Source organism: Tinamus guttatus, unplaced genomic scaffold (assembly GCF_059628265.1).
Source record: "Tinamus guttatus ecotype Peru unplaced genomic scaffold, ASM5962826v1 Tinamus_guttatus_pri_ptg000197l, whole genome shotgun sequence".
NCBI classification, from domain to species: domain Eukaryota; kingdom Metazoa; phylum Chordata; class Aves; order Tinamiformes; family Tinamidae; genus Tinamus; species Tinamus guttatus.
Genome location: NW_028288731.1, coordinates 645,530 through 716,814, shown reverse-complemented (window position 1 = coordinate 716,814; position 71,285 = coordinate 645,530). Strand labels below are relative to the sequence as shown.

General features: G+C 47.3%; 1 protein-coding gene across 1 annotated transcript; it reads left to right on the top strand.

Annotated features, from left to right (window-relative positions):
- Positions 1-10,816: 10,816 nt before the first annotated feature.
- COL6A3 (collagen type VI alpha 3 chain) lies at positions 10,817-62,697 on the top strand. Its single transcript, XM_088523678.1, has 44 exons — positions 10,817-11,117; positions 11,944-12,561; positions 16,297-16,899; positions 21,395-21,997; positions 24,033-24,632; positions 25,920-26,486; positions 30,018-30,638; positions 31,495-32,094; positions 32,309-32,911; positions 33,306-33,908; positions 35,239-35,585; positions 36,159-36,237; positions 36,815-36,960; positions 38,363-38,455; positions 38,761-38,814; positions 39,725-39,796; positions 40,067-40,093; positions 40,209-40,253; positions 40,346-40,399; positions 40,602-40,664; positions 41,000-41,065; positions 41,695-41,748; positions 42,422-42,457; positions 43,004-43,066; positions 43,207-43,269; positions 43,738-43,800; positions 44,518-44,580; positions 45,386-45,436; positions 45,981-46,016; positions 46,125-46,187; positions 46,503-46,565; positions 47,422-47,454; positions 47,573-47,621; positions 47,919-48,412; positions 48,898-48,997; positions 49,509-50,207; positions 51,426-51,528; positions 51,946-52,250; positions 52,714-52,974; positions 54,870-54,944; positions 57,241-57,420; positions 57,536-57,586; positions 61,161-61,331; positions 61,830-62,697. The coding sequence occupies exons 1-44, from the start codon at positions 11,030-11,032 to the stop codon at positions 61,868-61,870; spliced, it is 9,669 nt and encodes a 3,222-aa protein (XP_088379804.1). The 5' UTR covers positions 10,817-11,029; the 3' UTR covers positions 61,871-62,697.
- The last annotated feature ends 8,588 nt before the right edge of the window (positions 62,698-71,285 follow it).

The following is a 71,285-nucleotide window of genomic DNA, read 5'->3' as shown; positions in this document are numbered from 1 at the left end:
TGCCACAAGCCCTTGGAGAGGGTGGTAAACAGCAACAGTAACCATGCAAGCCTTCCCCACCTCTTCCTGCCTCAGCACAGGTTGATTTTTCATATCCTGGGATATCCCAGCTGATGGCAGGCAGTGACACAGCTCCACGTGGGTCCCACTCCATGGGGATCTGCAAGAGCTGGCAGCTGCCCAAAGGGGACCGAGATCTGCAGGTGCAACCTGGCACTGCCGAAAAACCATCTAGGCAACGATTCATGATGCATCTGCATTTCTGCTCCAACACAGCAGAATACATTGCTGTAGGAATGGCCAAGAGAAGCTGGAAATGCACCTGAGCTTCAAGAGAGCTCATAGATGGAGCTTTTGGGCGAAAAAATTTTGCCTTTTTAGCTTCTAAAGGAGCTTCTGCCACTTGCAGCAGTGGGAAGTCCAGCATCTCCCAAATCATGCCTCCTCAGCTGAAGTTTCAACTCTTTGCTGAAAGCACAGACTCTCCAAAGGATGCCTCAGACCTGAGCATCTGGAATCCAAGCTGTCCCACACAGTCAGTGGACATCACAGACAAGTCCTCAAGGAATTAGTGTGTGTATGTAGAAATTATATATATACATAAATAAAACCAGCAACTATTTCCTGGTGTTACACATTCCGACTGGAACAGCTACACTGCAGAAACCCTGTTTAGATCAGCACCTCCTCGGAGCAGGGGATGCTCATAGACTGGCACGCAGATCGTGCGGCCAGGACCGCAGCTGCCCATGCGGCATGCGACCGGCGGGACCTCTGCGGGACCCCAGCCGGCTACTGCCCCTGTCCTGAGCTCGGCCCAACGGAGCAGGACAAGGCAGCGCAGACACCTCTGAGCTCCCCCTTAGGGCCTGCCATGGGGGGTATCGTGGGCGATTCACCCGATCCAGGATCCCCTCTTTCCCAAATCGCCCGTAACGGCCGTTTCCTTCCCGAATGCAAAGTTGCGCCGAGCCACTGAAATCTGAACCACAGAGTTGCACTAACACCATTCCTACCAGCTCAGTGCTGAGGTTCATCTTAGGGACTGTTTACTGACCTACAAGCTACGCAGGACGGAAAAGCATGCAAGCTATTTACATATCTGATAGCAGTTTGCTCCTTGGCATGAGAGGCATGGAAAAGCCCTTGAAACAGGAGGCCTTGTGGCAGGATTTAGCTGGTCAGGCTCCAGCTTTCTCCATCTGTGCTACGGTCTCTCCTATCCCTCCGATAACCACCCAAGAGCACATACATTCACACAGTCTATGTAGCTCTGTCACAGACTTATTTTTATTGCTTCTTCTGGGCTTATCCTGCCACTATGATTTGTTAGCAGTATTAGGGTCCCTTGGAAACTCTCCAGCAGAACATTTTCCCTTTTAAGCCGTTTCTGATTTCTCAAGAGCGAGATGTTTTCTAGCACATGCAGAGCTGTGAGCAGCATGGATTTGGGCAGGAGGACACACAGCACAAGGCACTTCAGTGACTCCTGCGTGCCCCACTCCCAGCACCAGGTAGGAGCTTTGCCCTTGACCGCAATCAAGCCCAGTTTGCAGCCAGCATCACTGTGTCAAACACGATACTGAACATGGTGCAACACGTCGGGGTGGCGTCCACGTGCAGGCAGCAGAGAAACAGAAGGTTTAGAGAAAAGCAGCACCAAGAAAAGCCTCAAAAATATTTCCTGGATTGCTTCCTAAATAGGGGGTGAAGTATTTGGAGGAAAGCGATGGCAAACCTGGCAGAATTAATGAAAACCATGTAGTGCAAGCAGAATTATACTGCAAGCTGGGCCGCAGGACCCTTGGTGTGGTGGAGCGGCTCTCTGCAGTGTTTGTGAGCAGAGACAACGTCTCGCTAGCGGCGATCACGGCCTCAGAGACATGGCAGCCCCGCAGAGCCGATGCCCCGGGCAGATTCCTGGGGTACTGGGAAAGAGAAGCTTTGGCAGCACCAGCAGCGGGGCCTGGCTGAGTTTCATAGAAGTGTCCCCTTCCTGCAGGGGTGCCCGCAGTCCCTGGAGGAGACGCCAGCAGATGGAGCTGCTTCGATGGACGCGACGGAGCGCGGAGCTGCTTCCCGGCACTCTGCCTTGGCAGAGAACCAGCTCATCCCAGCGAGGGAGCACTAAGAGCAGCGCTCCTCGCCCGCACCGGTTTCCTTGGAGGAGGTGTTTCTGCAGGCAGTGGGAGCAGGGAGAGGTGATGGATGGAGGAGCCAATTTCCACGTGGCCCCACACATCCTGGCTGTCTGCATGGCCCCACAGCTGGCCCAAGATCTTTGGGATGGGAAACCTTTCAGCTGGGGGAGTCTGAGACCTCTCTTGCTCTTGTTTAATGATTGATCATAATTTTTAAATGCTGTCCTCATTCTTTTACTGATGATTTAATGGTTTTTTTTTTTTAGTGCATAGCCAAAGTAAGAGTGGTGTACATCTCTGTTGTGGCTCTGCGTGACAGGGTGCGCGGGCAGCGGTGTGTCCAAGGGCAATGCTGGACCCACTTGGTTGAAGCACTCCTACAGCCAACACGGGAGGCCGTATCTGCTCAGCTTGGAGCTGTGCCTTTGTCCCAGCAGAGCTAAAGGCTTCAGCACTGATAGGAGACCTCCTTGGTGTCACATCCCTGCAGCTACGAGGCTCAAGGCATGACTGCAATGTATGGCAGTGGTGGCAACACAAGAGCAAGGGCTGTCACATGGAGCATCCATTGCTTCCTGCAGTGCTGGCACTGTCACTGCACTGCTGCTGGGCTTCTACCCCCACCCAACAACCAGATTTGGGAGGAAAATCCCTTGGCTTGGACGCTTGCACCAAAGGGCACCTTCACCACATGGACGTGGTCCTCTCAGCGGTCCCTCACTCCATCCACACTGCTGTCACTGACCACAGGATCATTATGGACCTTCGAGATCATTGAATCCAACCGTAAACCCATCAATATCATCCCTGCCAAACCATGTCCCCAAGAGCTTCATCTACACAGGCCACGTTTCTTGAACGCTGCTGGGGACGGTGACTCCACCACTTCCCTGGGCAGCCTCTTCCCATGCTTCACCACTCTCTTCGTGTAGAAATTTCTCCTAATATCTAACCTGAACCTCCCCTGGAGAGGGATCTCTCATTGCTTCCCTGCAGACCTTGCTGTGATTCTGCAAGATATCTCTGCCCACTGACCCCTCATTTAGCTGGAAATGAGCAGTGGGATTTGCGAGCACAGGTGCAGCAAGGGCCTGCTCCACACACAGCTATTGGGCTGTTGCAGGAAAGGGACTGAATTTACTCTGGACACCTGCTAAGGATGCTCCTCTCGCATCCTTCTGCGAGGTTTGTGCTTGCATTTGCTCCTTAGCACAGTGAGGAGGCCAAGTACCAGGGCTAAAACCAGCTGTTGCAGCAGTTCAAGAACTCAGCACTTCCCTGAAGCATTCCAGCTATTATTTTTTTTTTCTGTGTGGCTAGTATTTCAAATAGCACATAAAAAGGAAAAAGAAAAATCAAGAGCAAACATAATAAATCTCTATTTCAAGTCACCAAAGAGATTTTGGCTGTTTGATTCTTGTGAAACCGTCTCCATTTCGGCCTTATAAGGACACGAGCAAGGGTATGAGCTAGAAGTTAACATTTCCCTACCCTAATTCCCTACAAACAAAACCCGATCCAAACTGAAACCCTGAAATCCTGCCGATGCCATTCCATCATTTCAGAGGCAGAGAGCTAAAAATAACCCCCGGGGGCTGTCCCATTGCCTTTCCTAATGAAAGGTAGAAGGTGACACACATGTGGGGGAGGAAATAGTCACCTAGCTCGTGTGGCACTTGTTCATCATCTGAACCCAACTTGTTCAGAGCACTTTGTGAGCTTCTGCTGCATGAAAAAAAATCATTATGCTGCATATATATTTTACTTATGTATATGCATGCATATGTATATATTGCTCAGTATGTTGTCTATGTCACTAACTCCTCTCTCCCAGGTGGCGCAGGTGGAGATAACCCTGTGCCCTTCTCCCCGCATTGGGACATGCAAAAAGCTGTTGCACGCAGAAAGGAGAGGGGGTTGAGAAGTCCCCCCCTTCCCTGTCCCCCTGCACGAGGGCCAGACACCAGGCAGAGGTTTCCCCAGGCTCAGCCTCTGTCCTGGGCTCCAATGAAGCCCAGTGCAACTTGGCAGACCCCTCGGCACATCCCGACACACAAACCGAGCACTTCCCGACTGACAGATATGCTTTTAAAAACAGATATGTTGGGGGTATCCATGCGCTTCCCTCCTTCCTTATTATAGGTAATAGCAAATAACAATTAGGAAAAAAAAAGAAAAAGGCGTTTCGAAGGCAGCGGGGCCGGGCCGGGGGAGCGACGGCGCGAGGCCGTCCCAGGAGGCGGTACGTGTGATGAGGCGCTCTGACCTCAGCCCCGCGAGCGCCAGCAGAGGCGATCTGGATCTCATTTGCAGCAGCACCGGCCCCGGGCTCCAGCGCGAGCCGCCCCCGTCCCCGCACCGCTCGCGCCCGCCGCTGCAGCAGGACTTTCGGGGCCCCCCCGGCACCGGGGAGGACGGCGACGGAGGAACGGGGAAGCCAAGCGCTGCCATGAAGCAGGGGTGAAGAGAAGACTTTCGGTGGGAAAACTCTGGGAATAAGCAGCTCCGCAGGTTGGCTCAGGGGTAAGTTCCGCTTCCCGTGCCGGAGCGCCTCGGAGACCGGGCTCGCACCCCTGCAGAGCATCTACCTTTGCAGGGGACTATGCTTTGAGGGGGGTCTTCAAGGTATTTTAGGCAAAACCGCTTCCATGCTCAGGGTCATCTCACACCAGTAGAAAAAACTCACTGCAGGCGTTTGGGATGCTCGGGAAAGCGGGACTGTGCGGCAGTCTTGCTCATTCCCAGCCATCTGGGATCCTGTGGGATGCAGCACAGGTGCGCAGCGAGCACCAGCCATTGGGCAGGGAATTAACACCAAGAAAACAAAAGCGAGTGGGTTTGCTTTTGGCCCTTCGGGCTGGCAATAGCCTTTGGTGCCTTGAAGCTATTGCAGCAGCTTTGTCGGGACAGGACAGGGAAAGGCAAGTGCCCGAGCGGGATGTGTCCAGCTGGGACAAGGGGCTGGCAGGACAAGCGGCCCAAGGAGGGCATGGAGCATCTACAGCACCCAAGGGCAGGTCTGGCTAAGGACTTTCCCAAGGGATATTGGCCAGATGTCATTTTTTTCCACCCTGCAAAGGGAAAGGGTTTTCCAAGCACGCCCAACACTGCCTCCCATTTCCCAGGTGCCTGCTGGCGCTGCGCCCTCGCTTCCCAACACGACCAACGCTCGCGGCCAGGCGGGTTTCCTGAGGGAGCCCGCGGCCAAGAGCCGCAGCAGAGGTGGCCCGAGCTGCTCCGGCTCCAGCAAACACAGCGGGAAGCGCGTGGCTCATCCTGGCCCTCGCTGTGATTCATCTCTCCCTCTCTGGGGAGGAAGGCTGCTAATTTTCCCCAAAAACTTCTCTCTACCTCCTTACTTGCTGGTTAGAAACAAATTATAGGTTGGTATTTGTGGCTGGATAATTATTGCACTGAAACACTATCCAAGCTCATAGCCTTATTCCACCCTCTTCATTGCCAAGAGGTAAATTGTGACCAGGGTTGCGATACCGTTTTGGGAACGGGAGCCTAGGAGAGCACACACGCTGCTGCCCCACATCGTCCATTCATTTGGTGCATATCGATCCCTTCTTTGGTGGGGAATCAATCCCCTTTGCTTTCTCTTTGTTCTTTTTATTTAACCATATTTGCAATTTCCCCCAATTTCAGGGTCAGCTAAGCCAATTCCCACTGTATTTCTCTCTATGTGTACATATATATCTGGGAGAAAAAAGATGGCATTACTCTCAGTTTTGCCTCCGTGCCTATCTGGGAATGGGTGGGAAGGGACCACCTCATCACCTGAGCTAGAGCCTGCTCAGATGGCAACGTAGCTTCACCAGCCTCAGCTTTCCCTCCTGCTCTACATGTTCTTGCACTGAGATTGCGGTGCAGGGAGGACCCTGATGCCCCATTTGCAGCGCAGGCTTTGCTCCAGGTTGTGTTTTTCTGCTGTGAATCATCAGTGAAGTGATGCTGCTCCATGGGCCCATCACTTTTTCCACCTCCTTGGGGCTCTGCCTGCCACACAGAGGAGCCCAGTTATTTGGGCAGAGAGGAGCTGCCAGGCTGAGGTTACTCTCTATAAAGAGACATTGATCTTGGAGGGAGTTCCCCAATTTTTTCAGCAAATATTCCTTCCCTCCCAAGACTATTTTAGCCTCAGCCCTTAGATGTTGGGGGGGAAAAAACAACCAGATTTTAAGCCAACGGCACACTTTTGGGATGAGAAATTCCCTCCAAGATGAGTGGGAATTAACCACTACCCTTCCCTTCAAGTCCCTTTTTCTTGGGTCTTTTGGCTGGGGACAGTATGATGTGTTGCAATGTGTGTCTGACCTTCAAAGCCAGCATTCAGCCAACTAGCACTATGAAAAACAACTTGGTTGCAATATAATATACATATATATATATATCTATATATATATAAAATAAAAGGAAGATTTTCTGCCATCCCAGTTGTTTTTTATTGCTGGCATCTCAGTCAGTAGGAAGAAGCTTTCAGAAGCTGCCCTCCACCCAACCACCCTCACATTTTGAGGGCCATCAACACCAGATGGCAGCAACATGAATGAAAACCCTTCAAAAGAGCTCATGTAAACTGAAACGGCTCCACCAAACTCCTTGGAGCCACGAATTAACCCAAAGTCTGTCCCAGGCAGCTCATCATGACACACTAAATGTCATCGATGGTCCCCTAGGAACAGCCTCACTTCACTCTGAAGCTGTTGAACACGGCAGGATTTGCTGCTGTGAAACAGGGTGGGTCGTAGAGGCTTTGGGGACTGGTGTCCATCTTCAAGGGTGACTGAACTATTTCATGTGGAAAAACTCATTTCATTTAGCCTCGAGGTGCTTAAATTACTACCGAGAGTGGCTAACGCTTTCCCCGGCTGACTCACAGCTCGGGGATTTGGGGCTGGATTCATCTCATCTACTCCCAAGCAGCGCAAGGGGGACGTGGGAGGCCGAGACGACCGGGCCGACGCCAGAGGGCAACCTGGGCCGCCGCGGCCCCGACGGCCCCATTCCGGCAGCCAGTTCCTAGCCGGAGCTGCGCCTGGGGCGCTCTGGCAAATCCCAGCACTGCCTGGGAATGGCTTTTCAGGAGGCTGGTGGCTGCTTTGAGCCTCTGGTGAGGTTGACTGTGGCCTTTGCTGCCCGAGAGACGGGTAACGAGAAGGGAGCAGCAATTTGTGGGCATTTCAGGAGAAAGAGCCTAGCAACAATTAAGCAGCAGAGCTTAGGGGAGGTATTTTGAAGCAGGAACTTTTCTCTGTACCTGCCATATGGATGCACACATCCCATTTTATATACATGCTGGAGCCATAGCTGCTTCCCCTCCTTCCCCGAGCCCAGCTGACAGGCATATGCAATGAATCAAAGTGATATGCAACAGCTGTAGTAATTTTTTTCCTGACTTTTATGTTTAGCTTTTTCAAGTCTAGTCATCTGGTTTGCACTTTTTTCAGTGATTTCAGCTATACGCTAGTGAAAGAGAGAGGGGTGGGGAGGCGATTTTAGAAAGGGAATTTTATTTCTCCAATAAGAAATTATGTAAAATGTCAAACTTTATGCACAGGGAACTATGCAAGAGGCAGAAAATAGCTGCTGGGGAAAATATTTAAGGAAATCACTTCATTGTGCTCGTGGTAGAAATGATTGCCTTTTGAAAGCATTATTAGGAACAGATGGGTATCAACTGCTGAAAGCGAGGACGCACTGTTACATTAAGGGGTCACTGCACATTATATACACTCTAGGCAGACATAAAACCTTCAGATTACCAAGTACGATACAAGTTAATCTTTTTGCACGTGAGTTATTAACACACAAGTTATTTCTTCAATACCAACTCAGCTGCTCAGCAGGCTGCTTTGCAATCCCACAGGCACTCTGCACTTTTTAGCCCGTTTTTCAACTTGCAGTGGTTACACCAAGAGCTCTATTACGGCTTTCCCAACATGCAGAGAAAAATTCCCACGAAAAATAAAGTTCCCAAGATGAAAGCAACCTGCCAGCCGGCCTTTCCTTTCCACTATCATTAGACAGAGTCACCTAGGCATTAGGTTTTGCCACACCACAGTTGGGGACACTTTCCCCATGCAAGGCCTTTTTCCACTACCTACCACCTGAAGTCCCATTCTTCTATTTTTTTTATTTCTTTTCCCATAAACAGCAACAAGCCAAAAAGAATAAAATGGCAAACCCAACTCTCTAGCAGCAGCCTGTGAGATCAAAAGTTCACAGAATCACAGAATTCAAGCGAGAGAGTTATAACAAATTCATATCCCCATCCTGCCACCTCCAGCTTCTCCAGACTGGGGTGTTTTTGGGCCACAAAGCAAAATGAGCTAAGCCAGACACAGTCTCGTTGCTTCTGCACCACCTCCACAGCCCAAGCAATGCTTAATCCCAGGCATCCAAACTATAAACACCATGTCATTTACAGTACTAAGTCTGCACCAAGGCAGAGACTCACTGTTGACTCAGCCAATCCAGAGCAGCAGTCTCCCAAACCAAAAACTATCCCCGAAAAGCACCTCACCTCTGTAAAAATGCTGCTGGCTTTGCTTCTTTTCCAGGACAATAACCTCTCTGCTTGCTATTTCTTGCCAGTCTCTAACCACTTTTGCACTGCCAGCAGCTCCAGGACTGCTTCTTGGATCAGGAGCAGCTGCTGGGCTGGGAAGATCAGGGAGAAAATCTGATAGGGAACACCTGTGCTTAAAAACCTGTCTTTTCCCCCCAAAACTATGAAGGAGTTCACCTCTTCCTGCAAAACTTGTCTCCCTCTCTAGTAAGCCATTCAATGTGTTCTAGATGGCCAAGATTTTACGGCAGCTTTGGGCAAGGGTGTCATTAAAGATCCTTTCTCTGCCTGTAGCAAGGACCAGCAAGGACCTTGGCTTTCATAGGCCCCAAAATACAATTACTGGGGTTGCAGACAAAGCTCAGAAATGGGGTCAGAGGCCTCCTGAAGGCTCCAATGAATCAGAAGGCAAAGGAGAAGCAGCCAACTTATTTCTGCTTGAAAAATACGTCATATTTCTTAAGCTGGCCAGGGCAAATAAAAGAAACCCAGGATAGATTGTTATTTTGATATAGGGCAACATACAAGTTCATCTTGAGGGCTGACTCATGACTCTTGGATGTTTGGGCTTGCCAGGTGTGCAATGCGAGCGGCCCCTCAAGCTGCTGCAGCCCCACATAGACCCTGAACTCCTTGAAAGTGGGTCTGGCCAAGCACTGCAGAGCTTCATGCTCTGCAAACAGCCCTCCAAGGTTCTCCACAGCCGCTCAGTGTTGAAAGTAAAAAAAAAAAAAAAAAAAAAAAAAAGGCAAAAAAACCACCAAAATGTTTCTTCCCATCACTCACCCATGAGGGATTGACTTGCATTGATTTATCTGCATGTTTCAGGCTCCCCAGCTGTTACTGAGGCAGAGGTTTGCTTGCGGGATGGGACGTTAGGAGTTCTTAAATAGGATGACAATATCACTTCCTGCGTGTCAAGAAAGAACTATTAGCGCTCTCACGGAGGACGGCACTTAGGCATAGGAATGAAAATCCAGCAGCCCGCTTTTCCTCTCTCTATAAACCTCTTCTGCACCGAGATGTTCCAGCTGGGGGTTCGCGGGCAACTTTTGCAAACTCCTTGCTTTTTGCAGAGCCCTGTGCATCGCACACACTGATGCATGTGGGTAGCTTTGCTTTAATAAATGTTGTGAGAAAAGTGACAAAGCTGGAAGGAGAAATGAGTCCCACAGCCCATTTGGAGTATCTGGAAGAGCAGATATTGCGAACTCTTTCTCCTGAGAATTTTTAATTTTCAGCAGTTGATAGCAACCAAGTGGAAGTTTCAGACTCTCTACTAGTCTCTGGGAAATACAGAATTTATTCCCAAACAGCCACAAAATGCTTATTCCTGAATTTTCAATCCAGATCTATTTCTGGATTTAATTCCAGATCTGTTTCCAGACATGCCAGCTATTGTCACTTCCAAGTGACAACTTCCAAGCATACAACTTCCCAGGCTTTGTTAAAAACATGTGGTGCTTCTCACCAGCGCTCACTTCTACTGTGTAGGGCTCACCGTGTTGCTGGATTTGGCAAGGCCAATAACAAAAAAATTATAATATTTTTTTTGATGATGACCTGGTTAATAGTTTGATATATTTGAATCTCCTTTGGCTCATTTGAGTGATTGAACTCCTGCTGGTGAATGAAAGCCCTAAATCACTACATTTGCTTTGGGGAGGTTATGTCTTTTAAGCTAAGCAAGCATTACGGGCTTATGCTGCGCAAGCTTGGAAATGAGCATTAAGTAATAAATTGGACATCTCTATGACAACAGATACACAGCTTTCCTGGAGGAGACATCATTTCAGAAGGTTTGCCAGGGGAATCACAGATAAGAAAATCACACGAGTTGCACTTTGGCGTTGGCGCGGAAGACATTTTTCTTGGTGCCCTTCCAAAATGCGATCAGCCGGTGCAGGTTATTCCACAGCTGGGGCCAGTTTTGCAAGATGCTTTCCCAAATACTCAGGATATGCAGTTCGTGAGGGCCTGGAATAATGAGGTTTCTACAGGTACCTTTGCAATGGTAGAGATGTGGGTTGACGGCTCTCTTCTATTAGATGTGATCTTGGGGTCTCATATGCAAAAAGGAAGCCTCCAAAAGTGATTAAATGACTGCTGCATGAATGGTGGGTGCTCTTGCAAAGCCATGCTTGCTCACACACAGTATCTGGCCATGCAAGGCTCGTGGATTGCTGCCAAAGCTTCACCAAAGCATCACAAAACTTTGTCTCAATGTCTCTCTCTCTCTCTTTTCCTTAGGTCTCACATTTGGTGCTTGGAAAAAAAAAACTCATATAAGAGGAACCCAAAATAAAAGAACAAAATGAGGAAATATCGACATTTGCCCTTCGGGGTGATACTCTGCCTCCTCCTCTCAGGCTTTAGTTGGGTCGATGCGCAGCAGCAAGCAGGTAAGACAGGACCGCAAGACACGGCCTCTCCTCCGCGAGAGCGTGATGCTGATTTATGCCAAAACCTCCGCCTCCTCTGGTTTTCACATGCATGTTGGTGACCCGTTGTGATGTACGTGGTGTCCCTCAGCTCCCGGGTGACTGAGGGCTCCTTTCTAGGCGGGCCTCAGCCCACCTGCGCATTACCTTTTCCAAGCATGTCGCTAGCCGGTAGCGGCCGCTCGGGCTTCAGAGGCAAAGGGCTCGCACCGTGGTGCTCCCGCAACGGGGTCTCTCCATCCCCGGCCAATGGAGGACCTTCATGGGGTGACCAGGACCTCCCTGCATGTATAGGAGCGGGGGAAAAGAAGGGGCGTCTTGCGGTGAGAAGAGCACTGCTGTCCTGCAGCAGGTTTTAGGAGGACACGTTGGCTCCTCTTGGACTGTCACCTATGTTGCAGGGAAGCAATACATGTAGAAGAGCCTAAGGGGTTCTTCCTTGCTCTGGTACCACCACCGAGCCAGCGAAAGCACCACGGGCGACTTGGGCGCTCAAAGCCCAGCGAGGCCGGTCTCCCCCGTGCAGTCACATACCTGCCTTTCCTGGCTCGAGGGTCCCAGAGGAAGGCGGAGGAGGCGTTTTGGGGAGGGCAGTGGCTGCGCAGGACAGGGTGCATGCTCTCCTCGCCCGCTGGTGCAGAGCTCCTCACCGCCCGCTCGCCCCAACGCGTCTCGGTGTGCTCCGCACGGTGGAGGGAACGCGAGTTACACTTTGGTGACGAGGCCGTCGGAGAGATGCTTGTGCTGACCTGTAGAAAATCCTAAACCCCAATCTGTTTTTTTAAAGCTGGCCAACCCGTTGCTGTGGCTGATATAATATTTCTAGTGGATTCCTCTTGGAGCATTGGGAAGGAGCATTTCCAACTCGTTCGAGAGTTTCTGTATGATGTTGTAAAAGCGTTAGATGTGGGCGGAAATGATTTTCGCTTTGCACTGGTCCAATTCAGCGGCAACCCCCACACAGAGTTCCAATTAAATACGTATAACGCTACCCAAGACGTGCTGGCCCATATCGCAAATATGCCGTACATAGGGGGAGGCACCAAGACTGGAAAAGGATTAGAGTACCTAATCGAGAAGCATCTCACTAAAGCTGCTGGAAGCAGAGCGAGTGATGGCGTTGCCCAGGTTATTATAGTGTTGACGGATGGACGATCCCAGGACGATGTGGCTCTGCCGTCATCCGTCCTGAAGTCGGCCGCTGTAAACATGTTTGCAATCGGAGTGCAGGATGCGGTGGAAGGGGAATTAAAGGAAATAGCAAGCGAACCCTTCGATACGCACCTTTTCAACCTAGAGAATTTTACTGCTCTCCACGGCATAGTTGGAGACTTAGTGGCAAGTGTCCGTACCTCCATGACTCCAGAAAAGGCTGGGGCCAAAGGACTGGTTAAAGACATCACAGGTAATGGCCAACTGCTGTGCTCTGTGCCGTGCTGATAGCTCAAATCAGCCTGGGGTGTGCTGGTGTCACGCTGCCTGAAGCTGGTGTAGGAGTAGACTGAGATGGACAGTCTGAGGTCTAAAAACAAAGGTTTGAAGCGTGTGGCCATAGGTTTGCAAGCTGAGCTGAAATCCCTGCCAGAGCTCTGAGGTCTTGTCTTTAGGAGATAGCATAGAGTCCCTTGGGGGGAAACGGCCTCGGTGGCCAGTGGTGGCACATATCACACGGAGGGACAAGCACAAACCCCATCAATCACAAGGTGGCCCTGCACGGTTACTAAATTGCTCCATCAGATCCACTCCTGAGACAGAGACATAGGAAATAACCTCTGTGGCCATGATGACAACTCTGTAAGGCCCTGACCAAAATGTCCCTGGAGACCCTACATGGCTTCTGGCTGCAGAGAGACACGGAAGGACATCTCTGACCAGCCAACATGTGCCACCATCCCAACCACGTGCCTCAGAGGTGTCGACGGGGCTGGGCAGTGCAGTTGCTCCACAGCCTCATGGCCCCTTTGATTTTCGGCTGTGTAGTTGCCACTAAGCACCAATGCCAGAGACACCCCAGCAGTCGTGAGGGGCCCTGGGAGACCCTAGTTTAGAGGACTAGCACAGGGTGACTCTAGAAAGTCACCTTCCATTCCCTGTTCTTGGCAGAAGACAGCAGAAGTCATAGCTGCTTGGAGCAGCTAGAGTGAGAGCTGCCCTCACCAAATTGCTTTTCTGAGCTTGCCCATGAACCTTGCATCTCACGTGCTCAGAGGAGGTGTGTGGTTTCAGATCCCTTCTGCAACGCCACTTAGACGCCTTCTTTATAAGCTGAGGGCTTCCTCCTGGCAGAGCTGCCAACCTGCCTGCAATGTCTCTCCAGGCCGCTTTGGCTTCAGCAGGTCAGCACTCAACCAAATTTGCCTGCCATAATAAAGCCAAAATACGCTGGTCTTCCCCTGTCCCCACTCTGCTTATGAAACCTCGGAGAGGCTGCGTTGTATGTCAGAGCAGAAGCCCGAGAGATCAAACCTTTCTTTTTATTCCTGAGGCTCCATCTGCAGGTCGAGAGCTGTTGGGGCGATGCGAGGCAATAGTGGTGTGACGAGGTGTGACATTAATCCCTTCGTGTCGTCCTGTCTGCTTAACCCGTCGCGGCCATCGCCCCCGGGTCGCTGCATGGCCCCGAGCGGCACGGAAACGCCGCGCTCACGTGTGCTGCTGTGCAAACCCACCTGGCAGGGCAGCTCCCAGGGCCCGAGCGAGCCGCAGGCAGGGGCCGCAGGGCCCCGAGGGAGAGATGTGCACCCCGCAAACCCTGCCCGCGTGGCCTGACGTGGACAGGCACCCGCTGTAATTACGCACCGGCAAGGGACCAGCTAGCCCACAAGCGTCCCGAGCCACTGACGTCCTGCTAGAAGCTTTCAGACCACATCATGTAGGCCAAGGAGTATTCCGAAACCGATTTCCACTTGGAGAGAGTGGGCGCAAGTATTTCCTTCCCCACCCAGGTAGCAAAATTTCAGCTAATCCAGCTAGTGCAGTTTTATCCCCGTATGGTTCACACTGATGATCCGTAATGTGCAACTATGGCTCAAAAAATGCTGTCTCGGGTCCCAAACACTGGAAGGTGGCACTTAGTGGGCCAGGCATGGCACACACAGCTGCTTGCCTAAGACTTTAAGAGACTGTTTATTCAGCTGATAATTCCATGCAGCACTAGAATGTGTAAAAATACCATGGCTGTTATGCCAGGAACAAGCCCAAACGTGAAGCTGAAATATGAAAAGAATAAGTTTATAAAATCCCATAGTATCATAACGTACCAATGCTGCTGGTCTGTAACAGTCCCCAGAGCTAGTGTCAGTACGGGCAGTCGGTCCTGAGTTTGCCCTGGTGTATTCGTTAAATCTGTCTGCCTCATCTCTTCGCTTAGTTGTATAACAAGCATGCTTTTATATGTCCTCCAGCACCGGCTTGTTCCATAAATGTGCACTGAAACACCATTTTTTTTACAGTGATGACAAATTATCCAACGCTCGTATCTGTTTCTTAGCTGTTTGCTCTTCTGTGAGAGCTGTGGCCATCAGCACGTCAAATTTCATTCCTCAAAAACACAGCCAGGGTGTCCAAACCAGAGCTGGATAAGACTGCTTTGAGATTTTTCATTGCTTTATATTGTTAAGAGCAACACGTACATCACAACCGAAACTGGCACATTAAGGCCAACCTTAAGTGCTTTCACAAATTTTGATTTAGCAATGAAAAAGAAAACCCACCTCTAAGCCCTTTGCAATTCTTAACCACGTTTATGTTGTCTAAATGACAGCGGTAACCAAATTTGCCTGGCTCAGGGAGCCAGGACGGACCAGAGATTGACCCTACCAGCAAAAAAAAAAAAAAAAAAGAAAAAAAAAAAAGAAAAAAAAGGGTAAATTCCTGCTAACATAAGTGCCAGTTTTTTTTACTAGTTTCACCCATGGCTTTAAAATCGCACGATTTAGACCTGATTTCCAGCCGTGTCTTGCAAGCGGTCTCCAACTTGGTCTGCTGCCAAGCTCGAGGAGGTGCAGCACGGACACGCTGGCGCTTCCCTGGGAGGGCTTCTTCCCCTCCGTCCTGCACGCATACGAGTCCTGGTGATGCTGATGGTAATTGCTTGGGCAAAAGGGGGAAGAGCAGAAACCAGGGCATTTTGGGTCTGCTTCGGTAAGTCTCACAACCAAAAAAGAAAAAGGTTTCCCTCCGATAAGCACTCTAATGCACCTAAAAGCTTTGTTTGGTGTGTACATATTCGCTGTAATTGTTTGTGACCCTCTGGGCATGGGCACAACAAGACGGTTGGATAATTGTGTCATGACTGGTTTCATCACCCTGTTTTAACCTGATTCTGCATTCCTTGATTGAATATCCAGTGTCTACATGAAAACCAGACCCCTCTAGTGATAATCAGTACATCCTTGTACAAAACGGCAGACGCAGGTTTTGCATGGCAAGGGTTGACAAGCAGGTACGTCACCTTGCTGCACACTTCACTTGCGCATATGCTAGACTGCAGGTAATAAAGAGTAAGAACCCTAAACTTTCCAGTTGTTCCTCAAAAATGCATTCAAAGCATAATCCCTCAAGGTGGGGAGAGCCGCTATGTTCACCAGCTCCTTGGAAGCAAATTGCAAAAATTGCAGAATTACAAGAGAATGGCTGAAACTTTCCACGTATCCGTATTGCATTTGTTTTGGGAGACCCATTGAATGCCACGAGGAAAACCTTCTATGAATGATTTTGTGGTTGCCAGTCATCTTCATGATGAAAATCTGCTCTTTTCTTTCGGCTCTCCATACCTGCCCAAACATATAGACAACAGGCTGGATACTGATGAAATGGATCAAGATTCCTGCAAATTACATTTTGTAAAGTTTTCTCCTCACGCTCCAGGAATGTTAATGCCGGTGTATCCGTAGCCATGAGCTACACGGATTGTCCCCAGATGTGACGGTTTCTCAAGAAGCAGATGCTGGGTCTGGTAACTCATATTCAATCAGAATGCAGAACTAACAGGCAAATTTCACCTCCCTAGTGAACATGTGTTTTGTTTGCTCATTTTTGTGTTTCTTACTGGTTTTCCAAGAAACATGTCAGAACACTGTACAACTGCATGTAATCACTTGTTTTAATGCTTTCACCTTTTGCATTTCTTTTTTTAAAGCTCAAGAGTCTGCTGACCTTATTTTCCTTATTGATGGATCAAACAACATCGGAAGTGTCAATTTTCAAGCCATACGTGATTTCCTTGTAAATTTGATTGAAAGCCTCAGAGTTGGAGCTCAGCAGATACACATTGGGGTGGTGCAGTATAGTGATCAACCCAGAACGGAGTTCGCTTTGAACAGCTACCCCACAAAAGCGGACGTTCTGGCTGCCGTGAAGGCGCTTAGTTTCCGCGGTGGCGAGGAAGCTAACACTGGTGCTGCCCTGGAGTTTGTGGTGGAGAACCTCTTCACCCAGGCGGGAGGCAGCAGGATAGAGGAAGCGGTGCCGCAGATTTTAGTGCTGATCAGTGGTGGAGAGTCTAGTGATGATATCCGAGAGGGCTTGTTAGCGGTGAAGCAAGCTAGTATATTCTCGTTTAGCATTGGGGTCCTGAATGCTGACAGTGCAGAGCTGCAGCAGATTGCCACTGACGGAAGCTTCGCATTTACTGCCCTGGATATCCGTAACCTTGATGCGCTGCAAGATTTATTACTGCCAAACATTGTTGGAGTGGCCCAAAGACTCATTTTGTTAGAGGCCCCAACCATTGTTACCGAAGGTATGTATGCCTTTCTAGACTGTTGCATTTTGATGAAATGAATGCGCTTTTGCACGCTTAAAAGAAAAAAAAAATGCATCTTTCTGGTCTGGTTCAAAAAAACACTCCTGGGGCTAATGTAAAAGAAATTGGTTTGCCCTGTTAACTTCTCCTTGGGGAACTATAAGGTTTTGGAGCAATAACTGGCATGGCAAGGAGCTCAAAAGGACACGAGCAGAGCATGCATGTAATTGTTACTGTGGTATCTAAGCACCCCTGGACGTAAATGCTGCAGCATGTTCAGTTCTGAAAAGATTTATAGCATGTAAGCTTATGTTATTTGTCGGTAGACGGTGCCATTGTGGAACGGGACTGGGGAAGCTCATAGGAATGTAAAATGGATCCCTGTTTTGAAGGGTTAAAGTTATCGACTTACTCAGCCAGTAAAATTGACTGCCCAGCCAAAACAGTGCATTATCCGTGCAAAAATGGTGTGATCCCATCCAGAAACCTGTAATGTTGAATTTAAAAGCAAAACAGCCCTTATTTCTCCTGGAAGGCAATCCCTGCTTTGCTAGGTTCTCTTTAGTCCCAAAGCTGAGCATGTTTGCAGATTTACTCAGAACCAGAAAGCGTGGGTGTTGATATTCCACTTAAATTGCTTACTCGCTTTAGGGCCTTACTGTAATTATTTCCGAACTTATATTAACTTAGATACAATTGAATAATTAACACCTAGTTATTATATGCTGAATTTATGAAGGCTGCAGGTATTTAAGAGTTTCTCACCCCTAATTTTACAACTAAGTTACATTTACGGGTGGAGAGCTTTACAAATAGCCTGATAGGACATATTGCGAAGGCCCCTGGGAAGAGCAAGGCTGCAATTCATGCACATAATTACCAGCACTCTTAATGCAAACCACATTTTTGGGGGGTCCTATTGCCAATTTGGAGTTCTGTACATATTGTTCAATTCCTGATGTGCGTTGACATATTAAACTGCATCCCAGATGTCTTCCCTAATCTATGTCTAAACATATTCACTGTGCCATTGCTAATAGCAAAGGGAGCAACCAGCTTAAAGGATCATTTTGCAACCTTGCCCTGACCGTTCTGGAAAAGTGCACAGAGAAATTTTGCTTATGACATCCCACATGAACCACATTTAGCTAAATAAACTAAATAATATGTATGTCTACCTAAAAACATGCATGCCTGGACTCATGCAAGTCAACAGCAAACCACCTTTTCTGTCCCCTTCAGACTTTAAAGGTATTTGAAGCCCTGTTGTATGGCCATTTGCAGGGGGCTAAAAGGATTGAAATTATTTTCAATGCTTTGAGCTTATAAAATTGAATTACATTTCTCCTCAGTTATTTAATCAAGGAATAACAAGATTTAAAATGTTGGTATATATTGTTTCCCTTGTACTTGGTTATTTCGTATTCACAACACCAGCACAGTTGTAGAAGGCACTACAATAGCATCAGCCTAAAAAAAAATCACATGCAGTCGTGTCTCCTAAATACAGAGGAAAATCAGTCTTCTCAAAGAAGTTTTAGCGAATCTTCATTTCTTGGATGCTCACTAAAATTATCTCTCTGTCTCCCTGCTCTGCTGTCCTGAGTAGGGGATCCTGGATGACTAGTTTAGATTAGATGCCTCTCATAAATATAGCTGAGACGTCAGTGATGAGAAGGGAAGCTCTTCGGGGTTGGATTCCCTCCAATATCCATTCCCAAGAAAAGGCAACAATTTCCAAATTTTTTGATCTGAAATCCTTTGAAATTCCTGGGAGCCATCAGCCTCACCAGGCTCTGGATGAGCCTCTGAGAGATATCTACAGCCTCCCCTAATTTTTTTTTCTTTAATTATGCCCATTGACATTAGCACCACAGGGTATTTCTTCCTGTGGGTTTTGGTTTCAGTTCTTGCATTCCTCTTCTTTAAGGAAATACACGGCAGGATTTGACGGCTGCAAGTGGAGTTACTAATGGAGAGAATTATTCCTTCTTGGCCTCCCTTGTCTTTGCAAAGTCCTTTTGATGCATCCCACAAACTTCTATATAAAGGCAAAAATTTCCAGGGCCTCCATTTTTGGGTGTCCAGCTGCAGACAAGTGGTGGAAGCGCTTTTGGACTTCTCTTGTGGATGATACAAAGCAGGGGCTGCAGGCGTTGCTGTCCTTTTGGAAAGCTGCCTGTGCTCAGACCTCTCCTCTGAGTAATTGATGAGGCAAAAGAAAACCTGACTGGGGAGAGAATATTGGAAACCTGGCGCTGTAAAGTGGGTTAGTTTAAACAAATCCTTGATGCTGTGCGAGTAGCTTTATTTTGACTATCTGGGCAATAAATGCTCTTTTGCTCCAAGCCACTGACGCGAAGTGAGGCTGTGGCTGGGGGACGCCCTGCCCCAGGGTTCTCACGCTCTTTGTGCCCAGTTCCTGTAGCCTCGTGGCTGATAGCAGGACAGTGATCATTTTCCCAAGCTGCAAAGTTTGACAGTCCCAAAGCAGTCCTTGCTGCTACCATTCCCAGTGGAGTCTCCGAGGGGCACTCGCAGAGCCACGGGCTTGCCTGCCGAGGCAGGTCCCTGAGGTCTTTCTCTACAGTCTTGGGGAGAGGAGCATCCAAGTCACAGAAGTCAACTCTGACTCACTCCTTGGGGTGGCCCAGTTCCATTGCACCGGCCAGCAACAAGAACCCCAATGGAGACCGGCCTCCCCAGGCAAGAGTTGACTTTTGTGAGCGCTGCATTTTGTGGCCAGCTGGGAAGTGTCCAAGAAAGGACAGAAGGCAAATCTTTGTTCTTTGCTCAAGTCCAAAGTAAATAGCACCATGCAGGGGAGCTCTGTCAGGCTGAGGGGCTGCCCTTTTCCCCCCGTGGTGTGATGGAGGATATTTGTTCCATTGCTTTTGGGTGTCCCTTTCCCATGCTCCCCATCCGCGTGCTGGTTGTAGCACCTGCTAGGTGAAGGACCTTCCACCTTGAATCTTGGCCTGATCTCAGGAGCCATTAGATAGACCATCTAATTAGAGGATGCTCAAAGCCAGTAGAAGCTTTTGAATATTCTGGCCATCCAGGGCAAGGGCAATACGTGGGTAAAAATACTCTTTACTCTCAAGCCTTCTGCTTCAGCCGCCTTATGTTTGCTGTTCTTATTTCATCCAGAGAAATGAAGTTTAAAAAAAGGTGGAAGTCAAAAAAACACAAACTAAAGTCTTTCTCCATCCATTTCTCTTTGGTGAAGTCCATCCCTGGTTTTCTACTTAGTAACACTGTGAAAATGCAACAGGTCCTGGTAAAAACCGTCTTAACATAATTACATTCATCACAAACTTGTCCTGATTTGGGCCACATTTTCCATTACTGTATATTTACAGAGCTCTCTGGAAATCGGGGGTGTTAAACGGAAAATGTTTTTTTAAATATGCAGACATCAAACTAAGGCACAATCCAACATAAACCAGGAACAAAATAAGGTTTCCTTTTTCACTCAACAGCATGAAACTGGGTAGATGATCCCTTGAGGGAGCATCTTCACAATGTTGGCCATGGCTCACCACTCACCGCTTCAAAGAATAAACATGGGTTATCTAAAGAATGGTCTTAAAAATCATCTCCCATAATGATCACGTGTAATGTATTTATCATAATTAGCATTAGTCTTATTAATATTTGCTGTTGTATTTTATACATTTGCTCTATTAAATATGACAGTGTGTTGGTTCCAGTGTCACACAACACATTTCTCCCCCTCTGAATTCTCTTCCTCCAAACTTGGCCAGGAACCTGAAAACCTAGGTGTGCTCCTTCTGCTTTCTATGCCATTGTCACTAAATTTCAGAGATTACAAACTAAGGGACCACTTTTGTTAAAGATATGGCAACCAGAATAAAATGCAGCTCTTCCATGGCTGGCGGTGCCAAGAAAAATGTTAACTCGTTTCTGTTAGATAAGGAATCAGATATAGGACGTGAAGACCCAAAGTCCAGGTATGTGGAATACATTGCGACTCTTCTTTGCTTCTATAGTTGCTCTTGCAAACCTGAGCCTTTTGAGACCACGTCACTCTCAGGCAAAATTAATACGGCTCCACTGTAGACAGAGGAGCACCACCTGCTTATTTCCAGCTGAGTGCAACATTTTGCCTTTGCTGTTTAGACACCCTCATGCATTTTAAACTATGCCCTGAAATGTGATTTTTTAAAATTACACTCTGTAAACAGTGTAATTTTTCAACTAGTCTGTTTTAGAAAGGGGAAATATTTCATCAGATTTCCTATTATCTCTGTACTAGATCCTGAAAAATAATTTTGTTTTGAAGCAAGACACCTAGAAGTGAGATTCATGGTACAGAACTGAACCACCCCTTATAAAGGTGTTGAAAGCAACAGGACTTCAAGCAAAGAAGTCCTAAATGTTGCTTGACTTTTGAGGAAGTATTGGTGCACGGAGCTTGGCAAGGGCCTCCATTAATGCTATTTTTCTGTGTGTATATTGTTACTTGCAGTTATTGAAGTGAACAAGAAGGATATAGTCTTCCTGATAGATGGCTCGACAGCTTTGGGGACTACCCCCTTTAATGCAATTCGTGATTTCGTTGCCAAAATCGTCCAAAGGCTGGAAGTTGGACCCGACCTGATTCAAGTAGCAGTGGCACAATATGCAGACACTGTAAAGCCAGAGTTTTATTTTAACACCCATCAGAACAGAAAGGATGTGATGGCTAACGTGAGGAGAATGAAGCTCATGGGTGGCACAGCACTCAATACAGGGTCAGCGCTGGACTTTGTTAGGACCAACTTCTTCACTAGTGCTGCTGGATGCAGGATGGAGGAAGGGGTCCTCCCCATGCTGGTGCTCATCACGGGTGGTAAGTCTAGGGATGATGTTGCCCAAGCCGCAGCAGAGATGAAGAGGAACAGGATAGTGATCCTTGCCATTGGCTCCAGAAATGCAGACATAGCAGAACTGCAAGAAATTGCCCACGAGAGAGATTTTGTGTTCAACCCAAATGACTTCCGCCTTCAGTTCATGCAAGCCATTCTTCCCGAAGTGCTGTCACCTATCCGTACGCTGTCCGGAGGAATGATCATCCAAGAACCGCCACCAGGTAATTAATTACCTCGCTCTGAGCAAAAGAGATATCGCTGATGCATAGCTAAATATTATCTCTTTCTTTTGCAAAATGTGCATGAACAGATTGATAAATTTGCTAGTGTTTATAGTAAGTTTGTCATTCCTTCCCTTGAGATTTTGTCCCATGCCATGTGTGTTACCAATGTTCAGAGCTCGGACATGAAAGATCTGCCTTAGTAGTGAGGTACTCAAGTCATTTGCTGAAGGTTTTCTCTGGTTGAGCTTTGTTAGTTATCAACAGGGCACGCTGTGCACATTTTTAGTCTCTAACACAGTAAGCAAATCATCTGTAGTGGACATTTGCGCATGAAAGCGTAAACATTTCTTCTTAGTATAAGGAAGATAAGAAGGTCTTATCGTTTAGATGGTCAGATAAAGTTAGCCTAACCCTGCTGGGCTGAGATTTGCTCTTCAGGAACATACTTACAGTTTTTTTCCTCTCATCCCTCAGCTCAAGCCGTAAGAGGCACATGAGACTATTGCAATGTTGATTTTAATTTAATCTGTTTAGATGATCCAAAGCCCTGCGAAGCCAGTGGATTCTTTTAACTTTGTCTTTCCACTGACATCAGGAGACTTTGGAAGCAATCCAATAACTAGAGTCTTTTGAAGCACTTTTCCCTGCACTTTAGGAGGTGTTTTATCTACATAGACATTTTTATATTAAATTGCTCAGGATTTCTTCCCAACAGAAATGCTTCAGGTTGAACTCTTGTTGTGCCAGATCATACATTAACCTTGCATTTCTGTCCCATGGCATATGAACGTTAAGAAAACAGGTCTTCTTCCAGCTCCCTGCAAGATCAACAGTTTGATTCCCATAGGCTTAAGTGGATGTCGAACCATGTCCTTGGTATTTGCCCCGTTTCTCCAAGTAATTTTAAATTATAAAGCAAGGAACTTGAGTTTTTTTGGAAAGGGTCCTTAAAAAAGAAAAACCCATGACTAATCTTTATGAAGAGCTGATATTTTAAAATCAGTTTCCCAGGACTTGTCCTTAATTAAGATGAATATCACGGGATTTAATCATTTCATAAGCTTTTTCCAAAATATGTTTCCTGCTAATACCGTTTTGCATGGCTATACACCAAACCCGACATTTTTATTTTTCAATGCAAATTAAAAATGTTCATAAACTTCCATGTTCTTTAAAGCTTATACATGCAGCTTCTCTTTTTCTCCATTTCTTGTGCTCTACTGTACTCCTAGCTGTACACGTACACAGTAAGCAAGTGAACACCTCCCACTACATTTCTGCTGGATTATATAAGGAAATTACCTCACCCCGAGCCTTGACTGCTGTTCCTCTGGGAGGAATTAAACATACAGAAAGCTAAGACAATCTGTGAATCTGAGAGGAATCACTGTACTCCAAAGGGCCCATTTCTCCCTTTTGTTTTTAAATAATCTTGGTATAGGACATTCAGCTTACAGGGAAAAGATAAACTAAGGAGATCCATCAATATCTCCACAGATCCAGAGCAGAACTTTTTAAACGGAAAGACATTGAACAGCATTAGCAATGGTGTAAATATTCTCAGATAGCTTATTTGTATGTGGAAAAAGACATTTCCATGATACCCTGGAAGAGCCTGTGCCAGGCTGCCCCCGCAGTGATTTATAGATAAGCAAGGTCTCTACAGGCATAAATCAGTGTTGGTCCACCAAACTAAATGAAGCTATGTGATATCAGTTGAGGATCTGGCCCAGTATATACAACTCGGGCATTAGTAGCCATTGAAAACATTTACCATACAGAGGCTCTGCCCTGTCACTAAAAGGTGCCATTTAAAACACTTCTCAACACGAGTCAGAGCCTCCCCTCCCAGATTCAGGCATCTCCAGCAACATCCTTGCTCCCTCTCTGTTGACCACATTCTTTCCCTCTTTCTCTCCATCTCTCTGCTAACAAGGTATACATGTGTCCACATGTACACTGTATGCACACATGAAGTTTTTCCATTTTGTTTTCTGTGATGTCTCATGTAATTTTCTGTGCTCTACTGCAGTTCAAGTAACCAAACGGGATATCATCTTTCTTTTGGATGGATCACTCAACGTCGGAAATGCCAACTTCCCCTTTGTGCGTGACTTTGTTGTGACCCTAGTTAACTACCTTGATGTCGGAACTGACAAAATACGAGTTGGCTTAGTGCAATTTAGCGAGACTCCTAAAACCGAGTTCTTTTTGTACTCGTACCAAACCAAATCAGACATAATTCAACGCTTGGGGCAGCTGAGGCCCATGGGGGGGTCAGTGCTGAACACTGGCTCTGCACTGAACTTTGTGCTTTCAAATCACTTCACCGAAGCTGGTGGGAGCAGAATAAATGACCAAGTGCCACAGGTCCTAGTCCTGGTTACAGCAGGGAGCTCGGCCGATCCCTTCTTGCAAGTTTCCAATGACTTAGCTCGGGCCGGAGTGCTGACTTTTGCTGTTGGAGTTAGGAGTGCGGATAAGGCAGAGCTTGAACAGATTGCATTTAATCCAAGAATGGTATATTTTATGGATGATTTCAGTTCTCTGGCAGCTTTACCCCAGGAATTAAATAAGCCTATAACAACCTATGTTAGTGGAGGTGTGGAAGAGGTTCCACTCGCCCCAACAGGTAATAACCACCTTCCTTCATGTTGACTGCATTAAGTTAATCTTGTTTATCTTAACTGTTTCTTCCAAGTGCACAGCTTTGTGTTTTGCCAAGACCCTGACCTACTGGAATATATAGAATTGTGTTTAACTTAAAGTATGTGGCTTGACACAGTCAGCTCCTAGTTTTGCTGAAGTCACTGCTAGCATGCTTAAAAGACAGCACAATTAAGGCCCTTTGGCATGTCGGAATCAGAGTGAGTCTATGACCACCATCACTTATTCAGATGTTCCTTTTCTATTTTCTGTTCCTATAACTTGGAATGCCTTTCGCAACCTGTAAACATGCTGTCCATACGAGCTCAGGCACAGGGAGTAGTTCCTTTAGGCCACAAGGAATGATGTGAAAAGGTTAAAGGCAGCGCCAAAGAGCTCAGAGGAACAAAGGTCTAAGCAGAAACAATTGGTCAAATCCTTCCCCAGAGCCACTCTGTAGAGGTGGTTGCTGGGCTGTCATGGAAGCAAATTTTGACTCCAAATATACACATTTAGTCATCTAACATCAAACTCAAAAACTGAAAGGGGTTGAACTTGCCAACAACAGATATTCTCTAATTCCTTTATTGTGGCTATGTGCATATGACAACAGAAAAAAAAGTCCAGATTGACTGTTTACCATGGAAAGGAGATTGCTAGGACTAATAAAATCTTAAGACACAAAGACATGAGATGCTTGATTTTGCTGTGTCCTTTCAAGGAAATCACAAGGACACCAAGCTGAACAGATTTTCCTCTTCCCAAAATCAAAAGTCATGTCTGTATTTGATTACTTTGTTATGCAGCTGAGAAAAGCATTCTAACAGAATTTGAAAATAGTGCATGTATGAATTAATGTCAGTTCATTATCTGTTGAGCCCTTAAGTGAAAAAGAAAAATCCTCCCCTGCTCTGCATTGCATGCCTGTATTATCAGCAAAATGTTAAAACTCACTGGCCTGTTCTGAAATCGTCAATTCATGCTATGATTGATACTATGTGATATGATACAATATGATATATGATATGAGATTCTGCTGCCTGAATTTACTCAGTCTTAAGAGAGGTTGTCCATGCTTTCCTTTCCTCCGTGAAAAAGCACGCCAGAGGTACTGCTTAGTCTTTCCACTTTTGAATGCTTCAATAAATGAAAATCACTTATTTTGCATATTGACACTGAGCTAATTTACAGAGAAGTTTCTAGGATAACATTTAAGAAGAAAAATGTCTTCATATCTTTTCTTCCCCTCTTTTCATTTGTAAATTTATTCTAGAAAGCAAGAAAGATATTTTATTCCTGATTGATGGGTCAGCAAACCTCTTGGGTAGCTTTCCTGCCGTCCGAGACTTTGTGCACAAAGTTATTTCTGACCTGAATGTGGGTCAAGATGCCACCCGAGTAGCGGTAGCTCAATTCAGTGACAACATCCAAGTGGAATTTGACTTCTCTGAACTCCCATCTAAACAAGAGATGCTTCAGAAAGTGAAAAGGATGAAGATAAAAACTGGGAAGCAACTGAACATTGGTGCTGCACTAGATGAAGCCATACGAAGGCTGTTTGTGAAGGATGCTGGAAGCAGGATTGAAGAAGGGGTGCCTCAGTTTTTGGTGCTGCTTGTTGCTGGAAGATCATCTGATGATGTGGAGCAACCCTCAGACGCGCTGAAGCAAGCAGGAGTTGTGACCTTCGCTATCAAAGCCAAAAACGCAGACCTTGGGGAGCTGGAAAGCATAGTTTATGCCCCACAATTCATTCTGAACGTTGATGCCCTCCCTAGGATTTCAGAGCTGCATCCAAACATAGTGAACCTATTGAAAACTCTCCAGTTTCAGCCAACAGGTACCGGGGCCCAGGGTTTCTTTGCTTTCTGAAAGGTGGAAGCCCATCGCTTATGTGCTCTGGTCACTTCAGTAAATGTGGCAACTGGGTGCAGTGATGCTTAAAATGATCACATAGAAAATGTTATTGCGCTTGGATTTTTCTCTGGTCAGATCCTGATTCAGTAAAGCACTGAAGTAGAAACTGAATTTTAAAGATAAGTAATTCTATCAAAGGAAAGAGCCTTCTGAACAGCCACAAAAGCTGCAGTAGATCCCATTACCAGTGTGTAAAACATGGTACAAACATGCTGTGACAGAGAGTCTTTGCCCCAGCTCTCACAAATTTATATGCTTTGCTGGACAAGGGTTAGAAGCAGCAAATTAAGGCCTTTCTCCATTTCTCTTTCCATTTGGAGAGGAGGAGAGGTGGGATGGAAGGAAGAGAAACAGATAGCAGCACTGCAGAATCACTGCGATCCCACCGCTCAGCATCAGGATTCACTTGTTTTGTTTCTTAGGTGATCTGACCGCATTCCTACATTTTATACGCCAACAAATAAACTAAGATGCTCTTGACTCAGTTACCACTTATAAATAATTGATCATGGATTAATTAAGAATATGAAAAAAACATAAAAAGCAGCACACAACCAATTATAATTTGACACCGTGGTACTGGAAACTATGCATGTCCAGCTACACATTCTCCCAAAGGCAGCCCAAATTTGATAATCTGTCTCTCCTGTCTTTTTGACAAGGAAAAGCATAATGTCTTCCAGATCATCTCTCCATTAAAGTTCTTGGCAGATGGACTTAGAATCATAGAAACATGGAAAAGAAATAGGGCTGGAAGTGATCTCAGGTGGCCATCTGCTATACACTGCAGTATATAGACACTCCAAATGTTTATAGACAGGATCTACTTGACCAGAACTGACTAACATTTATCTAATCTATTCTGAAGCCTTCCAGTGGAGGAACTTTCCCCAGCCTCCCTAATTGATGCACCTCAATCACTTTATTATCCTAATCAACAGCTGCTTTCCATAACATCAAACCTCTACCTTCCTAGTCATCATTTAAACCTTCTCTTCCAACCCAGCGAGGACATGGATTTTAGCTCACTCCCATTCGTGCAGCAGTTTATTTAAAGACTGCGAGTATGTCTTTGCTCAGTCCTTACATCCCTAGCTGTATTTTCAGCTCGTTCAGTCTTTCCTTGTAGGTCTTGCAGGTTTTCTAGAGTTCTCCTCACTGTTGTGTCTAACAACAGCGTGTTCCAGATGACCAGAGCATAACCATGTTATCCCATGCTTGTGGTCATCTCTTACCCTATCTTTTCTCCACAGAGGTACTCCCTAGCCGCTTGTTTCCCTTGCCATATTTGTGTGGCTCATTATTCACACCTAAAGCCATTGGTACTCTTCAACTGCATCCCAGTTTTTCAGGCCATTTCTCCATCTCATCAAGATAATTTTGAATCCTTATGAAACTACCAGGGAAGATGGTATCAAAGTCTTGTCAAGTAAATACATGACCGCTACTGCTTCACTGTTAAAAAGCCACCTGATTTGTTCTAGGGGAAATTAGTCTAGCTTGACACAGGTCACACTTGACCATCGTCTCCTGACTGCTGCTCATCTTGTTTTCTCCTAGGTGCCAACCTGCTCAATAATTTATACCTGTTTTATTGATAACTGAACTTTAACTGACTTCTTGATACTCTGTGGCATCTACTTTCCTGCATCTTTAAGACATGCACTGCATTTACTTTTTACCAGTTGTATTCTACCTCATCCAGCCTGTAAGTTCTCAAAAGTAATTGCCACCCGTCTGGAAGTGTTACTGCTCTGTCAGTACCATAGCCTGAAGTCCATCAGGCCCAGATAATTTGAAAATAGCTTATACTTAATTTAAGTATTCTTACCCTGATCTTTTCCTACATGAGACAGAAATCATATCCCTTCCTTGCTAGATTATATTGTCTCAGCCATCTGCTTTCTATACTTTTTATGGGAGGGGGATTCAAGAAAGCCTTAAACATTTTGCCCTTGTTGGCATCATACATCAAGAGCTTTCATGGCATAGCAAACCAATTCTATTTTTGGTCTTCCTTTTACTACAAAGATATTTACAGAACAAATTCTTGTTTCTGCATACACCCTTTGCTTACAGTATCTCATTTTATGCCTTCGGCAATTCCGGCTTTCCACATTAGTGCTTAGTAAATTGATACTAGTTACGCTTTTGTGACTGTTCTCATGCTTAACACCTATGAAGAATTCCTGATTTACATTTTTTTTTTAAGGAGAGTAGCTATTTTTCCTTAAAGCCTTCTTTTCTCCATGAAACTTTACTTTCCAGTTTTGAGCTTGTTGGAAAATATGCACATATATGTGTGTATATGCATACATATATAGTTCTAAGATAATGGGGTTCTTAAAGGCCATGTTTCCTAGTGTTTTTTACTGATAGTCTTACTTTCAGATTTTTGGTTTGCTCTATTTCTGGATAGAATCAAATTTGGAATTTTTCTAGCCATTTTCCTCCCTTTCTCTATTAAAAGAAGTGTTATTAGTGTATACCAAGAGTTTAGTAAGCAGCCTGTATTCTTCTGCATTCCCTTCTGTCTTTCCCAGCAGGCTAGAGAGAGGTTAACATCCCTTTGACCACTGAGTAGTGTAAACATTTCTGCTAATAGCTCTCAAACAGCTGCATCCACCTCTTTTCCCTGGTGTTTCTGGCTAAAGGAAAGCCACCTTATGAAAGCATCTGTATTTTCTCCTTTATCCCCTGCCCAGAGACTTTTGGCAAGGCAGCCTTCGTCTACCATTGAGCAAATATAGGACACTGGGATACACCAAGTAACATCTGTCTCCATTTCTTGCTATCCATACTTGCTGAACAAACTATATTAATATTCCAGGCCTGTGTTATCCCACCCCATTTCCAACATTCCTCTTCAGTAATAACTTGACCCAAAGTCTAACCAGACTTTGGATCAAGTTCAATAGCTCTTTCTTAGTCCTTTTATTTCTAGTATCCATTAAAGCAAATGTTGAGAATTCTCTTCAGAGGGGCAAATCATCATTTGCCTATCCCACCGACCCTCGTATTAACAATCCAGTGGCATATTTGGAGATACAGCTGTTCAGTTCCTGTGTCTGAAAGACAGTGACGCTCTTTCACTATTTTATTAGTCAACAGCAGAACTTATTCCACTGCATTTGCCACAGGGCAGCTTCGCAGCCCCTGTTTAAGCAGACAGCTCAGGGTAGTGGTAGCACCTGAAGATGCTTTGCACCGTATTTCCTATGAGTCTATGATTCTATGACCTAGTAGGTAAGACACAGCATGTGCTTCCCTGTGGTTGCCACTAGCTTCTTCGCCAGGGACCTCTCATTGCAAAAGGAGCAAATCAACCCTTTGGACACATCGCTTTACCCTCCCCAAACTTTTGTGTTCCTTTGGTTCATTTTTGTTCAGAGAATGATAATCGCTTCATAAGAGAGTCTCACTTATTCCCCTTCCCCTTAATTGTCTCAAACAGTAGTGGAGAGAGGTGAGAAGAAGGATGTGGTGTTTCTAATCGATGGCTCAGATGGAGTCACAAGAGGTTTCCCTCTACTGAAGACCTTTGTTGAAAGAGTTATTGAAAGCCTGGATATTGGCCGTGACAAGATCCGCGTTGCCGTCGCGCAATACAGCAATACCATAAAACCCGAATTCTTACTCGATGCCTACGAGGACAAAACAGATTTAATCAAGGCCGTTCAGGGGCTGACAATTATGGGAGGGTCTCCACTGAACACAGGAGCGGCTCTGGACTATCTCATCAAGAATGTCTTCACGGTGTCAAGTGGGAGCAGGATAGCAGAGGGTGTCCCTCAATTCCTGATTCTGTTGACTGCTGACCGCTCCCAGGATGATGTGAGGAGACCCTCGGTGGTCCTGAAGACAAGTGGCACAGTGCCTTTCGGCATTGGAATTGGAAATGCCGACCTCACAGAGCTGCAGACAATTTCCTTCCTCCCAGATTTTGCTATCTCTGTGCCTGACTTCAGCCAGCTGGACTCAGTGCAGCAGGTCGTCTCCAACAGAGTCATCCGACTAACCAAGAAAGAGATAGAATCACTAGCCCCTGACCTGATTTTTACATCACCAAGCCCAGGTGAGATGTTTGTGTCTGCACCGAGAGCCCATGGCAAAATATGATGTTTGCTAACATCATGGTTGCAACACAAACAGAGAAAAACGAAACTCCGAGTCTCCCTGTCAATGTATCTTTCAATGCACTTGGCACCTTCACACCACTATAAATCGAGGTCACCTTTCTGCTCAAAGCCACGCTAAAACTTTCTGATCTGTCTTATATCTCTCCCACTTATTCAACTGGGGGAAGAGAAGCTGGAAGTGGGTGTCAGGAAAAGGATCAGACCTCCTATTTCTGGTCATGTGTTGAGTGAAATCCAACTGGCATATGCCTGCCTTGAAGGGATGAAGCATACCCACCCCAGATCACTGCCTTTGAAGTAATTCAGGCTCTGACCTGGAACACTGCAAAAAGCATTTTCTTTAGGAAGCAAAGCCGTCTCAGGAATAGCAGAAGCTGGGAGAATAACCCCCAGAGGACAAAGCATAAAAGGGGTGGTAATGAGTATAAAACAAGGCAGGGCTGTTTGGCAACCTCTCCTGAGCAAGGAGCAACACCAAGCAACATTTTCTTGGGAAGAAATTCCACTAAGATTTGTTCTTCAGAGTTTCCCCATCTTCCTTTCCTTCCCTTTGCTCTGCTCTTGTGCTCTCTAGGGATATGCCCAGTAGACTGGTCTTGTCTCTGGGTTGAACCCAGAGCTGCTGGCTTGCAGGAGATATCATGGGGAAAGGAACAGCCAGTGTCCTCTCCATGGTCTCTGCTCTCTGCTGAGCCTCCCTCTGAATGCCTGAATGGCTTTCAGAGCTTAGAGGCTCTCCATAGGCAGTGTACAATACATCCTCTGACCACTGTCCTGTCTTCTTTTCCACAGCGGGTGTGAAGAGAGATGTTGTGTTCCTTGTTGATGGCTCCCGGTACGCTGCCCAGGAGTTCTACCTGGTCCGTGATTTAATTGAGAGGATAGTGAACAACCTGGATGTGGGCTTTGATACCACGCGGATTTCAGTGGTCCAGTTCAGCGAGCACCCCCGGGTTGAGTTCTTGCTCAACGCTCACTCCACCAAGGATGAGGTGCAAAGTGCCGTGAGACGGCTGCGGCCGCAGGGGGGTCAGCAGGTCAACGTTGGGGAGGCCCTTGAATTTGTGGCAAAAACCATCTTCACCCGGCCCTCTGGAAGCCGCATAGAGGAGGGCGTCCCTCAGTTTCTGATCATCCTCTCCTCCCGCAAGTCTGACGATGACTTAGAGTACCCTTCGCTCCAAGTCAAACAAGTCGGGGTGGCACCTCTGGTTGTAGCGAGGAACGTGGATCCTGAGGAAATGATACAGATTTCCCTTAGTCCTGATTATATATTCCAAATAAACAGCTTCCAAGAATTGCCCAGCCTTGAACAGAAGCTGCTGACCCCTATCGAAACCCTCACTGCGGACAGAATCCGACAGCTCCTGGGAGATGTTCCAACCATCCCAGGTACGGTGTCAGCTGTCCTTCTATTGCTATTCAGGTAGATGTTGCCAAAATACATAACTTGCCACCTCCTCTCTCTAAACAGAGGTTTTCCTTAGTTAAAGGCAAAGGCAGTGCAATTAAAGCTTACTTTTCAGTCAAAGACTGTAATGCTTATAGTGCTTACAAAACTTAAGCAGACTTGCCACACAATTCCTCTCTCCTTGCTTTCCTGCAGATATTTCTGGTGAAGAAAAGGATATAGTTTTCCTCATCGATAGCTCAGACATTGTTAGGTCCGATGGGCTCGCCCACATTCGGGATTTCATCGGCAGAATCGTTCAGCAGCTCGAAGTTGGGCCAAACAAAGTGCGAATTGGAGTGCTACAGTTCAGCAATAACGTGTTTCCCGAGTTCTACCTGAAAACTCACAAATCCAAAAACGCTGTTCTGCAAGCCATCCGCCGCCTGAGGCTCAGAGGAGGGTCCCCTGTGAACGCTGGCAGAGCCCTAGACTATGCCGTGAAGAACTACTTCATTAAGTCTGCAGGGAGCAGGATAGAGGATGGAGTGCCCCAGCATCTCGTGCTCTTCCTTGGAGATCGGTCGCAGGACGACGTGAACAGACCTGCTAATGTGATCACCTCAACTAACATTAAACCCCTGGGTGTAGGCGCAAGGCAGGTAGACAGGGGCCAGCTTCAAGTCATTACCAACGATCCTGCCCGCGTACTTGTAGTACAAGATTTTACAGAACTCCCATCTTTAGAACAGAAGATCCAAAGCATCCTTGAAGAGCTTCCAATACCTTCAACAGAAAGCCCTGGATTTATAGGACCTGGTAAGACTGCTGACCATCGTATAGGCTCTTCTGGTTGTTGCACAGAATTTATATAATGCACAAATGACTCCATAGTAACACCTCTTGAAACGCAAATGCTTAACTTGTACTGCTTTAAAGAACAACTTGAAAAACATGTTGTTGAATGTAGGGAAAAAAATAGAATCTAATTTGAAAGGAGGTGACAATCTCTATCAGATCAACAAAAAACATGATGCAAAGTGTAATAAATGTACTTTATAAAGCCTTTCTTCTTGTGAGCATGTAAAAAAAATCATGAAAAACACTGAGGGACAGTGTAGAAAGAATGAAGCACAATTCTATTTCAGAAAACATGAATCATCTTTAATAATTGCTTACAGCATCTATAACAACTTTTTCTTCTTCCTTCTAGGTGCTAAAAAGCAGGCTGACATTGTGTTCTTGCTGGATGGCTCCATCAATTTAGGCAGAGATGGTTTCCAAGAAGTTATCCAGTTTGTGTATTCAATAGTGGATGCCATTTATGAGGACGGCGATTCCATCCAGGTAGGACTGGCCCAGTACAACTCGGATGTCACAGATGAGTTCTTCCTCAAAGACTACTCCACCAAGCCCCAAATTTTAGATGCCATCAATAAAGTGATCTACAAAGGAGGCCGGGTGGCAAACACCGGCGCAGCCATCAAGCATCTCCAGGCAAAACACTTTGTGAAGGAGGCCGGCAGCAGAATCGATCAGAGGGTGCCTCAGATCGCCTTCATCGTCACTGGAGGGAAGTCTTCGGACGACGGGCAGACCGCGTCCCGGGGAATAGCGCAGAAAGGTGTCAAGGTATTTGCAGTGGGTGTGAGAAACATTGACCTGGAGGAAGTGAGCAAGCTGGCCAGCGAAAGCGCCACGAGTTTCAGAGCGGCGACAGCTCAGGAGCTCTCTGAACTGAACGAGCAAGTCTTGGTTACACTGGCTGCTGCTATGCAGGAGAAACTGTGCCCAGGAACAACGGACGTTACAAGAGGTAAATCCAATCCTTTAATGCAGGTCACTCCCTTGTGCAGCCTTTTAATATCCAGCCAGCGTTGGCCACTCAGTCTCTCAGGTGCATGATAAGCTCAGCAATAAGAACTTCTCTTGCTGGATTATAATAACAAATCCTGAGTATCTGTTTGATCTTGTTGCAGGTATATGAGAAAAGGCTAGGGCACTAGTGGTTATAGTTTAAGGCAAAACTGCCTTACAAGAAGAGTTATAGCGCCGTTCGTTTCGGAAGTCAGAAAAGGGAAAATATGGCAAGTGATTTTATGTGCTGTTAGCCCAGACTCCACTCAGCTGGTTTAGGTTACTAGCACCCCCTGCTCCCCACACAAGTGGCTTTGCTCTACTGACCATACCTCAGCCTTCCCTTTGGCTTTTGAGGAGAGACATCTACTGAAGCTCTGGAGAAGTCAAGGAAGAGCTATAGCGACTGAACAGAGCAGCAGCTCCAAACAAGACAAAAAAAATGAGCACAGGGAAAAGAAAAGCACCACTGGTGGTAACTGCAAATGCCTTCCTAAATCAGGAAAGAGCGGTACCACCCTACAGTTTCAGCATGATTAATGTTAAAGAAATGTCTTGGCAACAACACTTTCACTTAATATGGCTTCTGGATCTGGCCTTTCTGGGTCACTGGAACATTTGTAAGATTGAAATCATGCATGATCTCTGGCTGTGCTGGACCACTTTCAACCCATTTGTAGTCCGGGTATTGCACAGAAGCAGCCCCGATCTCTGCAGTTGAGTCATACCCTGCTATTACTGGAGAGAGGGCGTGTGGGGAGGCTGATGTTTTAATAGTCTTAGGAATGGACCAGGCTCAGAGCAATCAAGTTCACTGTCTGTATAGTCAGACCCTTTCCACCTCACATCCAGGTGTCCCACATAAATCCCAGCCATGGTGAAAACAGCTCCAGGAGCACTGAGATCAACCAACTGGCTCTCACCTCCTACCTGTACACTTGCTGACTGAAATTACAGACAGGCTCCCATGCAACATAGAGAAAGGAGCAGTCTTGGCCGCATAATGAAAAATCAGATTTCTTTTGGACTCAGTTTAATCCAAAAGCTTAACCCAATGCTAAGTCACACAGAAAAAGCACATTTTTTCCTCAAACAAGCCACTTAGTTATCATTACCACAACAAAAGGAAGCCTGAGGCAGAATCCAGACCTATCAGATTTGTGTATCAAAAGGCGACAGTTCTCAACCCAGAGATCTTCTAGTGCACAATAGAAAATTTAGGAAGACAATTATTGAATAAAGCAACCACTCGACCACTCACCTCCTTTCTTTCTGGGTTTGCTTTTCAGAGTGCGACTTAGACGTGATACTTGGCTTCGATGTCTCAGATGTTGGCCCTGGGCAGAATATATTCAATTCCCAGCGAGGGCTGGAGTCCAGAGTAGAGGCTGTGCTGAACAGAATCACCCAGATGCAGAAGATCAGCTGTACAGGCAACGAGGCACCGACTGTAAGGGTGGCCATCCTGGCCCAGGCTCGGGGGGGACCCGTCCAAGGGCTGGACTTCTCCGAGTACCAGCCAGAACTGTTTGAGAGGTTTCAAGACATGCGCACACGGGGACCCTACTTCCTCACGGCAGACACTCTGAGAACCTACCTGAACAAATTCAGCTCCGCGCCCTCTGGCAGCACCAAGGTAAATCAGCACTGTCCCTCTCGGGTTTCTCCCTATGCTGCACCAAGCTTGGTTATCCAGCAGGGCATGGAATCAAGGCCCTTGGGCCAGCACCATGTGGTAAAGCTGCCTTATGATGTGTTTCAATTCACAAAGTTCACAGATACAACTCTGTCCTGCGGTCACTTAAGCACGACACATTCCCTGCACTGTCACAGCACGTCCAAGGTGCTCTCCTGACAAGCGCCCAGCACTGCTGCAGCCAGCAGCCATGTGCACTGATGGCCATACACAGTTTGCTTTCCAGATTTTAACTGTTAACATTTCACACACCTGGACGATACAGCATACATGAAGCCATCAGAGAGATGCAAAAGGCCATAGCCCACATAGAACATAACCTCGTCTTACCTCACGCAAAATGCCCCTTGGAAGAAGGCAGGGGTGCTGCAGCAAGACCACCTCCCAGGCCTCAGGGCTGGGTCTCTCACTGGTGCAATTCTGTGGAAGCCAGGGGTGCTGAGCCAGGCTGTAAGGGACTGTGATTCACAGCTGACCCACGCTGGGCCTTAAATAACTTTCTTTCTCTCTCAGGTGGTAATCCACTTTACTGATGGTGCTGATGATTCACTGGATGAGCTGGAGGCTACTTCGGATGCTTTGCATAGAGAAGGTAATTTTTTCATTGAGCTAGCTAGAGATTATAGCCCATGCTAATATACACCCCAAGTTACCATCTCTTATGAATCAAGTCATCTTTAGACAGCAATGAATAAAGAATTCAAAGTTAGCAATGAATTCTACATCTATTTGCTGTTCTCAAACACCTTCCTATTTAGTTACCTGTTGGTACTTAAGCAGGCATGCGATATGGAAAGGGAGGGATGGGCAAAGACAGAAATGATGAGATCCCAAGTCTCTCACCTCATTCAATGCAGTTAATATTTGCACACGCACATGTGCCAAGGCAAGCATTCCTAGGGGACAATAGGAGACTATCCTGCGTGATGGAGATCATAGGTCTTACCCTTTTAGACTGTCCCCAGAGCTTCTGGGGCATTGCAGGGAGACAAAAGGTAAAACACCAGGCCCAAGCCAGCCTGTCAAGGGATGAGGTTTCCATCAGAAAGTGGTCAGTCACTCCAGCATGGCCCCTTCCTGACTGAACGTGCTGCGCTGGCAGTCAAGGAGGCAGAGGATGACCACAGCACCCTGCCCTGACACAGCACCTTCTGTTTCATCCCCTTCAGGTGTCAACGCTCTTCTCTTTGTCGGCCTGGACCGAGTGAAAAATTTTGATGAAGTGATGCGACTAGAGTTCGGACGGGGTTTCACCTACAACAGGCCTCTCAGAGTTAATCTACTGGACTTGGATTTCGAGCTGGCAGAACAACTTGTAAGTAACTTGGCACAGGCACCCGTTGCCTTGTAGCGCTGGAGAAAAGCCAACAGCCAGATCTTCTGCTGCTCTGAACCAGCATTGATTTACACCCACTTGGCTCTGGCCCTCTCCGGTCCCTGTGTCCCGTGAGCTCTTTTACAGATGCCATAACGGATAAAGTAAGAGCTAATCACAGCACTTTCTCATCTCCTATTACCCCCGAAGAAGCCCCGATCACAGTGCATTACGTGTGATGTGACTGGGATGAGTGAAAAACAGCCATGCCAGAAAGCCACTCCTCCGCCTATATTTATACTGTTGTTTTTGTAACCTTACTGCAAGCTTGTGGCTAATGGGCACTCATGCCCTGCCCGTGTTAAACCTCTTGCAGCAGCACAGCTTTCTAGGTTTCTTGCCCTGCATCCAGACAGTGCCTGTTTTTCAGACATATTTTTGATGGCTGAAGAATCTTACATTTCTTCCAGACTGAAGCTCAGAGATTTTTCTCCCTCCCATGTACGTAATCTCTCTGGAGATCTTTGAATTAATTAGCAATTATTCCTAGTACGTCCTGGTCCCCCCAGCTTCACATCTGCCACCAGCATGATTCACCTCCTTTTCCAGCAGGTTAATAAACCCATTAGACAAGATTAGACGTAACCACTGAGCCCTGTGGTAACCTTGCTGGGAACTTTTCTGCAAATCAGGGTGCAGTCATTGGACTTAACAGAGAACTTTCTTTTTTTTGGGATAAGAGCTAGACTTCAGCCCATTCCCATGCAATTCAGTTGACTAGGAAAATCCTTTCAAAATGTAAATGTGCAAAGCGGGCAGGAAACATTTGCAGCCAGCAACGTACTTGGCAAAGAAAAGGATTTTTTTATTATTTTTTTTCTTTCTAGTGGATGATGCAAAACCAAGCTGCGATTTCTCTGAATTCATATCTTTTTTTTTTTTTGGGGGTGTTCTCACAGATTGTTCTCAGCCTGTGGGTTGCTGGTGAGCTACTCACTGCAAAGACTTTCTCTTGGCATCTTTCACAGTCTAGACTTGTTTCTTCAGAGATGAGGTTGCTCTCTTTGGTGACAGGTACTGTTTTAAGGACTGATCCCCTGAAAGGTCCTTCTCCAACTTCCGCTCTATTCAGTTCCCATTTTAACCCTTGCTTCGGTGTCTATATGCAAAAGATAATAATTTGTTTTCCCTCACCGCACAACTTAATCTGTCTGACAACACACATCTCTCTGGATAGCTGTCATGACTATTCCTAGGCGGAAAGAGACCCACAAATGTCTGTCAGACTGATGTTACCTGGGGAAGAGGCACTCTTACCCTCAGGACTAGCAGGATTCATGGTGGAGGGGCTCTGCCAGGTTTCCATACCGCCTTCACCACACTGTTTTGTGTTTCTTTGCAGGACAACATCGCAGAACGGACATGCTGCGGGGTCCCATGCAAATGCTCTGGGCAGCGGGGAGACAGGGGGGTGCCGGGCCCCATCGGACCGAAGGTGAGTCACACACCGCGAGGTCGCCTCCGGAGCGCGGGCCCCTGCGCGAGGCCTGGCCAGCCACGGCGGGGATGGGCAGGTCGTCTCCTTCCAAGGCACCGAGCCTCCCTTAGCGTTTTTACAATTTAAATTAAGATGCAGCAAGTGCAAAAAGGGTGGTGGGAAGTAGATGGTTAAGGGTCTTGTGAAACAGGCTGGGGAGGTTGAAGGGAGACTGTTTCTTTCAGTAATTTATTTATACAGATGGCAAAGCAACTGCTTTGAAGTATGAAAGTAAATGAAAAATCCTCTGTGTTGTCTTCTAGGGTGCAACAGGTGACATTGGCTACGGAGGCTATCCTGGTGATGAAGGAGGACCGGTAGGAGACTGCCTCTGCTCTGCTCTTACTTTATGTGCTGAGTTGCTGGTCCAGTTCCCAACTGCTCCTGGGGAGTAGGGAACTCCCCCAGAGCTAGAGAGCGCCTAGTGGGGGGCAATAATTCCCACCTTTCAAGGTGACTCAGCTCTACGCAATCCCTGCAAGGCAAGGGGGAACATCCCCCTTGGAGTAGGGCACGGAGAGCTTGAACACAAAGAGAACAAACTCCTTGACTTCATTAAAGCAGTAGCCTATTCCAAAGGCATCAGTATTGACTGCAGCAGAGAGGAGACTCAAGTCACTCCAGCGATCGGACCAAGAAGGGGTGTTTCTATCACTTAGTGGCAGACAACACAAGTCCCATGATTTCTTATGAGCACCATTTCATCCAAATTCTTACCTCATGAAATACCACATCACCTCTGGAATAAACAATTCCCCACGCATCACGCCCCAAAGGTGAAACAGAGGCCATGGGGCTGGCTTTGCTCTTTGCTTTTACAGTATCAGAGGCAGGGGCCAAACACTGCCATCAGATACTACATGCAACGCAATGTTTTCCTGAGGAGATAATGTCAGACTTGGATTAGAGCTCTGTGTACAGCATACAGGGTTGCTTGTCATTTTTTAAAGGAGAAATTTTAAAGCTGTTTCAGAGCTGAGGACCTAGACCGAATTTGGAAAGAGTGTTTCAGTGGCAAAGGCTTAGAGCTGGCCTCTACACAACAAAGGCAAAAGCCATGGGCAGGTGTTGACTTTATAGAGCTTGATGCTCCATTTAATCACACAGTGCTTCCATGAGCATGGCACCAAGAAGCCACCTCCCAGGCTTGCAAGTACATATAGGTAGCCAGAAAAATGTGTGCATTGGGCAAACCTTGACTACTGCATTTTTCCTTCCATATGACAGGGCGAGCGTGGGCCGCCGGGTGTCAACGGGACCCAAGGTTTCCAGGGATGTCCTGGGCAGAGAGGAACAAAGGTATGTTTGTAAGGAGCCTGCAGAGAGCAGACCCAGAGTCCAGCTGGTGGAAATCCACGGAGGCCAATTCTAGGCACTTCAGGATCTCATGCAACAGCCCCAGTGTCTCCTTGAGTAGTAGCATCTACTTGGCCTAACACCAATGCTTAGAGCCTACACCGCAGCATTAGACTCTGGGTCTGCCGCCAAGCACAGCTCCTCCTTCCCCAACGCTTCCCACAGGGATGACCTGGGCAGAAATTGAGTAACCTCCTTTTCTGATCTCTTTAGGGCTCTCGTGGATTCCCAGGAGAGAAGGTATGGAGCTCTTTTCTTATGCTGCAGCCATGAGTGTGAACAGGTGAACGCATCTGTATTTCCCCCCGTTATCCTCCTGCTTCACCATTTGCACCTTGCTGCTTCTCTCTTGCAGGGTGAACTAGGAGAAATGGGTCTGGATGGTATTGATGGAGAAGAGGTCAGTCATTTTAATTGCTCTTCTTTCCTTATAATGAGATGCTCTGAAGCAGTAGAATTTTCTCCAATGCACTTTTTTTTTTCCTTTTGCAGGGAGACAAAGGTTTGCCAGGCTCCTCTGGAGAGAAGGGATATTCTGGCAGGAGGGTAAGTTTTATCACATTAGCTGTTACAAAGGGGTTGGTGAATGGTTAAAGGGTAGATTTGAGCTACTAGAGGGTGAGGAAAGCCTGGCATGGTCCTGAAACAGTGTTGCAGTGCATCCCTTGGGGCTGTTATTGCAAAACGGGGAGCTAGGCCGGCTGGGAACAGCACGTCCCTCTCACTAACCTTGTGTGTTTTGCCACAGGGTGATAAGGGACTCAAAGGTGATCGAGGAGAACGAGGCGACCGTGGGCTCCGTGGAGATCCGGTAAATACTACTTAGGCATCTTCTCATCTTCCACTGGTCCCACTAAATGCCACCTGGCCAAGGGCAACAGCTACGGCCCATGTAGCTGCAGCCCAGGCACTGCTGGCAATGGGTGATAGGGCTGGGGTTATTCTCTGGAGTGCTGTGGAATAAGACATAGACATTTCATATCTGAAATGCTTTGTCTGTATGAAAACGCCAATATTAAATCTAATCCAGGATAAAAAGACAGAGAAAAAAGAAATGTTAGTTCTGAGCTATGATGGAATAGTTTATGGTGTCTGACTTTCATGTCCCACTTACACAGCTGTTTTTCATTGCTGTATTGCTTTCAGGGAGATTCAGGAGCTGATAATACTCAGCGGGGCTCCAGAGGCCAAAAGGGTGAAATTGGACCAATGGTAAAGTTTCTTTGTTGTGTTTTGTTGTTTTTTGTTTTTACAGTAAGATAGAACAAAACAAGTAAGAAAAAAGGATGCTGCCAAAAAGGTGCAAGTTTCTTAAACTCATTCTGTGTTTGTAGATGGAACAGCTTTCCTTTGGAAAAAGTTGATAAATTGCAATCAAAACTTTCCCTGGGAAAAGCTCAGTTTGGGTGATGTTTTGTGTAAAAGGCTTATTTTTCATTTACAAAACGTTCTGCAGACTGCTGTTGAAAATAACCTTGTGTTTGCAAATCCAACTCTCAAATCCAAATACTCTGATTGACCTGAAACCTTTCAAAAAACCCACACATCCCTTGGAAAACTTCAGAACTCCCTTTTCATTTAATTTCAGAATAAAAGTGCATCTTAATATATCAATATTAATATATCAGACAGCATTTCCCAAGGAATGGAAATGTCAGCTTGAACTCACCTGAACACTTGATGCTATGTCTCCATCAGTTGTTAGAATGATTTCCATCAATATTAGAATACTGAATAGCTTGTGTGAAAGTGTGAAGAGATCCACTTTTACAGAACTGAACCTGGTTTCCCTGTGCCTGCTTATTGCAGGGCACTCACCTGAGGTTTTGTATTTCCCATAGGGAGAACCTGGAGGTCCTGGGGCAGGCGGGCAAGATGGTGGAGTCGGGAGAAAGGTGAGTTTCCAGACCTGCAGACAGGAGGGTGAGTTTAGTTTACACCACCCATTCATCTGTTCCTCCTCCTTGCAAAAATCTTGTTCCTAGGGAAAAAAAAAAAAAAACTTGAATGAAAAAGCCTGGTGGTTTTCCACAATTTCATACTTACAAGGCCTAATCCTGGTTTTATTCACTCTAGCATGTGAATATCAGTGAAAGTACACCTCATTTAGTCTGGCAACCTAAGACAGTTGCCTGACAGTAGCAATTGCCTGCTAATTGAGAATTATAGAAGAATATTATTGAGTCAGCATCTCTGAACCTCCGGGATGTGATCCCTGCTGTTCTGCTTCCACTGGGAGCACTGGCCAAGGCATTTGTGGAGATCGTGCATAAAAAAGGGGCAAAACACATGCTCCCATATGTGAGCAAGCAGCTCATCTTGCAGGAAAGGTGGAGGGCTGCAAGGAAGAAGTAAATGTGCAAAGGTTTGTGAAAACTGGCTATTCTGCACAAGGTGGATCATGGATTTCTCTCTCCCTATTCTACCTTCAAGAGTTTAAACTATTTATCATTTACATTTTGGATAACAAGAAGTAGAGAGATGCCAATTTAAGGGCAACACAGAAATGCACGTGCTTACCCATACACATACCTTTCCTAACAAGTCTTGTCATTTCTTCATTCACAGGGTATGGCAGGACGAAGGGGACCGATTGGAATTAAAGTAAGTGTCTGGTGCCTGGTACTGTCACTGTGACCCCTGGCAATGCATCCCGAGCTCCTGTAGAGCTGTAGGCAGCCAGAGAACTCAGAGGGATGTGCCAAGAGGAGGTTTTACTTCTTTCTTTCTGCCTTCCCCAAACTTCCCTCCTCCTCTGCTATTGCAAAATTGGGCTGGCAGCAGCTGCCCCTGACAGAGCTGGTGAAGGTCTCAGCCACATGGACAATATTATGAGGCTCTTCCCCTATCCTGGCTGAGAGGACCTCTAGTTCAGCCCTGCATGTGCTACCAGGACTTAGGTAAGCAGGAATAGCAAAAAGGGACCAAAACATGAAGAAGAATTATGTTCACTGTTTGTAGGAGGCAGATTAACCCACCGGTTCTGTACTTGTTTTCTGCGTAACCCCATCCTACAAAAACAAACAAACAAAAAAACGTTCTTCTCCCAAAGAACTATAAAGCAATGCCCCCCTGCCCTGAAGTCTCCCTGCTGCTCCCCCAGTCTGACCATGTCACCCCACACTAATCTGCCTTGTTTTGCACTCACAGGGTAACAAAGGCTCACCTGGTCAAGCAGGGCCGGCTGGAGAACAAGGCATGAGAGGGCCCCAGGTCAGTGGATTCGCAGGCATGCACACCATGCAAGGGGTGACATGCTGAAAATCACCTCTCGGGCGCAGTAGCTTTTGCTTTCCTCTGTGACATCTGTGTTCATTCAGACTTGACGTGATCTCTCTCTTCTCCCCATACAGGGTCCTCCTGGTCAGCTTGGCACGCCAGGTCTGAGAGGAGAGCAGGGAGTTCCTGGGCCTAGGGTAAATCCTTCTACTTGTTCTCAGTCAGCATCAAAAGCTACTCATCAAGGAAACCCTGCTGAGCCCAAAGACGACCCAGTCAAAACGTCTTCCCATTTTCGCATAGGGCTCCAGCACTCATTTTCTTCTCCCTTAATAACACACTCTTCCAGAATGATCTCCTCTCAACTTAGGCTAAAGATTTCTTGACCAAGAGTGACAGAAAAAGGGGAACTGAAAAAAGGTGGCTCACAAAAGGGCCCTTCTTGACATTATTTCTCCTTCCTGCTGTTTATCCCAGCAAGACTCATGGCCATGATGCCAGACATATCTTGCATTTTCCCTCTCAGCCAATATCCTGAGCAGGATTTTGCCCTTCCCATATGCACCTTTCCTGGGGGTGCGGGTTCCTCTAGAGACAGTATAGGTTGCTACTACAATTCACATTGAACTGACCTGGTCCTCAGTTCTTCCTCTGTTTCTGTTCAGGGTAGTGGAGGACCACCAGGAACACCAGGAGAGCGGGGCAGGATTGGTCCCTTCGGGCGAAAGGTATGTCTTGACAAGCACAGGACCTCACTGGGTAAAACAGCAGCAAAAGGCTGGAGTGAGGAGTCATAGTGGAGATAGGAGTGAGCTTAAAAAGAATAATGGAACATTTTGGAGCAAAACCAGCTCATCTTCACTGGCTTGCATAGGTGTGGAGCAAAGCAAGGCTAAACAGCAAGGCCATCTCATTAAGGTCCTATTTAACTGAGTAGATGGGGGAAAGCAGCCACGTGACAGCAGCTGTGAGACCCTGGAGTCTCCACTGTGGAGAGTGTTTTCCATTGTGGATTCTCAGCCAGTGTCCACACAGGAAGGTGGTCAGGGTAGATCTCACAAGAGCATCCATGTGCTTTTCCCTCTCCAGATATATGCACACCCTGGGTCATTTCCATGGCTGCTCCATTGCCAATTTGCACACAAAAAGCTCCCTGGGTGTGGGAGCTTTTTATCTTTAAAGTGTGAATAAAAGGCAAATATTAAAAGCACAATCACATGGGGAGAACTTCCTGGTGTCCTAAGCTACATCATTCAGGTTTCTTGAGATGACCACATCTGGCTAAAGGGCAAGCAGTTTTATTGTTGTATAGTCCTAGCCATGCCCTCCCGCTTGCAAGGACCACTGCAGACCAGTTTTATTTAGAGAAACCAATGTTTATGGGGTAGGAAAGGCTTGGACTCCCCTGGAGTTTCATCATATGCTTTAATGGATGTTTTCTTCAGGGTGAGCCTGGAAACCCTGGACCCAAAGGACCAAATGGGCAGCAGGGACCACGAGGAGAGATGGTAAGTGCAGCTGTGCACTCAAACCTTTAGGGATGCTGGACTAAACCCTCTCCTGGAGTTAACAGGCCACAGTCCTCCACAGCAGAGAGTTTCTATCTCACACAGTGCAAATTAGGAGAGGGAAACAGGCCCTGTTTGTCTTCCTCTGGCACAAGCATAGTCTGTAATGGTAGTTGCTTCAAAAGTGATCTTTAACAGCTCAGATCTGCCTGCAGACAGATGTCCAGAGCAACATGGAGAAGAATTTTAGCAAGGTAGAGCACGGGACATAAACACTCCCTGTGTAGGTACTTGCTCTTGTCCTGGTCATTGCATGAGGTGTAAGTAGATGCCCTGAATTAACTGCATATAGTAGTTCAAATTATCCCATAAATAGGATTTAGGAATTAACTGAGCCTCATTCATAATGGGGCCTCATTCTCCTTGCTTTATGTGGTGAAGGGTCATGTGTGGAAAATATAGTTGGTGAAAATAAGGAAGCAAAAGCGTGGGTTAGATACAGCCATTAGGTGCCCCCTCCAGTGCTGGCTGAACTAGGGAGTCATGTCCTAGTCTGCTCCCCACTGCTGACTTCCACACAGATTTTATACATTGTGAATACATGCTAAGCATGTTTTCATTTGATCTGTAGTTTTAGCACTGTTCTATTTTTTCCCCTACTTCTTTCTAACAAAAGCTTCATCTGAAAAAGGTCCTCGCAGGGGCATCAATGGGTTCTTCCTATTGAAGTCCCTGAACACTCGATCTGTGATATTTAAGCTATCCCTGGAAGACAGCATGTTAACTCCTTTGACTTTGATTTTAGGGTGATGATGGACGAGATGGAATCGGTGGGCCAGGTCCTAAAGGCAGAAAGGTATGCGTGTCCTCAGCACATCCTTCTACCAACATCCCTTATCGGGCTTATCACAACCAAGGCCAAGGAACTAACAAAGGTCACCATGCAGAGGGGCGCACAGCCTGGGTAAAGTCAGAGACACCCCCATGCACCCACAGAAATCAGCCTTAAGTGCAACCTGGTGGAAAAATCAAGCAAGACTCTTCTGAACCCTTCCCATCTGCTTTTGTCTTGGTTTCACCATCTATATTCAGTTCTAGCAGGAAGCATGCGCTTTTGGTTACTTTTACCCAGAAAACCCCAGGAGCATCTGTGGAGTTTTAAAAATAATAAGCCAGCATCTCTGACAGCTCATTTACTGTTGATATTAGTCTTAGAGACCTTAAAAACAGTAGCTGCTTTCTTTTCATTAATCATATGTGGAACAACACTGCAAATTGAACTTGCAGTCTCTCTCACTTTTCACTCTATCATTTAACACCTTAAACTGCTGCAGATCTGTCTGCAGAACCAGGATTATTTTCCAAAACTCTTATTTAAATGAACCCTTATGTTGTTTCAGGGAGAACGAGGCTTCATAGGATACCCAGGGCCCAAGGTACGGTGTGGCCAGTGTACTATAAATTCCTTTTCCAAACAATGTAGCAATCCTTGGTGTCCTGTGCACACCTAGAGCTACTGTTTGTGCTTTTTTTCCTGACCTCAGGGTTCACCTGGTGACCGTGGTGGTGCTGGAGGCCCAGGCCCCAAAGGAAACAGAGGCCGCAGGGTAAGTTTGACATGTCACAGTTTGGGCCAGTGGGCCCTTGGGCATGCATGGATGGAAACATGGGCACATCTTTCCCCTTGTCTGTTGACCCACACTCCTAGGAGCCCTCCTACAGACATTCATGGATGGAAGCTTCCTGGAGAAAGGAGGCGTTTCTACTGAACAAAAACAAGCCACTGCAAAAGGCCCTACTTCAGAGCTTTGCCATGCTGCCCTCTGAGGAAGCTCACTACCCATCAGACTTTCCTTCCTCCCTGACCTCTCTTCCTTGTCACCTAGACAGTGGATTAGAGGACTTACCTTGTCTCTTTCTAGGGAAATGCAGGAGATCCTGGGACACCTGGTCAGAAAGGAGAGGTTGGATATCCTGGACCATCTGTAAGTGTTCGCTGCATGAATGGCCGCTCACATCTCTGTCTTCCTTGCACCACATATGATGCTTCCATTTTGGCTTTGGCCTCTGTTCAGTTTCCTATCTTCCCACTGCAGAAAGTGGTTTGTTATCAGGACAGTCATCAAATGGGCTTTTTACCCCTTTGCAAGTGGTAGCAAGAGGGAAGGAGCTGTACCTTCTTGGCCTGGGCCACCGAGGAGTCCTCAGCCACCCAAAAGCAGGGCTGACGGCACTAAGAGCACTCAGGGCCGAGGAGTCCATGAGATCCGCCTGCTTTCCTTGCGGTTGTCCCACATGGGACATTTCCTTCGCAGCATTTGGTCCTGTGGAAACCCGCCAACCATAACAGCTAAATCCCACCCTGCGGTATCACGAGGACGTAGAGACATCTCCCACACAGAGCAGTGCAGGAGATGCTGCCAAGTCCATAGCTGCTGGGACCCCTGGCAAGAGATGGAGATTGTGTGCTTAGGTGGTTTTTGGATTTTTTTGGAAGTATTTTTTTTTAAACAACTGGAGATCACTAAACTGCTCAAAATGCTGGTGCTCCTTGAGCTCCCTTCAGCAGGCCTGAAAGTGCCCTGTGCTCACCCCATAGCCCATACAGGGAGAGAAAGAGCACATAGCACTGACCATCTGGCTTGACCTGCCATGTAGCAAGGTCAGTGAGGAAAGAAGAAAGTATTTCTAAACTGTTGCTGGAAACACAGCTGAGGAAAAAGACAGATTTCCCTTTTTCTTGTGCACGATCCATGGTTAAACAGCAATTGCAAATAACCTCATGGGACACCCTTAAAAGACACATTGCACTCAATCAGTGTCATTTTGTTTTTCCAACAGGGACTTAAAGGAGATAAAGGAGAATCCAGAGATGTAAGTGTGGCATTGCTTCTCTCTTGCTGTTTCGAAATATACTTCTGTTTACCATGTCACATATCTTTTTCCTCTTTTCACTCCCCCCTTTTTTTTTTTTTTTTTTTTTTTTAAAAAGCAATGTGCGCTTGTCCGGAACATCAAAGACAAATGCCGTGAGTACATCAGTGCTTTGCTCATTCTCTGCCACTCACCTTTTCTGTTAGTCATATTATATGAACTGCATTGACTAAATTGCTTTTTTCTTCTCATCTTTTCCACAGCTTGCTGCTATGGTAAGTCCCCTTGACTTCTTTAAATCCAGTTATAACTATGTCTCTGGGGGCCAGATGCTCACTGAGTCAGTAAATCAGCTCATGGCAGCTCTTTGGCAGTAAAAATGATTTACCCCAGCTGAGGATCTGGTCCTTGCATCCTAATAAAAATAGCTGGCACTAACTGTTTCCAACACACATTTCTGGCAGGTCCCAAGGAGTGCCCCGTCTTCCCAACGGAGCTGGCATTTGCTATTGACACCTCCTCAGGTGTCGGGAGGGAAGTTATCAACAGGATGAAGCAAACTGTGCTCAGAGTGGTTAACAACTTAACCATCGCTGAGAGCAATTGTCCCCGGGGAGCCCGGGTGGCACTTGTCACCTACAACAATGAGGTCACCACCGAGATCCGCTTTGCTGATGCCAGGAAGAAGTCGAGCCTCCTCCAGCAGATCCAAAACTTCCAAGCGACCCTGACCACAAAGCCACGGAGCCTGGAGACTGCCATGTCCTTTGTGGCCAGGAACACCTTCAAGCGTGCCCGAAGTGGGTTCCTGATGAGGAAGGTGGCTGTCTTTTTCAGCAATGGGGACACGAGAGCCTCCCCACAGCTCAATGAGGCAGTGCTCAAGCTCTATGATGCCGGGGTGACGCCCGTGTTCCTCACCAGCAGACAGGATCAGGCTCTCATCAGAGCTCTGGAGGTCAGTGTCATGCACTCTTACTCTCTTTTTTTGACCTCAGTCCAGCTCAAGAGATCCAAATCCAGATCAATGTCATGCTTTTGTTGGCTTCTTTAGGATTGGATCAAGCACTTAACATTAAGAAAGTATTTCAGGGCAAATTCATCCAAATTGTCTATTAGGAAGGAATCCCACAATGCAGAATGAGATGCTGCCAAACACTAATAATGATATTGTGATGAGTCTTTTGTATCCTGGACCATGGCAACAGAATGCCAGGTGCTGGATGAAACAGAAGACAAGACAGTACTTGTAGGGGGAACGACTGAGATGGAAAGGCAGCAGATGAGAGATGGAAGTACTGTAGCTTCCTCCTTGGCAGGACAACAGGGTGCTGGGGAAAAATTCTCTTAGAGTTAACCAGAAAATTACTCTCCCCTACTTAGAGCTGAAAACAGGAGAAGACACAATCACTAATGTGTTTTTTTTTTCTCCATCTATCCCAGATCAACAACACAGCAGTTGGACACGCAATTGTTCTTCCAACCAGTGGCAGTCAGCTGAACGAAACTATCAGGAGACTCTTGACTTGTCACATTTGTCTGGGTAAAGCACACATTTCCCTTCTAGACTATGCCAAATGCTACTGGTTGTGCAGCAGTCAGCTGTCAGCAACGCAGAGGGGGAGCCCAGTTGGGATTCAGCCCTTTTGCTGCTGAAGACAAGGCCTTCATACTCCTAGATTGGGCGGAAAGCATTGGCATCATGAATGAGGCTCACTGCTTAGCATGGGCGTTCTCTGCTTTATAAAAAGGAGCTTCATTTTTGGCCTGTTCCCATTTTGACAGCCCTAACGCCAACGGCTAAGCATTCTAAGAAATGGCCTTCTGCCATTTATGACAGAGAGCTTCAGGGATGTCTTTGGACAAAGGAGTACATGCAAAACACTAAGTGCACTATTACATGTGCTTTGGGATGAAATGACTTTTGTATCAAGTAATGGATGGGTGAATGTCTATGGCTTGGTAGTATTTCATATGACACAAGGGATTTTAACAGGGACAGGGATTTTCCTTTTCAGTTCATCCAAATGAAACCTTCTGTATTTCTTCCCTAGATGTGTGTGACCCTGACCCTATCTGTGGCTTTGGTAGCCTGAGACCCGTATTCAGAGACAGAAGGGCAGCCCCAACAGATGTGGACACTGACATAGCCTTCATCATGGATAGCTCGGAGTCCACCACCCCTCTGCAGTTCAGTGAGATGAAGAAATACATTTCCCATCTTGTAAGTAACCTGGAAATCAGCTCTGACCCCAAAGTATCTCAACACCACGCAAGAGTTGCAGTTCTCCAGCAAGCTCCTTACGAATATGAAACCAACTCAAGCTTCTCTCCAGTAAAAACAGAGTTTTCACTAACTGATTATGCATCCAAAGAGAAGATGATTAACTACCTACACAACCAAATGACCCAGCTCTATGGCACAAGGGCTATGGGAAGTGCAATTGAACACACAATGGCTCATATTTTTGAAACTGCACCAAACCCTCGGGATCTAAAAGTTATAGTTCTGATGATGACTGGAAACGTGAAAAAACAGGAACTTGAGTACCTGCAAAGAGTTGTTCTCGATGCCAAATGCAAAGGATATTTCTTTGTTGTCTTGGGCATTGGAAGGAAGGTGAATGTCAAGAATATCTACAGCCTAGCCAGTGAGCCCAATGATGTGTTCTTCAAGTTGATTGATAAGCCAGGAGAGCTTCATGAAGAACCCCTCCTACGCTTCGGGAGACTGCTCCCATCTTTTATCAGAAGTAAGTACAGCATCCCTCAGACCAAGCACTGTGAAAGTGGCAATGTATGATATCCATACAGTTAATCTGACAGGTTTGATCTATCAACCCACTCTGCTGAGCGGGTTCTGGCCTGATCACCTCTTTTGGCCAGTAGGTCCCAATGAAGTGGTCTTTTTGTGCAGTTTCTTTTTTATGAAATCTGTACTGTGTGATCTGTTACTTCTTATAGGTCTGTCTAGTTGAATCTGCCCTTTTCTTCAGTCTCCCTGTCCTCCTGCCTTTTAGTCAGTTGGTCCATCAATTGATTCTGCACATCTATCCACTTTGGCTTGACTTCTCTTGTCTCACTGACTTGATGTGAGTGTGGTCAGCCAGTGGTACAGCTGCATGCAAGATGTTGTGTCCCATGGGGTCTGCTTGGGACACTTGACCCTCCGAAGTGCAAATACCAGACTAATGCTGACACAGAGGCTCCTGAATATGCACTAAATCTTTCTTCCTAACTTCAGCATAAGCATTACGTCCAGCAGACATATGCCCTGCTCGGACAGAGATCTGAAGTTGCTGTATTCAGATCTATGAACCAGACAGACATGAGTCTTTGTTCAGAGATAAGTAATGTTGCTATGTTTGGGATGTACCTACATAATTCATATGTTGAAAATTCATACCTCAGCTTAGCTAGAGATCCCAAGAGGATCTCCAGCTAAAGCTAGTTAGCAGATATCCTAAACGGGTCTGGCCAGCAGGAGCAAGAAATGGGCCCTTACCAGGAAAACTGCTTTTTATCAAAAAAGCCTCAATAATCAATCCACTGGGCTAACAAAGCACTAGTTCAGAAATGTCTTCCAGCAGAATAGGAAGCAAACATCTGCATATCTTTCCTATAAGTAAATGTTTAAGTTTCCTCATTTTTTCCCCCCACTTACTCCTGGAAATGTCTAACTACTGGAAAATAATATTGTGTGGTTACAAGTGCTTTGTTATAAGGATGCTGTTTACATGTGGCAGACTAAGATGTATACTCCTCGCTGCAGTTACTGCACTCGTGTTTATACATTGGAATAACAATCTACCAGTAACCGCATCAAATTTCAAGAGATATGACACAGCCTTTAACAGAGCAAGCAAAGGGAAGGGAATGTTTTTAACTAAGATGGACTATGTGTAATGCAGTTGATAAGTAGCCACCACCCTCAAAGGCCCTGGTTAATGCCAGGCTCTCTTTGTCTCTAGGCGATTCAGCTTTCTACCTGTCTCCGGAGATACGGAAACAGTGCGAGTGGTTCCAGGGTGACCAGCTAGCCAAGAACCACAGTCACACCGGGCACAAAGCAGTGTAAGTATCCGCTAGTCTATGGGAGGAGGAGCTTTGCTGACAGTCTACCTAGGGCAGAACATTCATTTCTGAATTTCCATTTGGGGGAGAAAAAATCAATCAATCAATCAATCAAGGAAAAAACTGCTTCAATGATAATCAGGATTACCAGTCTGCTACCAATTTCTTCTGTGTTGTACCAAAAGAGTAACAAATCTCTCTCCTAGAGAAAGACAGATAAGCAGGCATATGATTTTGGGTCTAATTTCGTATTTAAATATGTATCAAAGGTATGAAGGAAGCACGTGCTACTGTCACCACTCAGGTCAAGAATTCCGGAAGTAGCTAAGTAGTTTGGGGTTCTCCCACTTGGAGCACCAAGAACTTTGCTTTCAGATGTGGGACCTAATACAACGTGTCCTACTATTTCACCAACAGGTACGTGGCTCCCCATGCAACTATAAGCACAACTGCAAGCGCCAGCACCACAGTCACTGCCAGCACGAAGCCTGCTGCAAACACCAACACCCGCGCCAGAACCACCACCGCCGCGAGCACCGCCGCGCAGACCAAAGCCCCGAACCGGAGCGCCGCGAGCGCCACGGCCCAGGCCAGCACCACCCCACAGAGCACAGCGAGCACCCAGGGCAAGGCCAGCACCGCAGCCCAGGGCAAGGCCAGCAGCTGGACCGCAGCAAACGCCACCGGCTCCGGTGCTGCGGGCGGTAGGAGAAGACATGCTGGTATGTGAAAAGCCCTTTTGCTTTCAGTGTGTTCACCGTAGTGTAGCTAGGCTTTGTTATTTATGGCCATTCGTACAATGGGGTTGGTTGAATTCTCGGTTGGTAAAATAATAATTGTGGTTTGTTCGGCACTTTGTCAGTGTTGGAAGCTTCCTGGAGAATGAGGACCTTCTTCCAGATGGGTAAAGTTAGCTTTCCTGTGTGCCCTTGCAAGGGGGTGAAAGCACCTCTGCACACATATTATGAAAGGTTTGCTTTGATTTGCCTTCTGACTGTGTCTAGATCGCAGCAGGTTATTAAGCAAAATCACCCGGAGCTGGGCACCCGAGATGCCCAAAGCCATCGAGTACCTCTGCACAATGATCCACAACTTGTTGCAGACAGTGCCCACTGCACTAAGCTACCTCTTCCTTGAGACCTCTCCTCTTCCAAATCCTTACTTAGTGCTTACTTTGAATTGCAGCAAAGACAAATGACATCCAGATCACAGACGTCACCGAAAACAGTGCCAGGCTGCGCTGGGTCAGCCCGGAGCCTGCAAACTCCTTTGTTTTTGATATCACCATCACCTTAGCACACGATCACTCCCTAGTCCTGAAGCAAAACCTAACGGGCACCGAGCGCATCATCGGAGGCCTCAGGAGCGGACAGAAATACTTTGTAGTCATCACTGGCTACCAGAAATCCCAACCCAGAGTGACCTACACAGGAACATTCAGCACAAGTAAGTACCCGCCAGAGAGAAGAAAAAAAAAAAGTTTAAAATGTTGGACAGAAAAACATGGAAAAAACTGCGTTAGAGATGGGAAATCAATTGGTAACTCTGATCCAGGCCCTGACAATGTTCCGCTGTGTTCCTGCATGTGTTGCATCCTACAGCCCAGCAGCAGGACCTGGTTGTGAAACAGGGAGAATATGTTGCTTTGGCAAATGCAAGTTGACACTTCAGTGGTGTTAAATCAAGACAGATTGCAGTAGAATTAGAGCCAGTCCCAGAGGGGTATTTGTCTTATTGTGCGTGCAGAAGGTTTTACACAATGTGTCTTAGTGGGGTCCAGCAGGCATTGCTGTAATTAATGATAGTTAACTGGTCTAGCACAGAACAAATTCAGCCCGCGCCAATTGCAAAATAAGCAAGAAAAGCTGTTTTTCAGATGGCAATTTCCATAGCACCTATCTGCTTTGCATAATATGGTATCCAACAAAAACATACAGAAGGGATTAAATGGCGAGTTTCATCCTTTGGGCGAACACATGTGCCCAAGCCTGTTGGCATAGCCAAAAGTTGCTATATAAAACAAGGCCAATATTTTAATAGTTTGGCAGAGGTGGTGCGGAGAAGCTTGTGCTGGTCCTGCCAGTGCTGTGCTTAGCTTATTTGGGCACTTCAGAGCCTCTTCCAATGCTTGCGGGGAGTCTTTCCATTGACTTCAGTGGGTTTGGACCAGGCTTGAAGTCTCTTACCTTCATGAGCAATAAATGTGCCCACAAAAATGTTGGGAAAAGACATCACTGTGCAGAAGTACCATTTGCAGGCCATCACTTGAAGCCCTCGAGGTCAAGAGGAATTACAATGCCTGTAGAGTAAATCTAGAAAGGGAACAGTTGGGGCTAAAGCCACCATATCCACAAGCTGCTACCTGGACTATTAGGTTTCACGGTCTCTAGTCACCCAAAGCCACACATGACTTTTTGCCACCACCAGAAGAGCAAATCCAACTGTTCCTGGCTTTATCCCTTTCCTGCCCTACAGCCCATGGAAGATGAGCCATGTTTTGCCATGGGAGATGCAATATGATGCAACCATGCAGAGCATGATGTAATATGAAGTGTGTTCCCATTCCTATCTCTTCTTCCTGGTGGACAACTTCTATCAAGGAAGATCTCGACTACATAATTCCTATAGGCCATTATGATAGGAGAGTGATCAGAGCATCTCTAAAGGCAAAAGGCCTTTATGCAACACTGGGAGAACTCCTGAAGGTCACAGGGGAAAAGAGAAAGGACTACTAGATCTATCAGGACCTACTTGTTCTCCTGGAGAATATATCTTTTTCTCTATAATCCCTGCCCTCCCCTAAGGCCAGGGGAGCAAATAAGAATTTAAGCTATAGAGTGTTCATGGCCACTCCTCCAAAGTCACTGCTAAGTTGTAGGCTATGCTGTGAGCAATCTTCATGCGGGGAGGACCATGTGAAGCAGCTCTTCATGCAGGGGACCAAGAGAAGCTCCCTTTGGAGTCACCACCGAAGGACGAGCACAGCCGCGCCGTGCGGCAGCCCGCTGGGAAGAGGAACGTGAATCTGTCCTGGCGCTGCCGGGCGGTCACGCATTACTCACGGAGTCAGCTGCATCCAATAAACATTTCTGAAACGTATGTGCTAGGGTAAACAGATCCAGGCCCGACTCCTACAGCTAGTGTGTCTAGCGTTCCCCTTGGTAGAACAGGGGCCAGCGATTTTGTTTACTTCTACGCCTTGGCCATTCCAAGCGGCCTCCTCCGCTCCTGCCGAAGGCGATGTTCTGGCTGCAGACTCCTGCCTGATGGCGGTGGAGCTCACCCAGAGCTGTGTGCAAGATCCCTTTCCCTTTGGCTGACCGCTTTTTCTGCTCCCACAGAGACCCCGCCACAGTCCAAGGTAGCCCTGGACAACCTGATGCTGAACACGGAGCCGCTGGAAGGGCCTGAAGGCGGTGAGTACCGGCACGAGCACTGAAACATGCGTGCACCACAGCAGGATTCCCGCCAGCAGCCTGGCCATTTGTACCAGTCTTCCCACTGCCCCCTCCACAAACCCAGAGCAGCAATAGCCCCGCTAGCACTGGAGAAGCTGCAACAACCCAGTCCTTCACTTTGCAAAGTCTCCTACCTTTGCAGCACTTGTAGGGGGTCCATGCCCTCTGCCTGAGCCAGAGGCTTGGTTGCCATAAGCTTCATAGGAGATTTGGGTTGAGTCCCATTTCTGTCACATAAAAAAAGTTGAGCTAGGGCCCAAGCATATGCTGTTCCTTCCCCTGACAGAGACACTCAACACCCTACAGTACTCCCAGCTGACCTAGGTGTAGATATAGCTGAGCATCACCTGATGCTCGTTTGCTCAGTCTCTCCTGATTTGGGGCAGAGACTGGGTCTTCGGTTAACACAAAGCTCTAAGCAAGGGTTTGTCCGACAGCAAAAGGAGAACAGGGGATCCAGTGTTGAACACTGGAGTACAAATCAACTAAATTATAGTCTCTCTCTCTCTCCAGTTTAAGTCCAGTCACCCTTCCTTTTTTTCTCTGCATCAATGGCTTATCACAACAAACATTAACGAGCAAGCTGTCGGATCCTACTCTATCGCTCATCACATTAACCTTTTTAGTAACCCACAATCATTGTAGCTGTTAATACGTCATCTCATCGCTTTCATTGATGCCAAGCTCATTATTTCAACACTATTACAGTCATTTGTACTGTAAGTGCTGGGCTGTATCCCTTCTTCCACAAATGTGGAAGGGCGCCCAGTTTTGATAAAGTTGCATCCTATTGCTGGCACAGGCGATGGATCTGGCATACAAACCTTGTCCTCCAGGTGATCAGTCCTGTAGGCTCTTTTTTAAGCCTGTTTGGTCCCACCGTAGCTCATTTTCTTTGTAAGGAGATTCAGCAATGTGGAGAGATGGTGTTGAGTGCGTTGGACTATGGTAAGAATTTCGGAGCTGCCGCTGGGGTCTGGACATTCATATTGAGTGGGAAGAGCGTGGAGCTCTGGCCAGGCTGTCGCAGCCTCCTGAGGACACTGGTGGGGTTGGCTGCCATGGACAGGCCACAGGGCTGTCACCAGCAAGGAATGTTTCATTTCTCTGTCTCGTTGCATGCCCCTTCATCACTGCGATGCTCTGGACCATCCCTCTCTTCTGCACTTGCAACATCCCGCCCTTTCCATGTTTCCACTCATGCTGCATAGATTTCTTCTCCTTTGCCAACAACTGGATTGTCTCCCAAAGGTGAAAACCACCCCCTTGGCTTTGACCCATCAGCAATGTAGTGTTATGTAGGACTGTCTGACCAAGCAGAAGGGGGATGCACCATGCACTCTGAGGGCGAGAGGAACAAAGCTGCTCCGAAATCCCTTAGCTAGCTGACCGCGAGTAGCCTGAATGTAGGGTTTAAATGTCAATGCAGAGATCTAAATCTCTGCTTCTAGGAGTGGGCTGGGTATCGGGACCCGTTTACTGCAAGCTTCTGTGCCCAAGAATTCATGGCAGCTGGCAGTGTAGGGAAAACGCTGCCCGAGGGCCCCCAAGGAGAGCTGGCATCACTCATCTGGAGTCCTTCGACAGATCAAAGGCACTAAGCAGAGCAAGGGATGTGCAGGGGGTTGTTTAACTGAGCCCTCTCCAGCCTTCTGTGCGAATGGTCTGTCTTAGGAAAGAGGACTGCACATAAATCTTCCCACATACCTCCAAGGAAGCCCCAAATTCGGCAGTCCTTATATAGACAAAGCCGCTGCTAGCACAGACAGCCTTGCTTTGCTAATAAAAATACTGGGATTTGGTCCTAAGTTATCATTTCTAGGCAGAAAAGGAACATATGTTTAAATCCTCGTTAAGGCATTTAAAATCCACCAGGTGTGGCTTGCCTTTAAAACTAAAATAAACACACTTAAACAATTAAAGTCAACGACAGCACAAATAGCTTTGAGAAGAGACAGGGGCAAATGTCTGAGGGCCCGATCTGGCGCGCAGCGAGTGGGAGTAGGAGGCTCCCGCCGCTCCGGCTCCAGGGCTGCGGGTCTGGGGCAAGGGAAGGCTTGTGCGTAGAAATGCAAAGAAACAGGGGGCTGACCCAAGTCAACTGCAAGGGCTCGATCCAACCCTTGAGTTCCCAACATTTTTGAATGCTTTTTTTTTGTCTTGTTTTGTTTTGTTTCGTTTTGCTGAATCTCTTTGCCTTTTGAGCTTTTAACCCTTGCAGAATCATTTGACTTTTGCGCATTTTGCAACGCAGATTTGCCAGACCCTTGCTTGCTGGACTATGACATGGGCATACAGTGCAAGGACTATCAGGTTGTGTGGTTCTTTGACTACAAAAACAAGATCTGCAGCCAGGGTTGGTATGGTGGCTGCGGTGGTAATGCCAATAGATTTGAGACCGAAGCTGAATGTGTTAGCAAATGCTTGAAGCCATGTAAGTACCGAGCGGGGGTTAATCCTTTTGCTTTTTATCATATTGTGAAACAATGTTTGCATCAGAGAGAAAACACAGTTTAAAAGTCAAACCCACACACTTTTTCCTTCAACAGCAGCTGAGAAAGCAATGCAGGAGCTACCCCTTGAGAAGACACTATTGTCAGGTAAAACAAAAAAATACCCATCACAGAATAAAGCATGCCCATGACTTCCCCTCGAGCATTTGGCATGTGGCTGCCCTCGCCCAGCTTGGCAGATACAAGATGACCGGTAGCGTCGAGCGGGTTTTCTCTTGCTCCTTGACACGACGGTGTCCTGTCACCTGCCGTGCGCGAGCCCCCGCACTGCACGCCTGCCACGGAGCCCTGCACTTGCATGCCCGGAACGCGATCGGCACGAGCGCGCGCCGCGTTTCCCGGGGAGCGCGCGGCACGGCAGCCCGGAGCGCGGGGCCGGCCCGAGGCCGCGCCGTGTCCGTGACCCGCTCGGGAGCCGGCCCTTTGCGAGGGTGGCAAATGTTACAGCGTGTGCGACCAAAATCCCTCATGGAAAACTACTCCGCATGGCTCTTGGAACCGTGGAAAGGTTTGCCTTTTGCACCAAAAAATAAAGATCAAAGGTGAGGAAGAACCACACAGGGAAATTGCAATGAGCTCCTCTCCCTACGGAATTTCTGGGATTATGGAGCATAGTTAGCAAGGCTCCTAGGTTCACAAAACCTGTGAGGAAGGCAAAGATGTGGAATCCCCTGCACTGATTAAACAGGGATGGGTTCAGGACAGGAATGAGTGGCCTTGTAACACTGTCTCGGGGCCCCTTCCCAGAAAACGGAAAGAAACCAAGGAGCAAAATGAGCATGGCTACCTAATGGCAGGGCTGTAACCCTGAGAGGGGCACAGAAGTGTTTGAAAAGCCACATTAAGCACCCCCACACACACACCTCCCAGTGTTTTATTTTGCCCCTACAAGGGCAAGAGACTGGAAGGGGCTTCTGTGCTGGAAATAGGCACCACGAGCATAGATCCTTTTGGTTGCAACTGTAGGACTTCCAGCCAGAGGAAGCATATGGATTCTGTAGAAACCTATGGCTTCAGTTTGGCCTAGGATCTTATCTTTACTTCCAGTTTGGCCAACACTTTCAGCTCCGGATTAAACACGTCCTCGAGCATCACGGGTGCAGAAACCGAAAGCATCTCCTTACGGCGCAGGGAAGCCGGCTTGCGGGCTTTCCTCCGGAGGCTACGTGTTTCTGCTAGCCCCGTCTGACCATCAGCACATGCCTTGATGATGTTTCCAGCCACTGTTGTTCAGCCTAAACTGATATTTCATCAACTTGGCGCCATTCTGCCCTGGGCAGATAGACAAGAAAAGCAACCGAGGGGCCCGGAGGGGATGCTTGTCTCTGCCCTCCCCGCAAGAGTCCCTCTCTCCAGTCACCAGCTTTTGCTGTTTGCAGCAGAGCCGGGGATTGAGTCTGTCATGGAAAAAGAAATACAAGGGGTCACAGGCAGGCTTCAGGCTCAGCTTCTAATACCCTGCGCCATGGAGCCGGCTTTCGGCTCAGCCCGCATCCAGCACAGCAGCCAGGTGCAACACTCGGAATTAAGTTCATCTTCCAAATCCTCTTTGAGAAGGAGCAGCACTCCATAACCATCTGCCAAGGAAAGTCTTGCAAATACTGTGTTAATCTTTAATTATTATTTTGTTTTACTGTGGCAAGATTTATACAAGCGTAGATGAGGAGCCCAGGCATTTCCCCAGAATTAAACTCCTGTTTCATGGTGGCTGCCCCATCTTTTGAACCTGCAAAGCCGGGCACACTTTAATACAGCCTCGTACTTGCTCTCCAGTGGTCTTTGGAAATTTTTAGATAAGATTTTGTTTCTTCTGTCCTGTTTTGGCACTGCTTTTTTTAGGGAGAGGGGGTCATGCAGTAGTTCAACAGAAAAGGGATCCCTGGGAATACTGAGCAGTAATGGTTCAAACTGGGGCAGTCACCAGATGGGGTTTGATAAAAATCACATCCTTCGTGCTCGGAAAGTGGAGGGTGGTGCAAGGATGAAGGGATTTCACCTCAACACCAGGATTCGAGTGAATTTCCAGCTAATATAATGCAGAAGCCTCCCCTGAAGCCAGCACTGAAACAGGATCTGCCGCTAAAAATGGTAGTTGAATTACCCTGTGCATCAGCTGACTCAGAGTGCTAATTCCACTCCTGAAGAGAAAGAAGGGGCAAAAAAACATCTAGCTGTCTAGACCCCAGGCTGTGGAGAAAAATTATATTGCACTTCCCGTGAGCTGAATGTTTTCATTCATGGCTGGATTGCCTCAAGGGTGCTTAGGCTTTGGAGTCAAGTCATTCCTGCACTCGCATCTGCTGGCTTTCCATAGTTAGGAGATGGATTTTTTTTTTCTTTAAAAAAAAAAAAAAAAGGAAAAGGAAAAGAGCCTGCCAGAGGAAGCTTTTGGCTCACACAGTCTGACAGCAAAGCTGAATTGAAAGGTCAATACTGATTTCAAATTCCAAGGAAAAACCAGAGATTAAAATCTAACCCCTGCTTCCAAAAGCTACTTTTATAAGCGAACATATAAACCCATCAATGGCCAGGATGCTCCTTTTATAAATGACCTCGCTCTCTGAAAGGAGCTATTACCAGCTCCTCTTATCTAAGCAGCCAGCACAGGGCTAAAACAAACCAATAAATGTCAGATAAATGCAGTGCGGAGCCCGGACAACTTGAGCCTGACCCATTGCACGACAGAGTTTCTTTTAGCAAAGATGCTCTGCAAGGTACTTGGCTCGCGGCACGGAGCGGCTCCGTTGAGCAGCGAGGCAGAACGGAGCTGAAATGCCAGGGTGGAAAGGCTTTCTTGCTGGCCGGCTCTGCGGAGCAGCAGCAAGGCGCACGCACGCGCTCCAAGGCCCGCGGCGCCGATCGCTGTGTCCGCGCGCGCTCCGTGCTCCCGGCCGGCCTTGGAGGGCTTAGTGCAGCATTCCTGCGCTCGGAGCAGCTGCCAGCACCAGCCGCAATTTCCTTTAAAGTAAACCTGCCACCACAACTTTTTTCCCTTGCTAGGATTCGTTTCCAGACCTACTTTCTAGTCAGGGTTTCAGGGAGAGGCTTCTGCATGCTTCTTCTTCTGAAGACATTCAGAGGGTTTAATGTGGCTTTCCTTTAATCAAGCCCAAAGAAACTTGCCTGCAGGTGCAGTTACATATTCATCCCATAACCATCTATTCTTTCATATATTCGACTTGCTGTTATGCTGGGAATTGATAGAGCCCTGGTAAGATCAGTCAGCCCCCTTCTAATAGCGACTGATGGCTTTTTCCTGCTACCAGGCAGAGGCAGAATCACAGAAAACAGAACATATAATGCATTTTGCCAGCTCGTTCTCACAAATCCTTCATTCACCGTAGTAGTACTAGGACTGCAGCTAGTTCAGGACCTTCTCTGTTAGCAAAGGGCTGCTTCTCAGAGCCTTGTATGGTTCAGAAAGGGACTTCAGAAAGCCTTGGGCTAACCATGATCCATAAGCAGCTTAATTTTTGGCACCTGGGTGCCAACAATAACAAAAGGCACAAGCCCTGACTACAAGGAGCAAAAACGCTTAGTTGTTAGATCAGGCTCAACTAACATCTGCTGACACCAGGCAGCACGCACGGGCAGCGAGGGCGCGCGTGGTGCAGGACCCCCAGCCCTTGCTGAACCTTCCTGCTCCTGCATCTATTTGCAGTCACGGACATCTGCCAGCTGGAAAAGGATGAAGGCCCCTGCAGGGACTTTGTGCTGAAATGGTACTACGACACCAAGACCAAGAGCTGCGCCAGGTTCTGGTACAGCGGCTGCGGAGGCAACGACAACAGGTTCCACACGCAGAAAGACTGTGAAAAAGTTTGCACTCCCGGTAAGTAGTGCGTGCCCAGCCCAGCGGCTGCACATCTGGAGAGGAGGGCCAGGGAATTCCCTGGCACGGGAAGGCACCGGTTCCCAGCTCAGTGGTGCAGCATGGCGATGCCCCTCTGTTGAGGCCAGCAGCACTCTGGCACATCGCTGTAGCAGGCAGGTTTCAGCATGCTGCACTGGCTGCACAAGTTCCTCACAATTAGCTGGGTAATAGTTTCTAAAAAAGTAGTCTGTACAGGCTGTGAACTGATTATGCAGCTTTTTGGTTAAAAGACCTGCTCTTAACCATGTTTACCCATCACACTACACTGCCTTTTACTCCTTCCAAGAAGGACTTGCTCCCCACCAGGATGAGGATGGGTACCGGGATGGGTAATAGAGCAGTTTTGCCATCTTCACCAGATGGACCTACCTCTTCCCACCACAGCTTTTCTCTTCCTTCATGCCCATGCATGAAACAACCTCATTTCTTTCCTTTTTCCCCATCCCACCTTTGCAGGTGCCATCAACGCTGGCGTCGTGACGACAATAGGAACATAGAGGCAGCCACCTGCCAGCACATACCTCGGAGACAACCAGGAACATCGGCCCTTGCCACCTTCCCCCCATAGAAGCTAAGGGTATAGACTACCTTGCACTGTTCTATCTCATGCTTTTACCTTCCGAGCAAACCTTGAAGAAAGAGTTTTGCTGCATGACCTATCAATATGGTGCTAAACTGTTTGTGGACTGAGTGCTACAAGTGTCCGGGTTATATTGTATAGCTTCAACATTACGAAATATTTACCTAATTGCAGATTGTTATCATGTCTCAACATGTCTCTAAATTACCCTCTCCTTCCGATTCCGGCAGTCTGCCTATCTAAGGCAATGCAAAAATGAGAAAAAAAAAAAAAGAAATCATAGTAATAATTTCACTGCAACTGTTACATGCTTGCTTTTATCATTTTCATAACTGAGCATATCTTTACGTGGAAAGCCTTGTGTAAGAGAGTAGCTAATTCTGATAAACAAGCGGTTCAATTTTTCATCCTTTCGTTTTTGCCTTTTGCTGGATTAGACTTCAGACTAGATCTCTTGTATGCATTTGTACCATATGTGGCCAACCAAACTAGCCAGGAATATGAAGCAAGGTTTGGAATGCAAATGCACTGCTGGGACCAAGGCCTCAGTTAAAGAATTTTTAAATTGTGGTGTAGAATGTCTCTGGCATTCCTCTGATGTTGTATGTTTTATAAAACACAAAGCAAAGCAATTTGGGGGGTGGGTGGGAGGGTGGGATGGGAATTTTATTTTTATTGTGGATTTTGTTTCGGGAAGTCTATACAAAGAACTTTTAAATAAAGTCTAAAGGAGGTTTTGAGAAACTCAAGTTCTTGTCCCCTTCTTTTGGAAAGCCCTGGTGGGCATTGGTGGGGCGATGGGCTGTGTGTCTTACTCCCCAGAGATGAAGGGCCTTGGGGGACAGGTAGGGCCCTCCCAGGCGCTGGTGGTCCCAGCCTCCCACCCCAGCCAGTTTCTGGGCACAGGGTCCACTTGCAGGCCAGACCCAGTGTCTAGAAACTCTTTATTTGGAGGGAAACGCTGCTGACCCATCAAGGAGGATGGATGCAGTGTGGGAATTGAGGGGGACATACCACTGAGGTGCTGCTGGCCACACGGGTGTTTACAGCTTGAAACAAGGTGGGCACCAGGACGTCTTGGGCTGAGGTCTCCATCCTGGACACTGATTGACCTTTGGAGAACAGGGCTTCAGTGGTCAGAGCTGACACGTGGTGCCCTTCCTAAGGTGTCCGCCTGCCAGGTGCTTTTGAGTGCTCATTTCTGAGGTGTTTTGGGCAGATCTGCACAAGGACATAGCTTACACATGGGCTACACACAATGCCTCTGAACCAGGCCTGCCAGCAATACAATTTGCCTTCCCCAATGCCGCTGACAAGACCAAGTCACACTGGCTGAACTCCCCGTCCAACATCACACGTGCTCCTGACACCAAGGCTCATCGTACACCTCCCGGTGCTTGGGGACACAAATGCGCCATGGCAGCAGGGACATGCGCCCCATAATGCAGCCTCCCGACCACCTCGTCCCCGTGCCACCCTAGGCAAGGCCTGGGGCTGCTCAGGGCTCCGTCCCACATGGATTTGCTTAGATATCTGAGCTGTCACACCGTTCTCAGCGCAGCTCCCAGCGCTTCCCGTCGGTACCACACGATCCCGTACCCAGCACGGAAGCGCCGGGGCTCACGGCGCTGCCGAGCCTTTTAAGGAAGCGCGGCCGCCCCTGGCCCCGGTTCAGCGGCCGCGCTCGGGGTGACACATGGAAGCAATCAGCAGCTGGGAGCGCATCTGCCAACGTGGCTGCGGGGCCGACCAAGAGTAAAAATAGCTCGGCCCGTCAGGGCCCCGCGCGGGCCCGTCTGCAGCTCGTTAGCGGGGAGCGCGCGGGCAGGCCCGGCCCTTATTTACACCCCCCTCAGTTTGTGCTGAGCCCCCTGCGCTAGGGGAGGGATTTTTTTACTGGTATTTGGGTCGCGCACCTCTGTGATGAGGCCTAGGATTCAAAATCGCATGTGATTTGGGGGGAAAGTAAAGTATCGTGGATTTTTTTAATGACTGCAGAAAAGCACGGAAAGGCTGACCGGCCTCGCCGAGAGCCCCTTGAGCCCGCGGGGGAAACGCGGCGCTGCTGCCCCAACTCATCCACCCCGCAGGAACGGCCCCGTCTCGGGACTAACTCGCTGGCATTTCCTCTGTCCCGTGGTGCCGTCTGGCTGGTTTCTTGTCACACGCTTCCCGCTCAGAGCCACTCCATAAAAACACACCCTGCTTCTCTCCTATTATTGTCTTTCCAGGAAAAAATAAAACACTTCTCTAAAAATCTGCATTTGCTTGTTCCCTACTCACAAATTCAACCCCAATTAAGTGTCTCTACTACCTCATTTGCCAGACATGGCCTTTGCATCGTCCCTGTTCACCGGGGAAGCAATGGCTTGCATGACCTCCCTGATGCCCTCTTGGTCCTTACGAGACCTAGGTCATGTGTTTCACCATGTAATTCCCATATCAACATCAACATTTGATGGAAACCTGGAAGAATGTGTCTTGGGAAGCAAAACTAGCCTTGCTTCAGGGCCTTCAAGCAAAGGACAGGGTCTGCCCCACTTCTGAAATAGTTTCTGCTCCTTCACGATTCTACTTCTTTGCAGCATCTTAAAAACAAAACATACATACAGAGGCACATGGTGTTGATGAACTCAGCACAGAGGTGATGGATGTATGAAATAAAGGATGCTGTACTCCAGAGGAGACAGTACTTAAGGCTGAACTTCATTAGCAGATGGCCTACCAGAACATGCAATAACAATATTAATACCCTGAGCAGCCATTAATTTCCTACTTTTTTGCTTCCACCTTTACTCTCAAAGGTTGCCACCATTACCAGATGATACACTGCTTTGCTGTGAGAAGTTCAATATCAGTTTTCAACCTCTGCTTTGACAGTAAGACAACAAAGCCAAGCTTAAACCCAGCTTTCCCAAAAAGCTAAGGCCACTTTGAAAAGCAAGAGCAGCTTCATGGGAAGCAAAGTCTCTTGGTGAGGAGCTATTTTGTGGTCTTAGAACCATTTGGAAAATCTCTTGACAAGTACCAGAAGCTCCGGGGCGAGGTGAAGCCTGGAGCGGCTGCAGAATGTGCCCTACGGCGGAGCTGCTGCACTCACAGCCCACTTGGCTGGAAGATGGACTTATGTGCCTGAAAGTCTTGCTTGCTGGAGATACAGCAGGCTCATAAAAGGAATTATCACACCCTGGGACCCGTCCTCTCACTGTTAGACCGCAAAAGCTACATCACTACTTCTACTAATTGCTGAGGCATCCTATAAAAAAGTTCAATTTCAGCAGAGAACATGTCTTGGTAACCTTGTCCTACTCTGACCTGCTCACATCTTTTGGATAGGCTGTTATGGGAAGACATTTGGCCACGTAAGCAAAATCCGCCAACTCCTGCTGTGGACAAATGGAAACCTTCTACAGAGCACAGACCCGTCAAGTGGTTTAGCCCAGTCCGGACACACTGGTTTGTGAAGTTGCTACAACTTTGAGGCATGAAGACTGGTAACATTCTCCACAGGCTCTAAGACAAACTCAAAAACCAAATTAGGAAAAATAAATATATCTGCTATTCTTTCCAAGAACACTTCATTTTCTAACTTGGACACTGAAATACTTCTATGATAGGAAGAAGCTGTTTGAATTGTTTTTCTCATTTGGTCCAGTAGATCTCTTCCACAACTCCACAGTTTTAGCATAACTATTCTGTGGGACTCATGCCATGAGTAACACGTTAGGAAGGTCTCAGCGCTTGTAGAGACAAAACGGACAGGATCTGGTTGCCTACACATAGGTGTCACGTGCCATTTCGGGACAGCAATGTCCTCCATAGCCAACGTCACATCCCTGAACCCCACACAGGTGTTTCTGACCACTACTGGCATCCTGACCAAGCCCAGGGCACTTGGATGCTGTGCCCACATGGAAGTCTGGACACAGAAGCTCTTCAGTCTGGGACAGAATTAGCATTAGGACTTGAAAACAAGCCTTAAATCCAAGACTCACTTAGACTCTTCATGCTGGTTTCCAAGACAGGATCACCCCTACCTATATGCATCCTGGCAAAAGCTGTCCATCCTGTCGCAGGAAACTCAAAAGACACCAACTCCACAATTGCCCTAAGCAGTAAAGCAGACAGTCCTTGGGATAAACTATTACATGGCATTTGCAATAGCCTATCTCAAATATCCTTTGTGTTACTTGAATGCCAGAAGGATGCGGATGAAGACCCTGTCTTTGGATGCAAATGAACTGCTAATCTGCTGGTGAAAAAAACACAAAGTTCAACACCAGAACAGCCTTCTCCAAAAACGGAGAGCAGCACACAGCAGAGTTCAACACTGCAGCCATACCCTAACTTTGGGAAGGCACCAACTTTCAAACGCTTTGTTAAGTTCTCTTAATGCTACAGTTTTGCATTTGATTCTATCCATCCTAGGAAAGCTTTACAAGGAGAAGTGCCTCTGAAATACTTTATTAGCCAGTATTAAGTTTATTAGGCTAGTAAAAGAGGCCAGTCTAAGCATATAAACACACATGTGTATATACATACAAATGTGTAGGTATGCAAACAGCATATGTACTCACATACATCCACCCACATATATAATCCCTTTCAACTAAGGTATGTTTTCCAGCAGTATACTCTAAATGTGGACATCTCAAGGCCAAGAATTTGAGAAAACTGGTGCCTTCCACGCAGAGCGTTACCGCACATCAGGGCTGTGCCCAGGGCACTCAGTGTGGATGCAGATAACTCACTTGAAGCAGCTGATCTCTGAGAAAATGATAGTCAGACAACTAAGACATCAACCTGGGGGGTTTCTCTTCTTCTTTCCACCTGGCCACTACCTTATCCTTTGCCCTCCTTGCCCCAGTTTCCTCCTCCTGGCATGGAAAGAGCGTCTCTGCCAGCAGCTCGCACCATGCCAGGAGGCAGCTTCCTGGAAGCACTTTCTCAAAAGCAAAATGCCCCGATGCAGTTGGACATTGTGGGGTAAACAACCCTGGCGATCAGCCAGGCCGGCGCTCCAGCTGCGGGGTGATTTATGCGACCGCAGGAGCGGGTCTTTCCTTCGGTTAAACAGAGCAGATCCAAACCAGATGTCTAACCTTTATCTCGATCGCTGCAGAGCCGGAGGAGCCGACAGGGGAGAGGGAAAGATGTTGGAGTTTCCATTAGCTGCCGCTTTGCCGTCTTCCAAAGTCAGCTCATAAAGAAAAATGAATGCCATTGGCCAGGAAACTTTGCTTGGGTGAACTATATGTTTTGACAATTGCCGCTATAGCAACCACGAAATAAAAGTGCAGACGGCTGCGGTGACCTCACTGCACAACTCTATTAAAATCCAATATTAAAAGGCTATCGCTGGGGGAGATCATTGCCTGTGGGGTTGCAAACAGGCATGTCTCCTGCTGTGGTCCCCAGGAAAGGGTGGCTGGGGAAGGGCAGTTGATGGGGAGCTCAGAGCTGGCAGTGGGGCAGATGCGTAGGGGCAGGTTGCAACCAAGGTGAGGATGGAAGCAATGCAGGAGAGCAAGACGCTCTGTAGGTGCCCATATGAACAAACCCTCCCGCCGCTGCCCACCTCAGTGCCCCAGGCTGGGGTTACCAAGAGTGAGGACCAGCGAACGCAAGGATTCAGATCGACGTCATGACGGAGAACCCACGAGGGCGCGATCTCCAGCACAAGCTTGGCTGGATGCTGAGTCAACTCAGGCAGTTCCACAAGCCTGAATCAGACCCCAAATCCACACCACCTATTTCTAAGATGCTTGAATCAGAGCAGGGATTCACATATTTTTGGAAATTCCCATACCATCCACAAAGAGAGGGGCCGTGGGAGACACATGTGTTACCTATTGCCAGTTCTTCCCTAATTTCCACGCAAGAGCTGATTTCGGGTGACCAGGACTGATAAGCTTTTGAGAAAGCCATGCCAAGAGGGGACCTGCACTAATCCTGAGTGGCTGCCCAAAGCACTCATCCCACCAAGCTCAGACAGGCAGCAAAATATGCTGGGAGTACAATCCTGCTCCTTCAGTCACTCTATCAGACGAAACAGCTAAGCACAGCCCATCGCTGCCAACCATCTTCTAACCAACCCTTGGTTTCCTCAGGATATATAATTTGCCAATTTGGAAAACTTATTTGCGATATAGGTGACTCCATTTTAGGATATTACCCCTGCTTCCAAAACAACAACAACAAAGAAGGCACAAAATCATATAAGCATGTATGTATTCAATATAGATTATATACCCAAGAAACAGGATCTGCAAAACTGGGAGCTGGGTTAATGAACCAAAGTGGAAGGAGGAGCTTGAAAGGCCTGAAGCAAAAGCAAGCTGCTAGTGATGAAGGCAGTGGTTTGCTATTTCTAAAATATTTGCCTACGTTTCCAGCAATGATTAATTCTGCAGATGGCGAGGTTGTGTTGGAGGTTAATGAAAAAATATGAGCATTGCATTAGATTGACTGGAAAACTGAGGAGAGCATGACACAGTCTGCTTTTGAAATCGCCTGGTTGCTGCTGTCTTTTCACAGTGCTTTGCAGGGCAGCAGCTTGCCCTGCTTCCAGTCACCAGCCCCGATAGGGATCCGAAGCCTCCCTTCTCTTCTTGACAGTTTTACGGCAGCATGTGTAAATCTTGGCTGATGGTGCTATCCCAGAGAGCAACAAAAAAGTTTAAACAAGGGGTACTCAAAAAGCCAAGTCAAAAATAAAATGCATGTTCACACTTTCCCCTGGAGATCTGGCACGAAGGGGAACATTTCCCCTGTTTTTTTTGCACCAAGAACAGCTTCTAAGTCAAAGATAATCCATTTTTTAAAAGGTGGGTGTAGTGGCATGACGACACAACACAGGATGCTGTAAATTCGAGTACAGGGAACCTGATGTGCCCCAGGAATCGGCAGCCCTGCTGATCTCAGGGCATCACACTCCAGTTTATCTGCAAGGGCAGAAAGAGCACCGTTACCAGCGCCTTTTCTTGGCGCAGGGTCACGCAGTTATTACACCCAAACACCCACGCCAAAAGCTGTCAGGAGAAACTTTAGGGCCAGCTGAGCTGGTGAGGAGATCCACATGGCCTCCGTGAGCCTCAGCTGCGCTCGCTCCCACCCCAGTGATGACCATGGGCATCTCCGCAGCGCAGAACCCTCCCTGTGCACCTGCAAAGGGGGCAAACGTCACCCAGGACCATCCTGCACAGACAGTCTCTGCATGCATGTCGATGTATCTCAGCTATGGTGTACTGACTACAGTCTTTTGAAAAATGATATAAGATCATAAGCATCAGAGCCAGCTTCCTCCTGAAAATGGGAAACAAGTGAGAAAGCCTCACAGCACAACCGCCTGGACATGGGAATTGTGTTTTCCTCTTTTTTTCTTGCAACTGGGAGGCCGAAGGCTAGACTTGGAAAAGCTGGTTTTCATGGGTTTATCGACCATTTTGGTGGATATCCTCGAGTCTTGCACAGCAAGAAACCATGGCTGACCTGTCCTTCCCAAACTGCCTCCAAGCTGCTCATGACTTGGCCCTCTGTGGCCATTTCTCTTTTCCAGGCTGAAAAGTCCTGGTCCATTTAACTCCTCCTTTTGCAGCCCCCTAATTCAAGACCTCAGTGTTGCTCAAAGGCGTTTCAACACTGTTGAGTTTGGAAGCGGCCTTCTGAAAACGGTATCGGTTTCCTACACATCTCCTCCCGCTGCTGCTCCAACAGGCAGCCACAGGAACAGCCCCATTTTTCGAAAGAAAAGAGGAAAAAAAAAGAAAAAAAAATAAGACATTTTTGTTGGGAGTCCGGAGCCAAAGCGGTTGCGAAAGCGCGGGCTGCGTGCCGCTCGGACCCGCGCGTCGGCAGCACAGCTGTGTTCCGTTCCGGGACCGTCTGAGGCTGGCGATCACGTAAAAACCGGGATGAGAACATCCCCCTCGCGAGCTCCCTTTGACAGCTCGTCCATCCAAAGGAGACTCGGCTCCGCAAGCCGGCCTGCTGCTGGAAACCACCGCTCCCTTCCAGCCGCCGCGCTCAGCGAGCAGCGCCTCAGTGCCAGCAGGCTACGCAATTAAGTGCCTCAAGTTTTCAGGCTCTCTAATCTGCGGCGTGAAGCCCGAAACCTGCAGGATGAGGTCTCTGGCATGGGGTGAAGTAGACACCGAAGGGTTGATCTCTGGAGAGCTCAGGCCTCCCTCCAAGGTTTTCCTCACAAAAAGGAATGGGAGGCAAAAGCAAAGCCCTTCACCCAAAACCTGCCTGTTGTGGGGCTGCATCAGAAAACACTCATTTTTTTCCCCCCTCGATTGCATTGCTCGCACTACATCTCTGGCTGCTAAAAAACTGCCCCGCTCCACAGAAGAATATGGAGCTGTGCCGCGACCACAGGAAAGAAGACACAGAGAATGGAGATATCGAGCATGCTCAAAAACTCCAAGTCTCTCAGATTTGGAGCGCTGCAATCTTTCAGCACATGGAAACAACCCTTAATGTCTTTTCCTCGCCAAGCTGTGCTTCAGGTGAGCTCCATCGTTTGGCCCCAACATCTGAAGAAAAAACTGTGATTTGGGCAATCGCTTGAGGACAGGGGCAGGTGAGCTCTGGGAAAGCAATAGTGGAGCTGCTTTCCCATCCCTCGAGGCATTGCAGAACGCAGCACACTTCCAAAGTGAAAATTAAGACCAACTCTAAATCACCTGCATAGACACGCCACAGTAGGAATGTTTTTTCCTAGCCACTTTGGTGGTGAGAAGGGAGGAAAAAAGCGTGAAGCAAAAAAAGTGAAGCTTTGGCACAACTATGCTTGAGAAGCAACCCTTTCTGGGAGGGCTCCTTCCCACAGGAAGGGGCTTTCCAAGCACATAGGAAAGGCCAGGGTGAGACCACAAGCATCTAGGGACCTGGCCATTGCCAGATCAAAACCTCATTTCTTGCTTTCTGGGGGGAATTGCTCATGGATAAGGACAACTGCCCCCGGCACACGCCGGGTCCCTCCTCCTCCGGCCAGCAGACGACCTGCTAGAACATCTGCAGCACTCAAGCTTGAGAAGCAAGAACTTGTTTTTGACAAACCGTGTCTTCTAAGTTGCTCCTTCTTTCTGCCTCTGCCTCAGCGCAGGACATATCTGCAGGGAGTGGAGATCCCAGGATTTTCTACCACGCCGCTCTCATGAAATGGCTGCGTCTTTCGCAGCTGTGGAGGGACCAAATTGCACAAGCAGCAGTTCTGCAAGGCGGGTTGTGCTCTGGGGAAGGAAGAGTCCCCCAAGGAACAAACAACCCCCCAAACCCTTGTCCTGCACAACAACTGCTGGAAAAAGCTGCCAGAAGATGAAAGCAGC

Excerpts from the sequence above, each read along its gene's own strand:
- COL6A3 (XM_088523678.1), top strand. The coding sequence starts at position 11,030 with ATGAGGAAATATCGACATTTGCCCTTCGGGGTGATACTCTGCCTCCTC. Across the intron at positions 43,801-44,517 it reads TTGGTCCCTTCGGGCGAAAG|GGTGAGCCTGGAAACCCTGG; the intron begins GTATGTCTTGAC and ends TGTTTTCTTCAG. Across the intron at positions 52,975-54,869 it reads CACAGGAACATTCAGCACAA|AGACCCCGCCACAGTCCAAG; the intron begins GTAAGTACCCGC and ends CTGCTCCCACAG.